The following is a 72,089-nucleotide window of genomic DNA, read 5'->3' on the forward strand; positions in this document are numbered from 1 at the left end:
AACGTCCGAATTACTTTGGAAAACTCTGAAGTAACCGATATAACTTGACTGCTAAAGGAATTAAGTAATCTTTATGACTGAGGATTAAATAAGTGATTTGGGTGAGTGAGAACGCTAATGAACTTGCATAATGTATTGTTATTATGGTAACGAACCATAAATCAAATACATCAGTATTTCTTGATACTGTTGAAACGTGGAAATGAAATAGAGACTATTGGAGGATATATTCAACGATGATTTTGGAGATGATCAATGTATATGCATTTTGTTATTAAAGAGTTAACGCCATAGAAGGATAATGAATTGAGCTATCGACAAGCACTAGTTCTGAGAGTTGTTTGATAATTCGATCGATTATTATAAATGGTAAATGTCCTGAATCTTCATTTCTTCTTTATCAACTCAAATCACTCCAGGCATTCTTGAACACTTTCCTGATGCACATGAAAACATAGTGGGATTATAAGTATCAACTTTAAGTGTCCGATTAGATCGGTAGTAATCAATTCTCTCCAATAGAACCTCGTTCATGTAATTCGATCAAATTGCACAAGCTTCATGTTATCCATACTGATAACTATAAAATGCCTATGAAAAATACTTGGATATTCTAGTTTGTTCCACATGTACTACATGACAATTTTATATGTTTTGAAATGAGTTTTAACAAAATTATTGATTTACTGGTTTATGAACCATGGAAACATGGTATGTGATATCTGATTTCGATTTTCATCGAAAACTATAAATTATTATGATTTATGGACCATGAAATATACTGGTTACTTATGGAACTGTTTTATTAGGATATATATGGGTAGATTGGAGATACATCTCTGATCAAGCTGAAAATTTCTTACGGACCTAAGGTAATCCTTGGGTAGGCTCTCAGGCCCCAAGGTGCTCTTTTAGGTTAATCATTGGCCTACTTATGGTGTACAGGTGGAATCAGTAATACGATTTATTTCATTATTACGATTATGACATATTACTGGATAACGGTCCAGGTATTACGTTTTATGGCTAAAACTAATTTATACCGGATTTTTATGTGGATAGGATTTTGGAGTATGGAGGCACAACCTTGATCCAACTGATAAGACATTACGGACCTAAGGATACCCTTGGGTAGGTCTATGGCCCCAAGGCATATCCTAGGTTGGCTCTCTGCTGTGTGCTTAGAGTAAGCCCCACAGACGCAGTTATGAGGAACTGCATAATGGAGTTTGGTTGGAGGGTTTCGCTATGGTTTTAAAAGATTTATATATTTTCATTGGTTTTGATTGGAATACACTAGACATCCTATTTGACCTTATGAAAGCGTGTTACTATGAATGCTTCCTATGAACTATAATATTCATGGTTTTGACTCGATGAACTTCTATGGAACCCATATTATTCCGCCAACTGGTATACGTCTGATTCAATAAGGAAATATGGCTTCCCATTTATTTGCATGTCATGAAGCATCATCTGGTAGTTCTGTATTACTTAGTTTTCCGAAGCTCACTCTATTACTCACCATTGCAGGTTAAAAGAATTGTACCAGTGTAACTATCGACTTCAGTAAGGGAGTTCTTCCGGCGTTGTTTGCAAAGTATGGTACATGTGATTAGGGGGCATGTAATATTTTGTTTAAATACGAGTATGAAAATCTATTTTATTTCTGAATACTAATAAATGATTGTATGAGTTTACATGTTCTGATAAAAAGTTTTAAATTTTCTGATATTTTACAGTGGGTTGCTCTGGTGACCCTAATGTGACACTCCAGATCGGATCGGGTTAACCACATCGATCTGAGGGGTTACATTTAACGGTATCAGAGCTTATATTTGAGTCAAATTTTTCAAGATAGACCGGCCGGTCGAATGTCAAAAGATGTCTGATCAGTACATACCCATAGACTACAATCGTACCTCTCTTAACCGGAACTCCAAGGTTGAGTCCCTATCTGTAATGGGTAAACCTAAGTTTATCCGTTAAGGCTCTACTTATGCATAAAGGAATACCAGAAAATGTTTATCTAAATTCTGTAAAGTGCCTCATGAGCCATGTGAGAGTTACTCATCTAAGAAATTCTGACCCTACTCCAGAAATGAAATTGAGATATATTACTGCTCTATGAGCCTATTTTCGTAAACAAGGCTGAATTGTTTCCTCAAGGATAAATTTGTTCTAATTATTTTATTGGACTGAGGGAGAGTTCTGATAAGAATGTAAAATCAGCTGGTAAAAGATTGTAGAGGACTCGTACTTCTATAAAATCTACTTGAAGATATGGAAGAATTGATGGAATTTTCATTTTTGCAATTATGTGACATGAATGAATTTTGAGGACGAAATTATTTTAAGGAGGGAAGAATTGTAACACCCCAATTTAGGGGCTAAATTTTAGGAATTTTAAAGTATTGGATTTAATTGGTATTTTGGAAGAAATTGGGGATTAAATTGTAAAATCGTAAAGTTGGCAGACCATTTAATAAAGTGCAGGAAATTTAGTGGTTAAACTCTTGATTTGCCCATTTTTGTTTACGAGAGAATTATAAACTCTCTCCCCGTGTTGCAGATTTCATTTTTTCCCAGTTTCTCTCCCCCTTCAACCCACCTTTCAACTCCGATTTACTCACCGTTTGACCTCCGTTTGACGAACCGAAACCACCATCGTGTTCGTTGTCGATCGATAAATAAAAACCCTCAAACCTTTCGTCGTGAATCTTTATTGTTTGTCGTTAATTTCAGACGAAAGTATTGTCGGTTTTAACTCAATTTTCGTTGGTTTTTAGTCGATTCACGTCGATCCGGTCATCCGTTTTCGACACCTCCTTCGCCATCGTGTTCCTTGCATTATTCCGAGTCCATCGTTGTTCTCCGTTTCTCCGTCGTCGCTGGCGCGTGGAGGGGTGAGAAAGTTAAAGTTTCCAACATTTTGGAATCGAGCTCTCCAGTATTCAAAATTGTGAATCGAGCTTGGTAAGTGTCTCAAAATGCCTGAAAATAATTTTTAAAAATTTTTCTGGGAATTTTTTGACACTCCACGACGCCGCACGCGCCCCACGTGCTGCCCCTTAAGCGTGGGAAAGTCCTAGCCGCAGGGTGATATTTGTGTAAAAAACTCGGGTGCTAGTTTTGTAAATATTTTTTGAATGATGCCTAATTTGTAATTAATTTCTGTTAGGGTGTTTGTGTAAAATCGTTGACTGTCGACCAATATTTACCGTTGACCGTTGACTTTATCCAAAAAAGTCAAATTTCTTGAAAAGTTGTATATTATTTTTTTGACGTTTTAAATCTATTTTGGGGTCCGTTTCGTAAATTCGAACCTTGTAAGCTGATTTATCACTGATTCGATCCGTTTTTAGGAAATTAAGCTCCGTTGTTTTATGAAATTTCTATTGTTATGTATTTGAGGAATTATTGGAAGTTGAATTAAAGATTGAGGGCGTTCAAATGGAATTTTTATGGTCAAAGTAATACATTACTACCTCTTTGTGCTTTATAGAACATGTTGAAAATGGAAAAATGCATGGATGTATATGATTGGACTATTATGCATGTTTGTTTATGGATGGACTCGAATCGAATACGGTTTAAGTGATAAATTATGAGAATACTTCGATTAGGTAAAATTACAAAAATACCCTTATATGTAATAAGGATAAGAATTGACCCTGTAAGTTGGCTAAGAAGTTTGTAAAGACATATTGATATGATGAAACTACTGATGTATATGGAAAATAGTAGTTTTGCTTAGGAAATCTGGATAATTGATTTCTAAATCCAATATGGCTTGTACAAGATACTAGAAGTTAATAAGGAATAATTTAAAGTTTAGAGATTATCCGGGAAAGCGATTAACCCTAGAATCTCTAAATTATAATTATCTTTTTTAAGAGTTTTAATACCGAAATGATATGGTTAAGAAATTACGAGATTACCCTTGAGAGAGAAAAATAACCCAAATTGATCCTGAATGGAAAAGTACTCCAGAAAGTCTTGCTTAAATCGATGAATTACTAATTTCATCGTTAAGTTCACACGTTTATACATAAAATTCTTGATAATCCGTAAATCTCCGATTATGAGTAAATACTTGAAGAATAAATTATCGAGTGTGCAGTTTGGTCAGAATTGATCGAAAGGATTGAAAAATATGATGCATTTAAATTAATAATAAGATTAGATAGAAGGAAATGATTGAAATACACTGGATTTGTAAAATGACCAAAATACCCCTATAATGGAAATGAATCAAGAATATCACCAAGCCCAGGAATTAATGCATTCCTCAAGCTTTGAAATGAATGGAAAAACATTGAGCACTAAAAGGACCAAAATACCCTTATGACCAAGAATAAGTAAATGTTTTGGATTCATTATGGAATTCAAATAAGTATGGATGTGGCATTGCCTTAAAAAGTTATGGAAAACACCTTACGCGGGTCGATCAACAATAATACTATAAGTACTTGAATGACATATATATCACTTGAATGTGTGTTGGTCTTCTCAAGTTTGGATCGATGATAATTCTGTAAGTACTTAGCCATCTCAACTCTACAGCGCATTCGATACTAAGAAGTGGATATTCGTTAGACAAATCTACCAAGAAAACCATATTGAACTGAACGGAAGTATATGTATCCGAAATTTAGAAACGTCCGAATTACTTTGGAAAACTCTGAAGTAACCGAGATAACTTGACTGCTAAAGGAATTAAGTAATCTTTATGACTGAGGATTAAATAAGTGATTTGGGTGAGTATGAGAACGCTAATGAACTTGCATAATGTATTGTTATTATGGTAACGAACCATAAATCAAATACATCAGTATTTCTTGATACTGTTGAAACGTGGAAATGAAATAGAGACTATTGGAGGATATATTCAACGATGATTTTGGAGATGATCAATGTATATGCATTTTGTTATTAAAGAGTTAACGCCATAGAAGGATAATGAATTGAGCTATCGACAAGCACTAGTTCTGAGAGTTGTTTGATAATTCGATCGATTATTATAAATGGTAAATGTCCTGAATCTTCATTTCTTCTTTATCAACTCAAATCACTCCAGGCATTCTTGAACACTTTCCTGATGCACATGAAAACATAGTGGGATTATAAGTATCAACTTTAAGTGTCCGATTAGATCGGTTAGTAATCAATTCTCTCAATAGAACCTCGTTCATGTAATTCGATCAAATTGCAAGCTTCATGTTATCCATACTGATAACTATAAAATGCCTATGAAAAATACTTGGATATTCTAGTTTGTTCCACATGTACTACATGACAATTTTATATGTTTTGAAATGAGTTTTAACAAAATTATTGATTTACTGGTTTATGAACCATGAAACATGGTATGTGATATCTGATTTCGATTTCATCGAAAACTATAAATTATTATTGATTTATGGACCATGAAATATACTGGTTACTTATGGAACTGTTTTATTAGGATATTATATGGGTAGATTGGAGATACATCTCTGATCAAGCTGAAAATTTCTTACGGACCTAAGGTAATCCTTGGGTAGGCTCTCAGGCCCCAAGGTGCTCCTTTAGGTTAATCATTGGCCTACTTATGGTGTACAGGTGGAATCAGTAATACGATTTATTTCATTATTACGATTATGACATATTACTGGATAACGGTCCAGGTATTACGTTTTATGGCTAAAACTAATTTATACCGGATTTTTATGTGGATAGGATTTTGGAGTATGGAGGCACAGCCTTGATCCAACTGATAAGACATTACGGACCTAAGGATACCCTTGGGTAGGTCTTTGGGCCCCAAGGCATATCCTTAGGTTGGCTATCTCTGCTGTGTGCTTAGAGTAAGCCCCACAGACGCAGTTATGAGGAAATGGATAATGGAGTTTGGTTGGAGGGTTTCGCTATGGTTTTAAAAGATTTATATATTTTCATTGGTTTTGATTGGAAAACACTAGACATCCTATTTGACCTTATGAAAGCGTGTTACTATGAATGCTTCCTATGAACTATAATATTCATGGTTTTGACTCGATGAACTTCTATGGAACCCCATATTATTCCGCCAACTGGTATACGTCTGATTCAATAAGGAAATATGGCTTCCCATTTATTTGCATGTCATGAAGCATCATCTGGTAGTTCTGTATTACTTAGTTTTCCGAAGCTCACTCTATTACTCACCATTGCAGGTTAAAAGAATTGTACCAGTGTAGCTATCGACTTCAGTAAGGGAGTTCTTCCGGCGTTGTTTGCAAAGTATGGTACATGTGATTAGGGGGCATGTAATTGTATTTTGTTTAAATACGAGTATGAAAATCTATTTTATTTCTGAATACTAATAATGATTGTATGAGTTTACATGTTCTGATAAAAAGTTTTAAATTTTCTGATATTTTACAGTGGGTTGCTCTGGTGACCCTAATGTGACACTCCAGATCGGATCGGGTTAACCACATCGATCTGAGGGGTTACATTTAATGGTATCAGAGCTTATATTGAGTCAAATTTTTCAAGATAGACCAGCCGGTCGAATGTCAAAAGATGTCTGATCAGTACATACCCATAGACTACAATCGTACATCTCTTAACCGGAACTCCAAGGTTGAGTCCCTATCTGTAATGGGTAAACCTAATTTTTATCCGTTAAGGCTCTACTTATGCATAAAGGAATACCAGAAAATGTTTATCTAAATTCTGTAAAGTGCCTCATGAGCCATGTGAGAGTTACTCATCTAAGAAATTCTGACCCTACTCCAGAAATGAAATTGAGATATATTACTGCTCTATGAGCCTATTTTCGTAAACAAGGCTGAATTGTTTCCTCAAGGATAAATTTGTTCTAATTATTTTATTGGACTGAGGGAGAGTTCTGATAAGAATGTAAAATCAGCTGGTAAAAGATTGTAGAGGACTCGTACTTCTATAAAATCTACTTGAAGATATGGAAGAATTGATGGAATTTTCATTTTTGCAATTATGTGACATGAATGAATTTTGAGGACGAAATTATTTTAAGGAGGGAAGAATTGTAACACCCCAATTTAGGGGCTAAATTTTAGGAATTTTAAAGTATTGGATTTAATTGGTATTTTGGAAGAAATTGGGGATTAAATTGTAAAATCGTAAAGTTGGCAGACCATTTAATAAAGTGCAGGAAATTTAGTGGTTAAACTCTTGATTTGCCCATTTTTGTTTAGGAGAGAATTATAAACTCTCTCCCCGTGTTGCAGATTTCATTTTTTCCCAGTTTCTCTCCCCCTTCAACCCACCTTTCAACTCCGATTTACTCACCGTTTGACCTCCGTTTGACGAACCGAAACCACCATCGTGTTCGTTGTCGATCGATAAATAAAAACCCTCAAACCTTTCGTCGTGAATCTTTATTGTTTGTCGTTAATTTCAGACGAAAGTATTGTCGGTTTTAACTCAATTTTCGTTGGTTTTTAGTCGATTCACGTCGATCCGGTCATCCGTTTTCGACACCTCTTGCGCCATCGTGTTCCTTGCATTATTCCGAGTCCATCGTGTTCTCCGGATTTTTATGTGGATAGGATTTTGGAGTATGGAGGCACAACTTTGATCCAGTTGATAAGACATTACGAACCTAAGGATACCCTTGGGTAGGCCTATGGGCCCCAAGGCATATCCTTAGGTTGGCTCCCTTTGCTGTGTGCTTAAGGTAAGCCCTACGGACGCAGTTCTGGGGAACTGCATAATGGAGTTTGGTTGGATGGTTTCGTTATGGTTTTAAAAGATTTATATATTTTCATTGGTTTTGATTGGAACACACTAGACATCCTATTTGACCTTATGAAAGCGTGTTACTGTGAATGCTTCCTATGAACTGTAATATTCATGGTTTCGACTCGATGAACTTCTATGGAACCCCAGATTATTCCGCTAACTGGTATATGTCTGATTCAATAAGAAAATTATGGCTTCCCATTTATCTGCATGTCATGAAGCATCATCTGGTAGTTCTGTATTACTTAGCTTTCCGAAGCTCACTCTATTACTCACCAACCAGTGCAGTTATCGACTTCAGTAAGGGAGTTCTTTCGGCGTTGTTTTCAAAGTATGATACATGTGATTAGAGAGCATGTAATTGTATTTTGTTTAAATACGAGTCTGAAAATTTATTTTATTTCTAAATACTGATAAATGATTTTATGAGTTTACATGCTATGATAAAAAGTTTTAAATTTTCTGATATTTTTACAGTGGGTCGCTCTGGTGACCCTAATGTGACACTCCAGATCGGATCGGATTAACCACATCGGTCTAAGGGGTTACAAGAAGAGGCGAAGTAAATTGGGAAATGTGGGCTAGGTTTTCAGTTTTTGGACAGTAACTTGAAACGTTGTCGTTCTCCCTGGGAGATATTCAACTATCAGTTCGGTTCGGTTTGGATCGGTTCTGAATTTTCAAATCGAAATCGAATCGAACTGAACCGAACCGATCGGTTTTAAAAAAAAACCAAATACACTAAATCGGTTTCGGTTTTTTCGGTTATCGATTTTTTGGATCAGTTTTCGGTTATTTTTTTGGATCGGATTAGATCTGAACACCCTTAGATACCATGTATCTATATTGGTTGATTGTAATTAATATAATAATTACATAATTAATTTAATAATAATTTTATACGCATGTGCCATTTATCATATAAATTTAAATATTATTATCCAAAATTATATTTAATTAAGAACTATACTGGTAAACTATTTGAATCCAAAATATTTATTTATTTTACTCAATCATTTATTGTTGTATACTTCACCAAAATATATACTATTTCTATTACGTATATTTTATAGAGAGAACATAGATGGTAGAAGTTGAAATCGTTGCCCTTTTTTAGAATACGTGAGGAGTAATGATTCTAGATTGTTCCACGATAACAAGACGCAAGAATGGACAAGAGAAATAATTACAGTAAGATAAATCCAACGGTCCAGATTAACCAAAAAGTTAGGTTTCCCCCGCTTTACAGAACTTATAATCCGAAAATCTGCATTTTCGGCAGAGCACATCAAAATCTCCTCAAAATCCTAAAAAAAGGTAAGGTGCACTTCCTCTTCTTCTCTTTTCCTCCATTTCATCAACAGCCGCCGCAAGACCTTCATCGCCACGGTGGTCCTCCCCCTCCACCCGCCGTCTTCCTTGCGGTCTTCGCAAGACCTCACTCCAACACTCATCCTCACGTTGGTTCGTCCGTACATCAGGTCACAATCTTCCTCTTTCCCTCCCCGGTTGACACAAGACCTCAGTAGCTCACTCATTCTCACGTTAGCTCCTCCGTACCTCCGGCCACCATCTACAGCCTGCCTTTTCACGTCGTTTTCTACTCTATACCACGTTTTCTTCTTCTTTTATTTCGTTCCTCTCTTATTCCCTTCGTATTCGTTGATACTTCTTCCCGTCTTTACTGCTCTTTATTCCCTTCACCTGCCTCTCTCTCCCCTCGTTTTATTTCTTTATTTATTTACTATTCATTTTGGTACTGATATTTATTTATCCAGAAATCTGCTTTCATTTTAATATTTTGAATATTTTTCAGCTCAATAGAAGTGTAAGATGGCATCCTCCTTCACAGCCATGTCTTCAGTTGGCTCATTTGTTTCACCTAATGGTCTGGTTATGGATAAGAAGCTTCAATTTTCTTCAAACAGATTGTCATCTTTCGCTTCCGTTTCTTCATCCTCTTTTGTTAGTAGACGAAATGTTGTTCTTAGAAGATCTCGCCTGCCCAAGATTTGTGCTGCAAAAGAGCTGCATTTCAACAAGGACGGGTCGGCCATAAGGAAATTGCAAGTGAGTCATTGTTGCAAATGGTTATGAATCTCTGACTAGTGTTTAACCGAAGTTCAAAGTTCAGAGGCTTTATATTTTTGCTCAATCTTACTTTATGTTCTTTATTCGTAGACTGGTGTAAACAAGCTTGCTGATTTGGTCGGAGTTACTCTTGGCCCTAAAGGTAGGAATGTTGTTCTTGAAAGCAAATATGGCTCCCCCAAAATTGTCAATGATGGTGTGACAGTGGCTAAAGAGGTATACCCTTTCTCTACTAGTTATCGAGTTTGAATTTAGAATTGCTTGCTTGCTTGCACAAGTTTAAGTATTTTCCAATGTTAAATGCCTCACTTAATGGTCTATTGACTGGTTAAATATTGTTCCTGTATCGATTTCAAAGGTTGAGTTGGAGGACCCAGTTGAGAATATAGGGGCTAAGTTAGTAAGACAAGCAGCTTCTAAAACAAATGACTTGGCTGGTGATGGAACGACGACATCGGTTGTTCTTGCACAAGGTCTGATCGCTGAAGGTGTCAAGGTTTGTTAATCTATCTTCAAATCATTATGTTTGGCTATAGAAGATCAGTATAATGTTGGCCATTTTCATGTTATTTGTGGTTAATTGCTAAGTGCAATTGTTATTCAGGTGGTGGCAGCTGGTGCGAATCCTGTCTTAATCACTAGGGGCATTGAGAAGACTACAAAGTCTTTAGTATCTGAGCTTAAGGCTATATCAAAAGAGGTAATCTTAATGCTCATACAGTGTCATGTTTTCTGTAATTTATATTTGAAGGGGATATAATCAGTGTACCATGGGATTTAGGTCGAAGACAGCGAGCTTGCAGATGTGGCCACTGTTAGTGCTGGGAACAACTATGAAGTAGGAAATATGATTGCTGAGGCTATGAGTAAAGTTGGTCGAAAGGGTGTAGTTACCCTCGAGGAGGGAAAAAGTGCTGACAACAACCTCTATGTTGTTGAAGGGATGCAATTTGACCGTGGTTATATCTCTCCTTATTTTGTCACTGATAGTGAGAAAATGTCAGTAGAATATGAGAACTGCAAGGTAACTGTCGATAATCATGAGGTTGAAGTTTTCATTTGGTTAAACATATACCTTTCCTGAATTGAAGGTTGACAATTGCCTGTGCATTCTGGTTGCAGTTGCTACTGGTTGATAAAAAGATAACAAATGCAAGAGATCTTGTTAACATCCTGGAAGATGCTATTAGAAGTGGATACCCAATTTTGATAATTGCTGAAGACATTGAACAGGAAGCCTTAGCAACTCTGGTTGTGAACAAACTTAGAGGCTCTTTGAAGATTGCTGCCCTCAAAGCTCCTGGTTTCGGAGAACGCAAGAGCCAGTACCTTGATGACATTGCTATTCTTACTGGAGGTTTTTAAAACTCTCATTTTAATTTACTTATATTGCTCCCAACACTTCTCTCATGCATACACACGAGCATGCACACAGTCAAGCACACACTGCTTATGTTCTAATTACTGCAAGATTTCTATCTTTGTGACAGGTACTGTTATCAGAGATGAGATTGGACTTTCCTTGGACAAAGCTGAGAAAGAAGTCTTGGGCCATGCTTCTAAAGTAGTTCTTACCAAGGATACAACCACCATTGTGGGCGATGGAAGCACCCAGGATGCTGTGAACAAAAAAGTTGCACAGATTAAAAATCTCATTGAGGTTGTCATTTAAGTTTATGCTAATTGTTGTTACGAGTATTTCTTGCAGATTTCTTGTTCTTGCAATGTCCAAGTCAGGCATTATTACTTCAATGCAGGCTGCAGAACAGGACTATGAGAAGGAAAAACTTAATGAAAGGATTGCAAAATTATCTGGTGGTGTGGCAGTGATCCAGGTAAACCACTATTTAGATGTAGTTTATCTGAATGAAATTTGATTAAAGAAATTAATATATCATTTATATCTAATTTGTTGTGTAATTTTCTTTTGAAATTTGAAGGTTGGAGCTCAAACTGAAACAGAACTTAAAGAAAAGAAACTGAGAGTAGAAGATGCTCTAAATGCAACCAAGGTATGTCTTGGAGTTTTTCACGTTGATTGTATTTTAATTATTGTTCTTCAATCCCATAAAAGATTGGAAGATTTAATGGATTTTCAGGCAGCAGTTGAGGAAGGTATTGTTGTCGGTGGTGGATGTACTTTGCTAAGACTTGCTTCTAAGGTGGATGCCATTAAGGATTCACTTGCTAATGATGAAGAAAAGGTAAGCCTTGTCTTGGCAACTTACCAAAAGCTAACCTGTTCATGGGAGATTTCAGATTGTTCCAAGTTCCATTCTTACTAAGTTTCTTGATTTGTTTGTTATAGGTTGGAGCAGATATTGTTAAAAGAGCATTGAGTTACCCTCTAAAATTGATAGCTAAGAATGCTGGTTTTAATGGAAGTGTTGTCAGCGAGAAGGTATGAAATGTAATGTTTCGAAGTTATCATGAGCAGTACACCACCATTTTTATATAGTTTGCTAATAGATGTGGTCTTCCCTTCTGCTATTTAATTATTTGCAGGTGCTCTCTGATGATAACCCTAGGTATGGGTTCAATGCTTCCACTGGAACTTATGAGGATCTTATGAGTGCAGGAATTATTGATCCAACCAAGGTTAGTAAGAATCTACCTCATAAGTCATAAGGGGGTGGAAAATATTTCTGATTTCAAAACAGACCTACTAACATTCTAAATAATAAGATTCATTTGGAATATGGTTAAGCCATTTTGCTATTTTGCTTGCGCGTTTCTCAGCTTCTGTCATGGTTATAGACAAGTGAAGTTGCATTTTCCTTAAAATAGGTGGTGAGATGTTGCTTAGAGCATGCAGCTTCAGTGGCCAAGACGTTTTTGATGTCCGATTGTGTGGTGGTTGAAATAAAAGAACCCGAGCCAGTGCCAATGGGCAACCCCATGGACAATTCAGGTTTGCATTTTACAATCTAAAGTGATTCTTGTTCTTTTATATCATACATGCTATTAATATCGAGTACTGAAATTGTCCTGATCATGGTTCATGTCAGGTTACGGCTATTAAAGGAGATGTTAAAACGAGAAGCAAATAAGGTATCCGATCCCCATTGTAGCAAAGAGTAGGATGCTTATTTTCGTCGTTTATTAATTCGAGGGAAAATCCGTGAGATTATGCAACAATTTTGAACATTGTTTTTTTTTCCCAATGAAAGGAAAAAGTTTCGTATTTGCAGTTGGTGATTGTGGTTGGCACTTGGCAGAAAGTTTTGCCAATTGAAGTTATAATAACAGAATTATATAATATTCTAATTATTCCAAGAATTGTTTAACATTGATTGCTGATGTCCTAAGACTCCATATGGTCGACAATAGGGACATATTCATTTAATATACGCTTTCCAATCATGAACGCAAGGGTGCCGTTCTCTTCAAGCTTTCTTTTTTGAAGGAGCGCGGCTCCCATCTTTTAGAAGATTACGACAGCCAATCGGAAACAAATTACCCAAAGCTTAAACTATTAGCAACGGTGCTGTGTTGTATTGATGGAATATGGTCCGCTACAAATGTAGAAGTAGGCGTAACCAATTTTTACAATTATTATAATTTTACTCTAATATTTTATTATAATTTTTAAATTAAAAGTTAAATGATTAGAATTGTTAATTTATTTACATGTAATTTATATATTATCTTAAATAAAATTTGGGTCTTATGAATATTTTTTTAAAGTGATTTAGTTCTTTTTAATAATTTATCTTAAATACAAGTGAATACTTTATATATTATTATTATTTAGTGAACAAATGAACAATATTTCTTTTAATTATTAAAGCCACTTAATTGGTTTTACAAATTGAGTTGAATGATGATATATAATTGATTTATTTTATCTTGTAAAGGATATGAGATAATGTCTATCTTTTCTTGGAAGTTTTCAGTTTTAATTAGTAGAATATTTTTAGCTATATTTAAAAGATAAGGAAAAAGTGAAATTACAGAGTGATTTTAATGATTAAAATAAATATTGTTCTCTCTTGAGATTTGTTGTTCGAACAACTACGTAATGAGTGCACACATTATCAATATATTAATAAATATTATAAATGAATACTATCTTTATAATTATCTCATATTATTAAATAATAAGAGTCAAATGATGTGTTATTTAATTAAATCATATTTTAAATTTTATTTTTGAAATTTGTAATAAAGATAATGTGTTTTCAATTGATATTTTTAATGAAAATAGAATAGATAATGAATTTTTAACATTTTAAAAATTAGGAATCAGCTTTTTGTTGGTTAAAAAGCCTCCGCCGTCGATGTCGGGTCGAGTAATCGTATCAACGGTCATAAAAGCAAAGGTAAACCAATACGGAACAGTCCACAAATCCAATAAACCAAGCAAGGCAAGAAAAATGGAAAAATAAAAATAAAAAATAAAATGAAAAAAAACATCATTGCTGATTCTTCCATCCCATCGTAGAAAAACAAAACCAAACCCTCCTTTTCCTTCTTCGATATCTCCAGAGTATTATATTTCCGTTTTCTTCTTCTTCATTCAACTGAGTCGCCGATTTCTAGATATTCCTCTTGCGATCCAAACAAGGTAAAACTATGATCAATATAATCTCCTTATTATCGTTTTTTTTTGCTTTTTTGAAACGATCAAATCGATTTGATATGCTTCAGGTAATCGAGGTAATGGAGAACTTGGCGCAGTTAGAAGCATTATGCGAGAGGCTGTACAATTCTCAGGACTCGGCGGAGAGAGCTCACGCGGAGAACACTTTGAAATGCTTCTCGGTTAACACTGATTACATCTCGCAATGCCAGTACATTCTCGAGAATGCTTTGACTCCTTATGCTTTGATGCTCGCTAGCTCTAGTCTTTTGAAACAAGTCACTGATCATAGCCTCGCTTTGAATCTTCGCCTCGATATCTGTATGTTTAGTGTTTCTTTCACCTTCCTTCTTTATATATTTTTTAATTTCTAAAACGAGATTTGATTTAATTCGCCAGGGAGTTATATTTTCAACTATTTGGCGACTAGAGGACCGAAATTGCAGCCGTTTGTCACTGCTTCTTTGATTCAATTATTATGCAGAGTGACAAAATTTGGATGGTTCGATGATGAAAGATTCCACGATGTGGTTAAGGAGTCAACAAATTTCTTGAGTCAGGTGATTTTTTCTTCTTCTGTTTTTTAGTCTCTCATTTTGGTTTTGCTTTTGAGAAGATTGCTCTAAGTTGAAAGCAAATGGGAGAAATTGAGAATATGGTAAGGGATTATGATTCAACACCATTGTCAATGAAATTGTTTTATATTGCAAGAGGAAAATCATGCATTTTGGTATAAACGTTTAAGTTATTCCAGAAGCAAAGATAATATACTGAAAGTAACAATCAAGTACATTATGGCATGTGCATAAGTACATCATGACATATTTGTTTAAGCTTTAATGTTGGTTGTTCCGTTTAAAGCTGTGGATTGTACTGGCACATTGATAAACGCTATATGATATGTGTGATTGAGAAGTCTCACTGGTTTTAACTTTCTTACTTCTTGCCTCGGGAAATTTAAATTCCAATACTGAACCTGCTATGTATGTTCTTTGTGCATGGCTGAGATGTCTTGGTTTGATTCGCTTATTGCAACATGCTCATTGGAGTCGATATATTTGTTTTTTTCCTTATTTGTTTCTCGTTAACATTATTGCTTGTTCAAAATAGCATCCTGAATCATTCAATCTCCTATAAATGTTGTGCTGTAACTTCTTTTTTTTTTGTACGACTTGCTTTCCTCATTGTTAATTTGTAAAGTTTGCTAATGTTTTGTTCTTATTATTGGTGCCTTGCTTTTCCAGGGAACTTCAGAACATTATGCCATTGGTTTGAATATACTAAACCAACTTGTCTCTGAGATGAATCAGGTAAGTTATCTTCATGGTTTTAGTTTATCTTTCTGATTCTGGTAGTCTCTAATTGTTGTCAGATGGTATGAAAATTGTTATCTTAGTATGTTACTTCAAGGAATTCATATGTAGGTATATAACGTTGACTATCGTAATTTATGGGGTAGAACATGCTGTATGTCCTTATTCTCTGTTTTTCTGATCAGACATTTTTATCTATTTAGGTTGTTGCTAGCTAGAAACTATTAGCAGGGTTGCATTTGTTCCCTATTTGTCCTTTAATTTCTACTGTCCATCCATATGAAGTTTTCCTTGAATTGGAAGTTTACTTATAGTCTTTTCTCGAAGATATTTTTTCTTGGCACATTCTGAGTTTGCATTAGAAGTTCACAAACACTTAGTAAACTTGAACAAAACATCAAACAGTGAGCAGGGATTTTTAACCCGAAACATTCTTGTTTTGAAGAAAGCACTTTTAGCGGTCTATTTTTTTGACAATGTTTCAAGAATATGGTGTCATATAATATTTTTATTGATCACTTAAGAAAACTTCATTGATAGTTACTTTTATAGTAAACTATAGCCTCCAGTTCCTTCATGGGAAATAGCATTAGAAAAACCTTGAAGATAAGCTTATCCAGTATTACCCCCCCCTTCCCAAATAAAATTATAAGTTCCTTTTTTGTTGAATAGTGATTAAATGATACCTAGCTTATTAAACTTCACCTATGATCCAGAACTGGGTACAATTTCTTTTTTTCACACAGTTGTTTTTCCTTTTCTTTTCAATTACAATCATTTATTCATGTGCTTGCATTGGTTTCTTGACGAGCTTGCGTATCTTTTGACACCTTAATTGTCAGCATAATCCTGGGTTGCCATCCACACATCATCGTAGGGTAGCTTGTTCATTCCGGGATCAGTCACTTTTTCAAATATTCCAAATGTCTTTAACAGCATTGCGCTACCTGCAAAATGATGGTAATATTCCATATTTGCTCATGTTTTTTTAATTCCTTCCCTTTTCCTTCACTCCCTATTCTCGTCCTCATATTTTTCTTGTGATTTTTTGTTTCTGGTTTTTTTTATATAAAATATGCAGTTGGAAGTCGATTGCAAGAGCTGGCCCTTTCTCTTGCACATAAATGTTTGTCCTTTGATTTTGTTGGGACATCAATTGATGAAAGTTCTGAAGAGTTTGGTACTGTTCAGGTATCGTATAACATTTTCTCAATTGTGCATTTCTGTGCTTTTTATTGCTTGAAAGTCTCTCATTGGGTATTATTTGTAATTAACCAAGTATTTGGTGGCAACTTTACAGATTCCATCATCTTGGAGGCCATTATTGGAGGATTCTTCAACACTTCAGATATTTTTTGACTACTATTCAATTACTAAACCTCCTCTTTCAAAGGAGGTTAGTTTATACTGTTTTAATGTTTTTCCTTCTTTTTAACCTTTTTTACGAGTTATTGGAAGCATCTCTGCCATACTGTTTTGAACTTCTTTTAACTTGTCAGGTTGAATTTAGTATCAGAATCTCTTTTAAACTAGGAACCGGTAGTTAAATTAAAATTTGAAATTAGATTTCTGTTTAGATGTCTATGCTTCATTTCTCTTGTAGATACGATAAAAGACCTTTTTTCTATTGAAAGTTGTAAATTCAACTAATTATCCATTCCTCATTTATTTTTCCTTGCTGGTTATTCAGGGATTTCCCATACTTATTGATAATTTTTTTCAGGCTTTGGAATGCTTGGTAAGACTAGCATCTGTAAGACGTTCTTTATTTGTAAATGATGCTTCTCGATCCAAGTTTTTGGCTCATTTAATGACAGGAACGAAAGAAATTCTGCAATCAGGACAAGGTATCTTTTGACTTGTATACTGTTAGTACTAGATTTTTATTACTTAGGGGTCATTATGATACTTAATTTTGTAGGTAGTTACTGTTAAAGTTTAAATTACCTGGTTGCATTGACTGTCATATAAAGCGCATTTTTTTCTTTTATTTGGATTCATTTAAATTATATTTTATGTGGCTGATAGTTTACTGTCTTATTGTCTTTATGTTCTGTTTTTTCCTGGGAGGGTTAATGCGTATCTTATGTAATTCTGGTCTTTTAATAAATTGAGGTACTCTTTTCCTCCCTCATCTAGTTGCCTCTTATTAAGAGCCAACTATGAGGGAGGTTTTTAAGGAGGCCTCCTATTCCTATCAAAAAAAATTCAACAGTCCTTTTCTCTGTTCTTTTGTTCTGGACTAGTGGAATATATGCGTGCTTTCCTGAAGTTATGATGTTTCTATGTTGGCTATTGAGGTCAATTTAAGAGAAAGTACTTCCATAGGCATAGCTTTCAAAGATATGCTCTTAAAGCTGTTTGAACTAGCTTTTGCCGAGATGTCTCTTAAATGAAAGTTTACAGTTTTTGCTCCTGTTTCAATCTTGATGGATAAAATGTTCTCCGAAGAAGGCCTAGATTATTGACCCCGACATTAGCTGTAGGGTATGACTGGGAAAAATAATTGAACAAGGCTTGATTTATCTACTTATGGATCTGGGTAAAACCTCCATAAATAACTTGTGCAAAACTTTTTATGCATGGAACTTTTCTGTTGTTTGTTGTTTATTTGTGGTGAAATCTTTTAGTAATCACATGTTATGTTGCTTGCTTGTAATATCGTTCATGGACAATCAAGTAATAATGGTTACTTGAGATGTTCAGTTTTGAGAAGTTGGGCCCTGTAGTTTAACTCCCGAGCAGTCCTGTTCTCTGAAACAGAACTGGGTGCATGTGATTTGTATTCTGTAAAATTCAGAAAAATTTTCTCTTTGATTTTTTTCCCTTCAAAATCTGAAAATAATGTATGCACTGTATATTATCAGGTCTTGCTGATCATGATAATTACCATGAATATTGCCGACTTCTTGGACGATTTAGGGTGAATTATCAGGTAATTTTATAGGTTCTAAGTATGACTACTGGAACTAATCACGTTGCTTTTATGTTTGGTGAAATTGTATCATTTTATATGGTCATCATGTAGCTGCCTGTGTTTGTCAAGCTGTATCTTTGCCTGTGGTCTCTGGAGTTCAAACTTTTTAGTTCATGTAACTTATGCACTTTCTTCCGGCTTGTCACCGAGTATTATCATCCTGATAAATGTCACAAATTCATGTTACTTATACGCACTTTCTTGCCTGATGTGTAATTCAATATATGTCTCCGTGTGGTACCCTTCATGCATGTTGTTCGGCGCTGAGGTACACTGTTCTATGCCATTAAGTTGCAGATTTTTTTGTGAGCATTCTTGATGCAATGCAATTTTCCTTGTTATTTTAGGTTGTGATAATGATATGTGCAAGTGTGATTCTTTTATCTGGTTTTGAACAATTGTACTATGCTCTGATTTTTTTTCTCACTTTTTGAGTGACCGCTAATGCTTACAAAATTCTAAATTCACAGTTGTCAGAGTTAGTGAATATGCAAGGTTACAGTGATTGGATAAGATTGGTGGCTGAATTCACATTGAAATCTTTGCAATCTTGGCAGGTTGGTTGATATTTAAAATTTTATGTATTCTGGAAAATAACTTTTGATTGTACATGGCTTAATGGGGCTCCGACTGTTTGTAAACTATTATTCTGACCTTGAGCCATTACTTGTGAACTATTTGTTGGTGAACCTAGAAACATTTTTTTTATTCTTAATACCTTCTGCAACTTAACCTTAATTAAGTTTATGATTTTGTACCAGTGGGCAAGTAGTAGTGTATACTACCTATTGGGGCTATGGTCCAGATTGGTTTCGTCTGTTCCCTATTTGAAGGGTGATGCACCAAGTTTGTTAGATGAATTTGTTCCTAAGATAACTGAGAGTTTTCTTACATCAAGATTCAACTTTGTGCAGGTATCATGTAACTTGGTTTCCCTTTGGGATTGATTAATTTAACTTGAGGGTATGATTTCTCATTTTCTTTTTGTTCTGTAGGCTGGATTTCCAGATGATATTTCTGAAAATCCACTTGATAATGTTGAACTGCTTCAGGATCAGCTGGATTGCTTTCCTTACCTCTGCAGATTCCAGGTTTTTTTCCCTCTTGTTCTTCATGTCACTTTCATTTTTAAAGTTTTTTCCAGATTTTTTTAATCCTTCCTTTGATTCCATTATCTCTGTTTTGCATGTCTTACCATTTTCAGATTTGTCCTAATGAATATCATATTTTAGAATTTATACCTTCTCCTTTCTCTTTCAATTTTCATTTTAACCATATAAATATCATTAAGCTTCTGATGTTGGAAAAAATTCCGGAATTTCCAAACAAGGAAAATAAAACAAGTCAAAGGGTATTATTATATCAAAGAAAACTCATGATGGTCAACTTGATATGTAAAAGATCAGAGGGACTGATAATTTCAGGGCCTGATCTTTCGAAATGAGCTTTTATATGCCACAATTATGAATTTTTAGTTGCTTCCTGATTCCTTTATTTTCTTGAATGCAGTATGAAAGCAGTAGCTTGTATATGGTAAACATAATGGAGCCTATTCTGCAGTCATATACGGTGTGTTCATTTATGTTTTTTTTGGAATTTTGATATTGACAGATATTTTCATGTGATAATTCTAATTAGTATTTCTAATTGATTTTTTGCAGGAAAAAGCCCGATTGCAGACCTGTGATAAACATGAACTCTGTATTATTGAAGCTAAACTTACTTGGATTGTTCATATTATTGCTGCCATTCTTAAGATAAAACAATGTAATGGCTGCAGGTTAGAAATTATATCTCTTATATTTTTTGTTTTGTTAACTTCAATATTACATTATTCCTTAATTGTATCAATAACTAGAGCGTTTTAAATTATTTTTAGCAGTGAAGTGACTATTCTTTCTAGAAATAATGATCACTTCTTTTAGAATGGGCATTATGTTGTTGCACATGTTATAGTGAATGCCAAATCCTATTTTATGTGGTATTCTAATGTGAAAAGAATATTTTCTGCTTGATAAAAAATAAATAAAATTTGATCAAACATGAAAATGTTTGGTAATAATAATTCAAATGTTGTTTACTTTTCAGTTTAATGAAACCAAATAGCAATTGTGTTTAGTTCACTGAAAAACACTCGGAAAAACTTCTTTTCTCTCTCCCAGTACTTTCAAAAGGAAATGAAAATGTAAAGTAATATAAAAAATATAACAACAGCAACAACAATGAAAAAGAAGAAAATAAAAAAAAATCTTATGTTAAAAGGAAAAAAACAACCCAATTAATAAAATCCTAATTTTAACATTGATTCCACCTAAATATCTATAAGTGAAATTTGAGAGACACCTGATGTTCATTTCATGGAGAAATGAAAGGAGAAAGTTGAATTCAATTTTTTCCAACATCATTACCAAACAACTCCATGTTCGCAGCAGGAGTCTTGAATCTGCCCCAAAAATATATTATGGTTTTACTTGGCTCGCATTCTTCACATATATCAATATATTTTTACATTTCTTTCATGCAGCATGGAATCACAAGAAGTACTCGATGCAGAACTTTCAGCTCGTGTTTTTCAGTTAATAAATGTCACTGATAGTGGATTACACAGTCAGGTATACCAACTGCCATATTTTATCGATCTTTTCTATTTTTTCTTGCACAAAATGCACTCTCATCTCTTCCATGTTATACTGTCATGCATTTTCTTATGCTTTTGATAGTCCATTAATCATGTTCATAATCACCCAGCTCTAACTGTAAGATCCTTGATATATATTGAAGTTATTTTGGCCTTCAGTTTTATGCATTGAAACATTCTTTTTAATCTACAGACAATGTTTCATGAATATTACAAACTTATTTGTAATTGATTTTTTCAAATTTGCTTTTGGCAGAGGTATGGCGAGGTAAGTAAACAAAGACTTGATCGAGCAATTCTCACTTTTTTCCAGCATTTTCGCAAGTCCTATGTTGGTGATCAAGCAATGCATTCATCTAAGGTAAAACCAATTTCTTTTATATTCTTATCAAAATTTGGTGGTCTGTAATTAAGTTGAGTTTTTCACTCTGTTACAGCAGTTATATGCCCGTTTATCTGAGCTTCTTGGACTCCATGATCACCTGTTACTATTAAATGTGATTGTTGGGAAGATAGCTACAAACCTGAAGTGCTACACAGAGGTGACTGTTTCATTCTGGCTTTATATTGGTTATGTAATGTGATGGTACATACATTTGCTTAAATGGTGTTTATTTCAGAGTGAGGAGGTCATCGATCACACTCTAAGTTTGTTCTTGGAATTAGCATCTGGGTAAGTTTTTCTCGTTGTTTTGTCCAATATAATTAAAGATGCTTGTATCCTGTAAATAAAAGTTGTGCACTTCCCATAAAGTAATTTGCTTGTTTGACCAATGCATAATTTGGCAGATACATGACTGGAAAGTTGCTTCTGAAGCTGGACACTGTTAAATTTATAATTGCAAATCATACTGTAATTCCACTCACAACTTCTTTTTGTCTAGTCACTTTTGTTTGTTTCTCTGAATTCATGCTTCTGGATAATGACATTATTTCTTGAACTTTATTTCAGAGAGAGCATTTTCCTTTCTTAGAAGAATATAGATGCTCTCGTAGCAGGACAACTTTCTATTATACCGTTGCGTGGTTGATATTTATGGAAGATAGCCCTATCAAATTCAAGTCTTCAATGGAACCACTTTTGCAAGTACTCTCTCTCTCTCTCTCTCTCTCTCTCACACACACACACACACACATGCATGCACGTAAAGTAATATCATGACTTTTTATACAACATGAATTGTCTCTTCGATGGTTTTTCCGCCGACATTTTTCTGTTAGTTCATCATTTATTTTTTCAATTTGACTTCATTAATGTTTTGTGCTGCTTTAGGTCTTTCTCAGCCTGGAGTCGACACCTGATGCAGTATTTCGTACTGATGCTGTCAAGTTTGCTTTAATCGGATTAATGAGGGATCTTAGAGGAATTGCTAGGGCCACAAACAGGTTTGTATATAATTTTTCTTTGGAATTCTTTTAAATGTAGAAAATTCTTCAATAACGTTTTTTTATTTCTTGAACCCCTTCAGTCGTAGAACATATGGTTTTCTATTTGATTGGCTATATCCTGCACACATGCCACTTATCTTGAAAGGAATTATTCACTGGAGTGACACACCAGAGGTACATTCATAACTCTCGAGGTTTTTTAGTTGCTGCTGTCCTAGATTTCTTATTTGTTGTTGTTTCATCTTATTCATCTATATAGTATTATTATCTTGCTTTTCTCTTTTTCTCAAAGAATTCAAAATATTAAAGCTGATTTTACTGGTGGCCTGCATTACTTAAGATTGAAAGCATGGTTATACGTTAGGCAGGCCTGTTTCTGAAATTTTAGTGGCTTGAGGGCGAACACAGAAAATTTTATTTATTTATTAGTCTGGGGTGATTACAAGGTATTATCGGTTCGAAAGACTTAACTATTTGACAATAAATGCTCGAACACCCTTGCAGACGTCGTGCTCTAAGTTGAGACCTCTAGGGATAATAATCATTCCTTAACCACTGAGTTTGCTTGGTTTGTGCTGGAAATTGGATCTCTAATAATAAGTATTAAAAAAATTTAGTTTTAAGAGTAAGCAAAAATAAATTAAATTGCTTGTCAATTGTATTTTTTATTACATTTAACAAACTATCTAATAAATACATCAAATTTTAAATAAAAAACATTAAGAACTTTTATTAAACACCCAACTACTCACACAAAACAAGCATGGTCCTCTTTTAAGAGGGTCAGAGTTTGATTTCAGCCATCTGCATCTTGTTAAAAATGATAAATGAATAATCAAATAGAAATTTAGAAAATAATTTATAAAATGCCAAATTAGCATCGGCGTTAATTTTTTAACGGAGGGTGACCAAAATAGAAACAAAATGTATCATTAGGCATGATTTAAAAAATATAATAATTTGATGACCAAAAGAAAAATAAAGTAATAAGTGGGTGACTAAATAGGTAATTTACCCTTTTAAATTATACATGAACTTCATAATTTTGGGCCCTGGGCAGGTGCCCCTCCTGTCCAGGCTCAGCTATGGTCCCGATGTTAGGCATACAAGGTTTTTCTGTAATACTGGTAGATTTTGCTTCATTCTTGTTAATTTAGTTTTTACAATTGCTGCTCTCACCTCATAGTTTACTGGTAGATTTTGTGGAAGGCTACTTGTAACTTTTGGGCTTGTCTTAAAGTCAAATTTTGTTGTATCCATTTAAATATCATATGCAGTGCATTTATTACATTAATATCAGCCAATAAACTCTTAACCTGGATACGTAACTGTTTGATTTGACACTGCAGGTTACCACTCCTTTGTTAAAGTTTATGGCTGAATTTGTCTTGAACAAAGCACAACGCTTGACTTTCGACTCATCTTCTCCTAATGGGATTCTTCTTTTCCGTGAAGTCAGTAAATTAATTGTAGCATATGGGACAAGGATTTTATCTCTGCCTAATCCTGCTGATGTATATGCCTTCAAGTACAAAGGAATGTGGATTTGTCTAACTGTTCTGTCAAGAGGTCAGAATATGAGCCAGCAATTTTATATTTTTATTTTTTTTAATCACCAAATTGAACCAATGGTGCTAAACCATGTACAGAGCTAAATTCTTAGGTCTATAAGATCAATAAAGTCTAAAGCACAATTAATTTCTTGTTTTAGTTGAGAGTAGTGAGCACTGCTTTTTATATTTACCGTGCACATGCTTCATTAGATTGATATTTATTCTTTGGTAGAGATCTTCATCAGTGCATACTGTATGCATTTAATCTTATGATGAACTAGCTCTTTTAGAAGTTTTTTAGTGTCAGCCATGTAGTGACGTCCTTATAGGAAGCATTGTAGTAATTAAATATTCCTAAGCAGCTGTCCACGGGCTGAGCAACCCACTACCTGTAAGAAAATTGTATTTGTTGTAAGATTTCCTGAAATCACAAATTAACTTCCGATCAACAAATGGCAGGTCTTGCTGGAAACTATGTAAACTTTGGTGTTTTTGAACTCTATGGTGATAGGGCACTCTCTGATGCACTTGACATTGCTCTAAAGATGATAATGTCAATTCCTTTGGCTGACATATTGGCATTTCGAAAGGTATGCATGAATTTGATTACAATTATTTACGTTATAGAATATTTTAACAAATCTAGTGTTGGAAGTGCCTGTCCGTTCAGTTTCTGCAAAATTTGCAAAATTTTAAAAACTCTATGGAATTTGCAAAATTTCCATCAACTTGAGTTTTCTGCACTTGTTACTTGATAAGTCACATTCATTAAGGATCTCTATAGATAAAATTGTGTAACACAGGTAATCTTGATTGTTGACTTTGTTGACATATATATTTCTATGGACGGCACTAAACATTTCATCTGCATTTAACCAAAGCTATTCTTCTAAGCTTCCCAACAATTAGATGTGGCAATTGTGCTGGTCAGGTTTGGGTTGCATCATCTTTGAGTCTGGTTGACTATCGTTCTGGTCTTTCAAGTTTGGCAGTTGGTTTTTCAAGTTCAGGTCATTGAGTTAGAGTAAATCCAGGACTGAATTATTGGGTTGGTCTTTCCGAGTCATTTGGGTTTGGATTATTTTGGATATGGGTTGTTCCGAATTTGGGTGGGGGTTGACTTTTCTTGGTGAATCTGGGTTGGGTTTGTGTGGGGTTTTGGATTCAGACAAGCTTTGCCAACTCTACGAACAACTTATGATCTACCATCCTATCAGATTCAACCACATGCTTCATTTTGAAGCCTTGGTCCTAATTAATGATGATGTCACCATTACTTTTGCTGTCAATTTTTTGATCAATTGTTTAATTTTTTAATATCTTCTGCTTTGTCTATCTGAATCTTCTCTGCCATCCATCTTAAAAACAATTTAGATCTGATGTTCTCAATATTATTAGATTTGATCTTCTGAATTTTCTTAAAAGCCACAAATCTGTCTGTTATCAACATTGCTATTTGTTCCTTTTATACCTTCTTATCTTCTAAGTGACTCTCTATCATATGTTTTGATGTCAGTCTTAGATTTAATTCAGTTTCCATTTTCCATTTTCTTTTGGTTTTTGCATTTGTCTTCTCACTTAAAAAAATGATGAATCAAGCACTGGTTATTTCTTTTTGCATTCCTTTTCATATGTGAGCTCTTTTTAAAATTTCCAATTGCAGTTAATTTGAGCTTTGAAATGATTTGTTTGTTTTAACTGCAAGTTTTAGCCTCTGATTTGTTGCAAGTTGGGGAATGTTAATTGGGATGAAGAATAGTCTTCTCATGGTATAATAAAAACATTGTACAATGTGAAAAAGTTGATAACCAGGAGTTAGAATAAGGTAAAATAATGTTAAGAACAAACGTTGCTGTTGTAAGCAGTTCACCCAAAATAAGAGATCTGAAGTCGAACACTGAAGACCTAAACGTGGGTCAGTTACCCTTACCCAACCAAAAATAAAAAGAGTTCCGAGTCACTATTAGCTCTTATATCCTTCTTGTAAATGTACCAATATGCAAGTGTGATGTCAACTTTGTTATCATGTCATTTAAATGTCCTTTGTTGTCATGGTATGTGAATATTTTGTGTTATTACTAGAATGAATCACAATGTCATGTTTACTTTTTCTTTTGCAGTTAACGAGGGCGTATTTCTCTTTCTTAGAGGTTCTATTCAACAGCCACATCAATTTTATATTCAATTTAGATGCGGCAACCTTTATGCATATTGTTAGTTCTCTTGAATCGGGTCTTAAAGACCTGGATATAAATATCTCATCACAGGTTTGTATCATGCTGTAAAATTTGTGGTTTACCTGTTCTTTTGTTGCTAAAACAGTTTATTTTAATTTTTCAAGCTGTTACTTGATCACATAAGTAGAAATTATGTGAGTTCTTTGGAAATTTTCATGTATGATATCCCTTCCGACTTCCTTTCCCAGGCCCAAAATAATACATTCTTGTAAAACTCATTATCACATGATGAACATTTCATTTCAGTGTGCAGCAGCTGTTGATAATTTGGCTGCTTTCTACTTCAACAACATTACTATGGGGGAGGCACCCACTTCTCCCGCTGCTGTCAAACTTTCCCAGCATATTGCAGACTGTCCTAGTTTGTTTCCACAAGTGAGTGATGGACTTCCTGATATATTATGCTTCTTTCGTTGTCATTTGCATTTGTGTTAAGCAGGCATCCATTCTAAACTTTTATGCCCTTGTACCATAATACATCTTATTACTTTGGTGCATAACATCATATAAATTTCAAACATTAGTGTTACCTTTTTCAGACTAGTTAAATTCCTGGATCACTACATTAGCTTGATGTATCATATAAAGTTTGGTTCCTGATGTCTGTGTCATGAAATATGGTGTATTGCTTTACATCCCATGAAATGTTTTTCTATCTAACATAACAAACTTACATCATAGAAGATTTAGCATGTTAGTTCCTCAACAAATGTATCAGAATAAAAATCACTTTTTTTTTTATAGGAATGAGAGGCCTCATTAAAAAAACCCCTCATGATTAACGGATCACCAAATCGGTGTTCCTTAATCAGCGGAAGGGGGAAAAGAGTGCCTCAATTTATTAATAAAGCATACTCGTACAAATTTCTTAAAAAAATACACCTTAGACACCAGCATAAGAAACAGACTCCCGGCACAAACTACTAAGAACCAAAACACAGACACAACTCATCCAATCCCTTGTTTAGCCAAAGAATCTGCCTCCCAATTACAACTCCTAGGAATGTGCCTAACGATAATCTCCCTAGCCGAAATTAGAGATACAATTTTCCCAACCAAAGAAATAAAGAAAGGAGGGGCTGTATTCGGCAACAAAATCCAGTCCACAGCTACTTTACAGTCACTCTCAATGATCAGTCTTCCCTCCTTAGCCCAAGCTGATGCGAGAAAAAAATCAATGCCTTTCTCTATTGCTTTCAATTCTGCCAAAGGTGGAAGACAAGGGCCAACACTATTCGAGAAAGAGCCTAAAATATTACAGCTAGAGTCCTTCAAAATGCCTCCAATACCACCCACTAGCCCATCAACTCTGACCGCCCCATCAACATTAAACTTAAAAAAATGAGTTGGAGGAGGAAGCCAACTCTGAATGATTTTCCTTTTAACAGTAGGCGAGGGAAGCTTATCTGCAATAGTGGGATCCCCAATAAGAGAGGCAACTTGAATATTAACATTCGGGAACTTTGCTAGATACCATTTGACCAATCTGAATCTTGAAATGAAGAAAAGAGATGATCTGTCCAGCTTCATCTTATCAAACACCACCGAATTCCTAGTCTTCCAAATTGACCAGAAAACAGCACCTGGAATAAATTTCCAGATTAAAGAATTCGCCCTTAAATCAGCCCAAGAACTCAACAGAGACGACGGATCTTTAGGCAGAACTGTAGAGATATCCCATAGTCTGAAAAAACAATTCCATAAATGAACACTTGTCACTCACAAGCATACAAGTTCTTGTCCAATTAATAATACAATGGAAGTACATCCGAAGGGAGTTATTCCGAGGATTGAAACCCAAATGGCAACCGGAAATTGATTCTAAACTTACCTGCTAGGGAATCAATCAACACAAATACCAATTTGGTTAATCATATCCTTATTAGCATCAACAAGCTTAATTGAAACAATCAACTACATTGCATTTTTTTTTATAAGAATAGGAGACCTTGTTGAAACCCCCCTTCTTAACTGTCCGTTCCCCTAAAGAAGAACAAACAATCAGCGGAAGAAGGAAAAAAGTGCCTCAATTTTTTATTGAAACAGGGGTTTAAATACCCAACATTACAACCAGAAACAAAGAAATTACCCCTTTACAAAGACAAAACCCCACCCTCAAAATTTCAAATCCTCACCTCACCCAATCCCTTTTTTAGCCAATTCATCAGCTTCCCAATTCGCACTTCTTACAATCAGTCTACAAATTACATCTTTAGCTAAAACCAAGGACCTAATTTCCCTAACAATACATTCATAGCAAGAAGGACAAGAGGAAGAAGTTTTAATCCAATCTAAAGCTACCGAGCAATCGCATTCCAAAATGAGACGACCCAGCGAAACCCAATCTGAATCCAAGAATAATTTCAACCCCGCTTTGATCGCCTTCAGTTCAACAAGGATTGGAGGACCTGGACCCACTGAATCAGAAAAAAACAGCAGTGTACTGCTGTTCGAATCCCTTAACAGACCACCAATGCCCCCTTCTTCCAATCACTCACTACTGCACCATCAATGTTAACCTTAAAAAAGACTTAGGGAGGGGGAGACCAACAAGTGATTTTCGCTTCTAATTTCCGAGGGACAATCAACGAGTCCGCCAAACAAGGATCACCTGACAGGGAATCCAACGGAACAGCCATGTTCGGATGTTTAGCTAAAAAACAAGTCGCCAATCTGAATCTTGTTAAGAAGGACAAATGGAGTCTATCTAAGGAGCCATTCTCAAACACAATATTGTTCCTAGCCTTCCACGCAGATCACAAAACAGCACCTGGAATAAATTTCCAGATTATGGACTTTGGGACAAAATCATCCCAAGAGGATAACAAAGCTTTTAAATCACTGGGAATGACTGTTGATGCATTCCATAGACGAAGGAAAAGACTCCATAACTCCCAAACAACTTTACATTTAATGAACAAATCATTAGAGGATTCTGGGAATAGCTTGCTCAATGGGCAAACAATGTCCGATTCATCCAACACCCCTCTTTTCATTAGCCCTTCTTTGACTGCAATTCTTTCATGCACCGCCTGCCAAACAAAGAATTCTATCCTTGGAGGTGCTAGTCATTTCCAAACAAAACTATCCCAGCTCTTTTCATTGGTTCCTTTATAGGTCATGAGCTCCATGCAAGACTTGACCGTGTAAACGCCTTCACCATTCCCATTCCAGATCACTCGGTCATCCTCAGAACCATCAAGAATAACCAAACTTAAATCTGACATTAATTCGAGCCAAATATCCAGCTCCTAATCGGCAAGGTTCCTTCTCAGTTTAACATCCCAAACCCAACCTGATGAACAAAAAGATCCGAACTCAGCCACCTTACCTTCTTTATTGATGGACAATACATAAAGCCTCAGAAATTTGATCTTCAAGGGAACATCGGAAAGCCATTTATCATGCCAAAAAGAGATTGCGTCCCTCCTACCAACTCTCCGCTGGAAATGGGACCGAAGGCAGTCCCCAAAATCATCCTCCTTGGTGAAATTGTTAACCATTCCCCTCAACATCCAAGAGGCCTGGGGATGATTGGCCTTGGAAATTGACAATTCTTTACTGTCTAAATTATATTTGCAACATAATATCTTCTTTCACCATGAATCCCTTTCAACCCCAAACTTCCAGACCCATTTCCCAAGTAGAGCCCTGTTCATGAGGTTTAAGTCTGGAACGCCCAATCCGCCTTTCCTCTCTCGGCTAGCAAACAGAATCCCAATTTATTCAATGAATTCGTTTGAATTCCTTCCCACCACCCCAAAAAAACCTTGCTAAAAAAGAATTCAGTCTCCTGTATATAGTCAATGGCATTGAGAAAATTGATATGAAGTGCATAGGTAATGCAGATAATACAGACTTTACCAACTACATTGCATTAAAAGTAAATTGGCATGAATTAAAGATTCTAATTCCAAAAGCAAGTGAAAAAGCAGCTAGACTTGACTTAAAATGATAAATGCGGTATAGGCTTATTATAATGTGAAGAACTCAAGCCTGTTATCAAGGAGTGTATATTTCTTTCTGGTATTCTTCATGTCCGTTCGGGGTTCGTCGCTGCCCCTCCCAACAATGTCATCTCCAAGAGTGTATATTATCTGTAAATAATGTGTTATGAATTCTTGAAATCATAATGCATTTATTTAATTTAAATTGTTAGTTATCAATTTATTAAATGAAATAGAAATGCTACATGCCGTATAAGTACGATGAAGCTATTTATATGCTGTATGAAGTGAAAAATAATAAAGATTTTGATTTGAAAAACTATGAACAAGATATCTTTCGTATGAGATAAACTACCACTTACATAGCACATATTATCCTGAATCAATATTTGAAAGTTGAACTCTGAAGGCTAACTTCCTCGGATGATATAAGGTATCTATCCTGCTTTACAAGTAGAACCGTTAATATTTGTCATATGAGAATTAACGTACCTTTTGTACAGTTGTTTCTTCTTGTCATGAACCAAATGTGATGGTTTTTCTTCCAATCTTTTATTTAGATCCAATTATTTTCTGTTCCTTTATTACAGATATTGAAGACCTTATTTGAGATAGTTTTGTTTGAGGATTGTGGCAACCAATGGAGTCTTAGCCGGCCTATGTTGAGCTTAATTCTTATCAGTGAGCAGGTAATAATTTGCAAATTTGTTACTTACATTTCTCTGCTATCCATTTTCAATTTTGCTCCTCCATATGGATATTTTTTCTTGGTATACTTTGAACATTATCACTGAACTGTACCGTGAGATTGGTTACAAAACATGAAAATTTGAACAAACTTCATGTTAGTATTCTCATTCCATGTGACTTATATCTTTGATCTTTCCTAAACTATTAGCATTACCAATGTGAACAAAAAGGATAAAGGAAAATTGCAATGGACAATGTTTACATTATCTGATAAGAAAACCTGTTTGACTGGTTTACTGAGCAGCTCATTGCCTGGACTCATCATTTTTTTAAGAAAAATAATGTCCAACACTTGTGTCCAACATATATTGGGGGATGACAGTGAATATTAAAAAGATAGGTATCCAATATTATTAGATCCATACTTTATATTGGTTTCTAAAATTTTTATTTAGTTTTAGTTGATCTCTTCTCTCAAGTGAGAGCACTTTTGAGAATATTATACCCTGCCCTTGTGTGGCACCTATTGCATTTGACTCTAGCATGACTAAAGGGGAAATGTTGAATCCAACATAGAAGCAGAAGTCATTGAAATTATTTTCGTATCCCTTCCCTTGCAGTTTCTACTTTGTTGGTTATGTTAGCTTGTTTGAAAGACAGGTTTGAAGGTCAAAAAGTTCTGCTCCAGTTCCACTTTACAATCCGGTTGTGTTTTGTTCTTGGTTTTTTATGATAAGCGAAGATTAGATTGTTTTTCCCTCTTCTCTGTGCTTGTTAAATAGTGTGTGGTGCTTTTAATGCAACTACAATATCAAGTTTTTGTTATGTGGTTGCTGCCACTAGGAAAACCAGTGAGAGTCTCAACTGAATTCGTTGTTGAGCACTTCTTGATGCACCTTTAGAATCTTAAAATTATGCACGCCTTCTGCTATTTAGCTGACAGAACTGCGTTTCTAATGCAGATATTTGCTGATCTCAAGGCTCAAATTTTGGCTTCTCAGGTAAGTTTTGGGTATACGGTTTTTTATTTGTCTTTATTTTTCTGAAAAACTTGGCGACCAAATTTCTCCTCATCATATTTGTGTAGTTACTTGGAACAAATTTCTATCTGTTACGGAAAACGATGAAAGGGTTTTATGTTAGGTAGTGTCGGGTTGTGAACGATTGGGACCAGTTTAGCAAAATTAATCGTCTCCAAACAATTAGACTAGAGACTAAATCACATGCAATGACCTATCCCTAAAAAATCAGTTCTATTGTAGAAATACATAAATATGTACATAAATTTTTTGACAAACCAATGAAATTAATGGAGAGAACCTAGAGGTTTTATAACCCGACGTTTTCTGGAATTCCCAATTCTTTTGTAATTGTTTTTTCAACTCTAATTCTATTGATTTACTGATGTTTCCCACCATAACCATACCAACTGTTGGTTTCATGTTGTGAATGGCCATAAAATTAGTTCTGATGATGGTTTTAGCATGGGACTAAAAACTTAGCATCTCTCTCCTTTTCTTCCCCGTTATTTTCTTTTTACTCTTTTAGTGTCCATCATGTTATACATTGTTCATTTTGCAGCCCATGGATCAACATCAGAGGCGTTCCGTTTGTTTTGACAAGCTAATGCAAGATGTTACTCAAAGCCTAGATTCAAAGAACAGAGACAAGTTCACCCAGAATCTAACTGTATTCAGACATGAATTCCGTCTCAAATAGCGAATCCTTTGTGCTCTCAAGTAACCCTTTTCTTTTTCTGCAAAAGATGCTCAATGGAAAGCGTGAATGTGGGAAGCCAAACATCTTTTTGCTGCATTGTGTCTGTTTTTCCTGGCTGAAGTAAAAAGAGAAGACACTTGTTTGAAGTTGATGGGAAAGTTGTTCGAAAACTGTTATGGTGGTATTTGTATAGTTTGCTATTCAGGAAGCATTGTGGAGTGTTACAAAGGGTTTTGCCAAAGTGCATAAGCATCTAGGATACGCAACATTGATACGGTAGGGCTATGAGCGATTTTACATCTAGCTTAGGACCATCATTCTTTTGCAACATATAATATAAAATCATTTCGGGGTTTTATGTTTTGAGAGCGGTTCATGTAAAAAAAATAAAAAATAGGAAAGTAAAAGTAAAACAACCTTAGTTATGAAGTTGTTGATGCTTTTGTACATTAATCATCCACATATTCTTTGTACTTGTTGATAGCATGACGAAAGAGTGGAAATTCTTCAAGGTTGGTAGGTTTATTCCCCCCCCCCCCAAAAAAAAAAAAACAACAAAACACAATCTGGTCTGCATACCCTAGTTTCTTATCAGCTATATTCGAAATTGTATATATATATATATACTGCGTCGTGTATCACCAGAATTAAACCAGCTATCCAAAATTGTATATATCATATACATTTTGTTTATTCAAGTTGTGTTGAAAATAGAGTCTCATGTTTAGCTTTTATTTTGAAACAGCTGATTCTTATTTTAGTAGTAGCCATGGTTAAAATAAATCAACCTTTTCTTTGTTTTTTATGGCCGAAGAAGTTTGATTCTACTCGATTAATCTTAAATTTGATAAATTTGTTTGACAAAGTTTATACAGACTTGAGGAATTCGTTCGAATTTGTTTGAATTTGAGTCAATACAAAATTTCAAACAAATTAATAATCCACAATAAGAACTGAATTAGATTCAATAGTTTTGAGAATTTAAAGTATTGATATCCTACGTCAGGCTAGAATTTAAAGTATGCTTTGACATCGTACAATAATTAGAAGATTGCAGTAATTATACCTTGTTATAATGATAAGAAATTATAATTCCTTATGTACGTTTAAGTGCAATTATATAACTCGGTGGGATTTATTAATTAAAATTTGAACATATAAAGTTTAACTACACACTGTTATTCCAATTCTTAATATTCTAATATTTTTGTACAAATTTATTAATGGCTAAAGTACACAAATGATCCATTGCTTTGTTGAGACTCTCGATTATTGAAAGTTACAAAATGTTCCCGGCCTATAACACATTGTTTTGTTGAGTTTTCTGACTATTAAAAGTTATAAAATAGTCACTAAATTATTCATATGTTCCAAAATCATCCTTTTCCATTTAAAAATTAGTGACCATCTGAATTGGATGTTGACCTACTCATTGCAATATGATAAAAATTTGGTCTCATAACTGTTTGAGTTGTATTTTGTGGATTTCTCTGTTTACATTATACCGTCAAACCAGAGCTTGAAAGCAACGACGGTGTCAATAGACATCATTAAAATATGATTTTATCATATTTAGTTAGTAGGTTAAGTGTAGCTCGAACAACTATAAATTTTTTCATAGAAAAAATGAGTTTGAAACATATGAATAATCGGATGATTATTTTATAACTTTTAGAACTCAACAATACAAGGATGATCATTTTTTAACTTTTAATAGTTAGAGACTCAATAAAGTAGTGCCCTGCAATCAAGGTACCGTTTGTGTACTTTACCTTTTTTTAAAATTATAATGGTTATAAAAACATGCCACATGAATAATTATATAGAGTATTAAAGTACACGCTCAAAGTAATTTTGCTAACGTTTTTTATCTGGCAAATTTAATTCTAGTAATTGGACACGTGTCACATAAAAACAGTTATAATTAATTATAGAAAAGTGTTACATTATCTTCTTACCATAAAATCCATTTGAATATCTTTTACCACGAAATCAGTGAACTAAGAAACTATAATTAAAATTATTTATTGATATCAACAATGAAATATAATCGTGAGCCGTCATGTTAATCTTTTGAGGAAAAGAATTAAGGGTTTAATCATGAAGGAATTTGGAGTAAAACTAGTACTTGGCATAAAAAGTCCTCAACAAGGATATGATATTATTTAACTTCTTTTATGATAAATCTTATAACACTGTTCCGTCTCTTCAGAAGACAAAACTGTTTACCACGATAATATTAGAAGCCTCTGAACTACCTCCGACCATGCACCGGTCAAAATCTCGAAGACGGTAAAGTAGAGCAATACTACCGGTTTCTTCCATTAGAGAGAATTTGTTGGAATGATATCAATCTCTACTAACCAAGTTGTAAGGCCGTGCTCCTTGTGCCGAACTAATTACAACTCTTCGTGCAGCTCTGATTCTACCTTAGCTTCTGAGTCCTCAGTTTGAGAAGTATCCGTCTCCAGAGTTGAATCGGGAGTTTTTGAATTCTCTGAATCAGTATTGGTTTTGTTATTTACGGGCTTCTCATCCTTAGGCTTTGGCTTGGGGATTTTCTTAATGCTATCAGCCTAATCAAACAGCAATATGCATTTCAGGAAACTACTTGCTGAAAGTATACTCATTTCCAGTATTAATCAAGCCGGCCATACCTTTTCTTTTATACCGATTATCTTCTCGTATACTTCTTTAGATGTGGAAACAGGAGTGCTGAATCCGGATGTCCTGCAGTACTTAACGTGAAAATCATTTAGTAAATGTATAAAAGAACAAGGTCATAAAATATATACAAATTATGGCCTTGATATATATATATATATATATATATATATATATATATATATATATACACACACTTGTTTATTTACATTTTTAGTTCTCTTTTGTCACAAAATAGGTCTTTCTTATTTTATCTTTTGCCTTGTATGATTATGTTTAAGAAAACAGAGTGCAATGCAAATGACTTTTACTATTGCAGCAAATTACTTGTGCTGTCAGCCTCCTTTTCATCCAACCAAGTCTTGAACTTGTCCATATTAATCGACAGCTGAAAAGCAAATCATTTGTAAGTTTCTGTCACGTGAATAGGCATACATATAATCTAGCAAATATCAGAAAGAGAGATTCAAATGAGAATTTATACTTCCTCTATTTTGTCTTTTGGCAGCCAAGGTTTGTCCTCCCACCCACGAATGGTCTACATGGAAACCCACAAAAATAAATATTCATGTAGGGGAATCTATATTATAAATATCCATGTGGCACTATGAATTCATAAAAAAGAAAAAAGAAGAAAATATCCATCTAAATTTGATGCTAGAATGTTTTCTAAGGGCAGTTTCCTTTTGGGTACAAGTAGCACTATGGCTTAGATATAGGATACCTACATGTACCTACCACACCCTTATCATTTATGGATCTAAGTTTGGTCTCTAGGAATTTGCGGACAATGATCCCACAAAGCAATATCACACAGAGTGAACTAAGAAAGGTAAAGGTGTAAGACCACCTTAAAGACTTCTAAAACATTTTTGGAAATATTTGGTTGCAAGCTAAAACAGTTTGAGTCGATATCTGTTTGCAGCTTCAGAGCATGAATTCTTTAGATACTAAGTTATTGAATCTTCCAGTTTGCCTCCTCTCTTTGACTCTTCCATTTTTCAGCCTATTTCTCTCTCTATTTCTATATATTCTTGTGTCTCACCAGTCCTCCATCCATTGACCAATGATAAATCAAAATAAACTTTGGTATTCATACTAGGTACTTTAGTTATACTGAGCCTTAGATCTCTACCCCCCGAACAACAACACTGACTAAACCAAACCTAGGTTGCTACATGACCTTTAAAAAAGCATGTTACAAATAAACAATTTGAAGCACCTGTTGCAATTCAGTACGGTATTGTCGAGCAAAATTTACTGCTTCTGGCCGTGCGGTCAACTCTTTAATTCTAAAATTTAGTCACAGTAATTGTTTTAGTTCAATAAATTTCAATCCCTTATAATGAATGATTGTTCAGAATACAATTACCACAGATAAGAATACCAGTCCCAAGAAATAGAAGATACCGGAAAAATATTGGGTCAGTGGAAGCTTTTAACAGATTTAGGCGTTCTTGAAACTCCGTAGCAGTTTCTTGAACCTGAACGATAAGAATGTCCTATGTTCAATTTTAATGCAAACAAACTGTCTAAAATGTCTCTGAAAACATGAGACTAACCTCATCAAGCTTTTCGATAACAGATTGGCGTTCATCATTTGAAGATATTCTTTCAAAGTCTTCAGATGTTTCAAGCTGGTATGAAATAAGGCAACAGAAAATAAAATTACTATGATATGAGAAAAGCTGAAATTACTAATGTTCTCTAGATGGAAGACCAAATGCCATGGACTGCCGACCATTCTTACAATCAAACCAAACATAATGAAAACTACATAAACAAGTGCACAAACTACAATTTCTGGTTACGTAGAAACTCTGAACAATTTCATTTTAAATTTTTTAAAAAATATGAGAAATAAAATAACACCACTATAGAATGAAAATATGATACTAAATTTTAACAAAATGAATAAACAAACAAAAGATCCGCACCTTCTCTTTTGTAGAATATATATATTCCTCAAGGTTATTTTTCAATTCTGCTGTTCTCCTTCGCACTGCATCCTTCTTGTCCAATTTACTTTTAGCATTCAACAAAGATTCTTTTGAAAGAGGTATTCCAGGTCCCATTGTTATTTGCACTATCTACAATGAAAAGAGAACGCAAAAGTGTAAGAAAATTAGCTGATACAGAAACAATCCAAAAATGCAAGGCAAGTAAGGGCATGAAACTAATTGAAGAAAAATTGTAACAGTCTGCTTGTTTGCACCTTGAGTGGAATTCTGAAGGTCATCTTCTTCAGTTTCTTTTCTGTACCCAGATCCACTGTATTTGTTTCTTTAATGGTACTGTTAGTTGAACTACTGAACCCACCATCTGACTCCAAGTTATTGTTTCTTAGTTCAGAAAGAACCAAGATCAGCAGATACATCGGGAGAAGCACTGGTTGAATTCTCTACAGTCAAATTCCGTTTAGAAATTTCTACCCATTCTGTTACTTGGAAAACAGCCTCTGCTCGATTGAAAGAAAGTATTCCACTTCTACTAAGAGAGAAATGCACATTTGTTTTGATGGGAGAAGACAAATTCCTAGATGAGTACCTGCATAAGGCGAAGATGAACAAAATAACTTATTTCTAGCATTAAGAGTAAAAGCAAACTGTAACAAAGCATCACGTAGGTGGTTGGTATTAATTGAATAATAATATTAGTATTAAACATAACTGACCTCTAACCAAATAAAAATCATAGAAGATTTTAGATGGGTTTGTTTCGAGCTTACTTATATGTGAGATCAGAGGAAACCATTAGCATAATTCGTATATCAGCTACCAATCATTTATGAAACTATGCAATCTAATAATTTTATTTGAATTATTTGAGCTTTCTAAATACATTTGAGCCCCCAACAAAAAATATGAACTAATAAATCCAAAGGAAGGTACAAACCAAAACGGTTTCCAGGCCTGAATTCATTTAAATTCGTTAACAATATTGTCATACCAAAAGTCTTATTCGTTTAAAAGTCCCCTATGAAAGAAACTAAACCAAACCATTAGCACCTTAACCATAGAAAGGGGGGCAAAGATCAGCAAGATCCTTACTTCTAGGATGCATCTCTTAAACCAGAAACTGCATACTGAGCAAATACAGGCGAGGAAAGCCCTGAAGGTAGAAGATCTTCATGATCATAAGCAAGAGACACTTCAAAGTCTTTCCTATGATTAAAGAACTTGAAAATCTGTAAATGGAAAGTTCGACATGACCATTAGTGCAACTACAAAGAAGATGAGTAGTCTTTATATGGGCTCGAACAACATATTATTTTACCTTGCTGGGAAGCTTTTTCATCCTTGGCACAACTAAAAGCATAGTAGCCCCGCCCCATGTTTTGAAAGATCGGGCCCATCTAATTCCATGAAAAAAACTATAGGAGGAACCATCAATCATCCCCAGTTTACGGTTCCATTTAATTCCATCACTTAAATTTGCAGCATGTAGTGCTGCACCAAGAACAATAGCTTCATCTGCATCCAGATGTTTGTCCAGATCTTTCCTTCCAAAGTATTCTTGGAGCTTAACCTATCAAGGAAAAGGGAGTTTGCTTTCAGCTTGTCTTTCATCAAGTAAACATGATCAATCTATGGAAATTACATGGCAGAAAGCCTTTTGGAAAGGATCATCTTTCTGATAACCAAAGGCTCACACTGCACCAAAATGCAACTTGGGATGAACGATCTCCAAATTTATACCAAATATGCATATTGCTTTTGTTGAATTTTTTTGTTGGTGTTACCGTTCAGTGCACATCACAATGGCGAACAGTCTATTAAGGTAGATATTTAAAAATCTTAAATGTCCATGGGAAAGAAGAATGTATCTAAGAAAAGGTATCTAGTTATACCTCAGTAAAATTAATAGCTTTGTAGTAGGTTGCAATATTCAAATATTTCCATTTCATGTTGGAAACACCACCAAACTTGAGTTATATAATTTCCATCATATTATTAATATATTAATGGCAATAGAAGATTCCTGAGGCCTTCTATTCATGTCGAAGCCTTTATTGCTAGTTGATTTTAGGATTAGCCTAACATTTCCTTCTTTCTTTCAACTCTTACTGTCGAAATGATTTTCTTTTTTTAAAGAGTAAAAAAAGTGAGATTTTGAAAACCACATTAATTCTTAATTATTCTATTTTTAATTCAAGAAAATGTGATTTAAAAGACCTTCCGTTTCGAAAAATTTTGAATTTCCTTTACGATCGAAAAACACGATTCGAAGAGTCGCCACCAATCTTTGATTAGGGTGTGATTGGGCACCCAAAAATACTTGGTCATTTTAAATAAAAATTAATTTTAATTAAAACAACAAATTGAGGTTTGCGTTACCAAAAAATGAGTTTGGGAGTCGGTTACGTGTGGGGAAGTATTAGCACCCCCACAACGCCCTAAATCGGTACCTAGTCGATTAATTAACGTCTTTGCAATGAACTTTACAAATTCGGACTTAATTTGATTTTTGATCCCATAGAACAAAGATATAAATTTTAAAAACATTCAAAAGCACTCAAATAAATTAAATTAAAATTACCGAGTCGTTTTAGAAAGATAAAGAATGTTCGATTATTTACAAATATCGAGACCAGATCTTAAAAGTTATAACAACCTTATCTCGATAAATTTAAATAAACGAACATTTCCTTTTCTTTCGTTCCCAAGTCTTAGGTGACGAATCAATTTTTTTGGTCTGACTTTCGGGATACACTTTTATTTTAAAATCATTAAAAGCGGACCTCAAATCAGTTATGACTGCCCACTTAAAACAATTTTAAATTAAAAGTATATTACCTTTAATCCAATTATGTAATATGTCGAGTTATGCAAATGAGGCTATCATACAAATTGTGCAAAAAGTGGATGTCATGCCAAAATTAATTAAAAAAAAAATTAAAAAAATAGCATACAATGTGACATACTAAAATTATATACATATATTTTAAAATTAAAAATTAAAAATTATGCATATTAACATATTATGTATACATGTGACCAAAATATAAAAACAAAATCATAACATGTCAGACTATGAATTTTTAAAAAAATGATATATACATATTAGAATTAGGACTAAATTTAAATAAATGTAAAATTCGACATACAAATTAAAACTAAAGTAGGAATCTAAATGAAACATACGCATAAATGAGGGATCTACACCCAAATAATCCAATGAAATTATAGCTAAAATTAAAAAACTAGAAAATAACTAAATTAGGACAAACAAAAAAAAATAAATTCTAAAGCAGTCCTAAAGATGACTAAAATGCTAATTCACATTAAACTTAGGAGGATTAAAACTACATTTTACTATTAGACTACGATGGCCAAAACTTAATTAACCCAAATACTTTAATATATAAGCTAAACTAAAATAAAACCTAAGCTAAACTCCTAAATTTAACACTGCCATTTCCAGTACCCTTCTCCATTCTCCATTTCTTCTCCGATAGTTGAACCGAGAGCCTCCATCACTACCATTCGGTCACCAAACCTTGGTGGCCAACCTCCATTTGACTGCAATCGTCAACCGACGAGCAACCCAACGACAAAAGAAGATTAACCACTTCGGTTTTCCATGTCCCAAAAGAACCCACTCTCAACTAAGGACTTTGGCACACCCCTAACCTTCACGATCGAGAGAACCATTCCAATGACCACCCTAAACGGTGACTCTCTACTTCTCCGGCGATGGACTCAACTTCTCTTCCTAACTTCCTTTACATCCCTCGAAACTCATAAGCCCTCTCTTCCAAGCCCCCCACCGACGAAAGAAAACGAAGAAAAAAGGTAAATTTCATTTGAGTTTTTCACTTCTATAGACAAGTTCAATCTTTAACTTTAAAATGTTTGTTTGTACTTATGAATCTCTCAAATCAAATCAAAGAAGCTAAATTAACAAGTTTCTACCCTAAAGACGCAAACATAGCATTAGAAATGACATTAATTTCTAAGGTAAATAAACCACTGCTCCTTTATGCTTCTGTTTTGGTCCTGATTCAAAACATGTACTCACACAAGAACAGTATGAAAGCAATGGAAAATGAAAGTAAAATAAATACCCTTTATGATTCTATGTATTGCTTTGGCTTGATGAAATGAGGGAACTACTCTGTTTCCTTTGATAATCAAAATCCCCGGAAAAGACAGTACAATTTCGATCTTTATACACTTTCTTTTTTTTATGTTTGTTTCTCTTTTCTGTAAGAAGAATAGGTGGGGAAGGAGTTTTTTTTCTGCTTTCTCGGTTAATTGTTGGTTTTTTCTCTCTGTAATTTTTTTTCATGGATGATAATCTGCTCTCCCTTTTGTTAAGCCCCTTGTTAACCCCCCACCATCTGGTTGTTAACTGTTAAAAACCGATCTTGATTTTCTTTCTTCAACTGCTGATGACCATTGGGCTTGAGATGGGCCTCCAGTTGGTTTGGGATCGGGTTAGGTTACCATTGCTTCGGGTCTGCTCCGACATAACCCCAGATAAATCGAGTATCTACAGCTGCCCGTCTTTGCACATTGTCGTGTAACGAGAATATAGCAAAGATCAAAAGATGATCGAGTTTGTCCGATCCTGATAACTTCAAAAGATTAAAGCACTCCACTGTTACTTCGAGATAAATGAAACTTGAAAAATCTTCAAATGATGGGTCCGCTCCCTCTTGTTCAGGGATTAAGGAACTCGAACAATCTTCTAAAAATGGGTTCGCTCCCTATTGCTTCAGGGAGTAGAACTCGAATAATCTTCTGCTTATGGGTTCACTCCCTCTTGCTTCAGGGGGTAGAACTTGAACAATCTTCTGCCTACGGGTTCGCTCCCTCTTGCTTCAGGGAGTAAAACCTGAACAATCTTCTGCCTACGGGTTCTCTCCCTCTTGCTTCAGGGAGTAGAACTCGAATAATCTTCTGCATACGGGTTCGATCCCTCTTGCTTCAAGGAGTAGAACTCGAACAATCTTCTGGTGTGATTCTGCTTCACTATTCTTCCATGAAGGCTCAACTTCGAAGGTTAAACCTGAAAATCAAACGTTTCCACTTATTACTGTATATTTGAAGATTTAAAAAAACATTATACTCGAAAAAATTTAGAATTTAAGAGAATCTTTGAGAATTCATTTTTCTTAAGGGAGCTTGTCTCGCAACAACTAGATATGAGAATCTTCTTGGACTCGGCTGCCATCTGAACCTCTCTTTTCCTAGGACCTTGAATTGGTTAATGACTCCTCATGCGCATTTCCTTTTAATCAATTGATCCGTTTCTTTGTACTCGAGAACCTTCGCTTTCCTCCCACATCTGATGATCTGATGACTTGCTCGAACACTCTTCCGAGAAGGCTTAAAATGGCCCGAAGAACTTATCACCTTGATCGAAAGACTTACAAATGACCCGAAGGATTTCATCATCATGCTCGAAAGACTTATTGATGGATTTGCTTCACTACTCTTCGGTGAAGGCTTACAAATTACCCAAAGGATTTAATCATCATGCTTGAAAAACTTACTGATGGCCCGAAGGACTTCATCATCATGCTCGAAAGACTTACTGATGGCACTTACTGATGAGTTTGCTTCACTACTCTTCCATGAAGGCTTATAAATTACCCTAAGGATTTAATCATCATGCTCGAAAGACTTACTGATTGCCCTAAGGATTTAAACATCATGCTCGAAAGACTTATTGATGGCCCGAAGGACTTACTAAGTGTGAAATTTTGGGGAAAAAATCCTTTTTAGTTTTCAAAGGTTTCATTTTCTTAAAACATCACTTTCTTATTTTTCAAACTCATGTGAAAACATCCTACCCGAAGGTCTTAAGGATGGCCCGAAGGACTTATCATCTTGCTCTAAAGGCTTATAGATGACCCGAAGGATTTTTAATCATCATGCTCGAAAGACTTACTGATGGCCCGATTGACTTAAATTGTTTGCTGGGTATGAAACCTTACTTATTTTTCAAAATCTCAAATTTCATATTTTAATGAGAAATCCTTCTCATTTCACTTCATAAAATGACTTAAAGGTCGAGCCTCGTTCCCCGCTTCAAAGTAATGTTTCCTCTGCGGATTGACCCCTGCGTTCCTCAGGTTCTGCCTCTCTAAACATGATTCCCTGTATTTGATGTTTAACTTCTACCTTTCAATTATCGGGATTTTAACATCCTGTATCTTCTCTTTTTACTGGAAGATCTATCAAAACCATGTGTTTATGCATGAAACATGAATACAATGAAATATATCAGTGTAATGCATTTTCTTTTATGCAAATGATGTTCTTATGAATGCATAAATGTCGATTCAATCTTCATTTTACTTCAAAGTGGCAAACTCAGTCTTCTTATTCTTGATCATTCCTCTCTGTGGTTTACTTTGATATCAGTGTAGCAACTCATAATTTCAAGCTTGCATTCTTCCGAAGAGCCATCTTATCTTCTTTTATCTTCTTGTTGTCTTCATTTTTTATCTTCATTTTGGAGAAATTGCTTTCTCTCTCAACTTCTTGCTATGATCAGAAATACCACTGTATTGCCCCATTTCTGTCCTTGGCTCAAGTACGATTTCTGAGTTGTTCTTTAAGGACTCTGCCATTGATTGATGTTCGGTTGGCTTCCTCTACAACTTAAGCTCTGCTCAAATTCACGGTTTGCCCCTGACACTTCAAGTTGTGAGACCCATTCTCAATATCTTCTTAGTTTAAATCTTGTCATCCCAACATGATATGGATTTCTGGTCATGCCCCAAAGTGGGTACTCATGGATTTCTTTGTGCCCAATATATCATAACTTGAATAGTCTCAATCTGATGTCACTAAACAACTGTATTATCAAATAGCTCGAGGGCTTCTCTTCATGTCTCCACAAACACTTAAGAAGTGGTCAACTCTTTTAACAAAATGTCTTATATTTTTATACAAGCTGGGATAATGCCCCTTACGAATAATGAGACCATCTTCTTCTTGGCGGGTTACTAACAACGTCACAAGGAAATGCTACAAGCTGTATTCTTTAGTCTTTCTAATCTCTCATACCACTTGCTTTCAATACTGTGAAATGCTTCACTATTCTGGCATCATTTATTTTTTTTCTACAACAGAGGCAAATTGAATCTTTCCAGCTTCAAGGATCTTTGACATTTGAGACTGTCCTATTTGAAAATGTTTTTCCCTTTTCTCTTATTATAGGGATCAAAGAATGAAAGAATTTTATAAAGCATTGCCCCTTAATTCAGGCTTACAATCAAATCAAATCATAAACATGAGTTCAAAGAATATCAAAAGAATCAATAACTAATTAATTTTTCAGAGTTATAACTCTTTGACAAGTGTCAAAATTGATGGGTTGGCTTGAGGTTGGCTTTCTATTTTTTAAGGTTTCGGCCAACAAACTTACATTTCTTTCTAGGTCCTTGCGAACATCACAACATGCCCCTCCTTCTGGCTTGGTATTTTAATCGGATACAGACAAAATGAAGCAACTTGTATAATCAATTACTAGACTTTATAGAACACTTTTATTTCAGTTCTCTGAAATCTTCCATTTGTTCAAGCCTCGTAGACTCCTCTAACAAAGGCAGTGTAGAAATATCGGTCTAAAAATGAAATTCCTGAGTGCTCGTGTGATATTGACTATAATAGGTGTTCCTTAACTCCCTTAGTCAATCTTTACCGAAACTACTTATTCATAAAATTGATTTAATTTGCCATTATCTGGCTAGCTGAAATAAATTTTATTGTAATTTGCCTCTATCGGGCTAGCTGAAGGGTTCATCTCATCACAAAGTCTTTGACTTGACAATCACAGTGGAGCATACACCAAATTGCCAGGTACCCGATCAAGGTCATGGTTTGAATATAATCTATTCATAAAGCCAGGGCTTTCGAGTTTCCTCTATAACCAATTGCTTTAGCGGAATAGCTCAGCTTTATTGTGTATATATAATATCATCACCTTTATTAGGCTAGCTAAATTATGTCCATAAAGCCGGTGCGTTTAACCAATTGCTCTAGAGGGACAGCTCAAGCTTTATTGTATACATATAATATTATAATTTGGGTATACGGGTCCAATTTCTTAAGCTTGTCAAGAAGAACCTGTCATAGTCTAGGTGTTGTTGAAAGTCAGAAAATCTCATCGTTAGAGTTCAATTTCCAAACAACTGACCTAAACTAGATTCACCTACTCGACTATTCCACCTGTAAGGATCATAATCATCATTGAACGTCATCAACAGAAGTGTAATCTAGTCGGTTTTGTAACATCATACACAAAAGATGCCCCATGTTTTCCGCTCCTATACATACCTGAATACCAAACCTATTGTTCATCTCCTTATGATAGAAGAAGGCTATATCGGTCCCTGCAATAGAAGGGTATGGTGTTCGATTGTATATTCTGGAGATAAGGTAAAGGTCTTTGTTTTATCAGGTTTCAACCTTGTCATCTTGTCAAAGATTTATAACTCTAATTATTTACAGAGTTTTTAATTCAGTAGGTATTCAAAGAATTTCAAGTTGCAAATTCGATTCAATGCTCACCATCCTCAAAGTAACATGAATTTATTTAAACATCATTATAAAAAAAACTGAGAAAGGATGAAAAATAAGTTCAAACATGATGTTGCAAATGAAATAAAGCTCCATAATGAATGAAATGATCTCTTTCTAATTAGGATGCCCCATTACCCATCTAATGTCGTGGTACTTAACTCAAACGGATGTTACATATTGTTCTTTGATGCCCCACTCAAGCTCGTTATCCACTGTTCCACCAATTCCTCTGTTAACGTCCCATTTGCCACAAGCATCTCTATCTCCTTTAACATCGACCTACAATTTCTCGTAGAATGTCCCAATGCCACCAAGTGGAAATCACAGACACTATCTTGATCATAGCTATGAGCAGAAGGGTCTGGTTTCACTTTCACTGGCCTCGGTGTGAGGTATTGACCTTCAATCAAATGGGGATATAGATCTGAGATAGGAGTTTGGAACACTTTCAAAGCATTTTTCGATCTTGGGACTTTCTTTGGATATCTCGAGTAACCACCTGCCCCTTTTCTTTTACGGCTTTGAGAGCTCTGGACGTAACATTCATTCACCTCATCAGTTTGTTCCTTTTGATCGGTTGGGTTTTTAGAAGTGTCTTTCAAGTTTCCTTTACTGATTGCATCCTCAATTAACTCTCCAGCTGTCATAAGATCCTTGAAGTTATTCGTCGACTTTCCCAACATTAACTCAAAGAAAGGAGCTGGAAGAGAATCGTGAAACATATATGATATTTCTTCTTCTAACAAAGGAGGTTGAACTTGTGCTGCCACTCCTCTCCATCTTAGGGCATATTCTTTAAAGCTCTCAGTAGCTTTCATTCTTATCCTTTGAAGGTCATGACATTTTGGGGCTAAGCTTTTAACATATTGATATTGTCCCAGAAAAGCATCAGCTAGGTTGACCCATGTCTTGATCTGTTCTTTGTTCAAATGGTTATACCATACTATAGCCGGCCCAACAAGACTATCATGGAAGTAATGAATCAACATATTGTCATTATTTAGGTACCCTTCCATCTTTCTACAAAACATCTTTAGATGAATTATGGGACAACTAGTGCCATCATATTTTTCAAAATTAGGCACCCTAAATTCATGTGGGATGACCAAATCAGGGACCAAACTAAGTTCTCTAGCTTCTAACTCCTTGTGAGGGGCATTAACAATCTTCATATCTTCAATAGCTTCATTCAACCACCTGAATTTATCTTCAAATTGCTCAAAATTGACGAGGCTCATCCCTAGGTCTGAGTTAAACGCTCCAGGGCAAATTATTACTCTTGATGTACCAGTCTGATGAGATTGATTTCCTTTATCCTCTATTTTCTCTTTACTAGCAGCTTGTGGTACCAGTACCTGGATCATTTGATTCGATACGCCTTGCAAAGAACCCGATGCTTGATTCCCCGTATCTTGTTGTGACCCGACTAACTGCTCTTGCAACTTATCTTGTGATCCCTTATGAGATTGCTCCATTGTTTCCATTTGCTTATTCATGACGATGAGGAAGTAGTATAAATGGATGATCTTGTTATTACCTTCACATAACCTTCCATAAATTATTTCTGTGTTTTTATAATTAATGCATGTAAAATGCTTAAATAAATACATGTAATGCAAATGCAAATGCCAAATGCAAATACAAAAGGTGTCATTCCAGAGTGACCATCTTAAAACAACTTTCATTGAACACAAAGGTCTCGATACATCAAACAAACTTTACATATAACGGACAGCTTTCAATCCAAATTTTTCTATTTCCTTCAAAAGCCAATTTAATTTCCACTCATACTCGGGGGTCGAGTTGTCAATATGCTTCAATTCTCTTGCAAATCCAGCTAAATCAACCCATTTTTGAGCCACATTGCTTACTTGGGTCATAGTTTCTTTCATGACATTGTCTCTTTTCTCTATCTTGAGTGCTGATTCTCGGAGCTGTAGACACTGCTGTTGAATCTTCCTTGTAAGAAAGTCATTGTGGTTATGAAGCTCTTGTATAAGATCACTGCAATCATCCACCATCTTCATCAACTTCTCATTCTTGGCTCTAACGGCTTTAAGCTCAGCGTCATTCTCCCGCTTGTGGCGTTGATATGAAATTTCCATATTGGCAATAGACTTATTCAACATCTGATTCTCGGTCTGATATCTTCCCAAATTATCAACAACTATATTGCGTCTTTTTTCTGCAATTTGTAAATCATGAGAAAACTTCTCAACTTGACCTTCGTGCATCTTGCAATTCTTTCCCAACTGTTCAACATCATTTTTAAGTTTAGTGACCCCTATTATCCACTCCTCTGGGACATTTCCTATACCAACAAATTTAAAAGTTTGACTGATCCTTCGAAAATCATCTCACATGGCTTCCATCTCTCTGCTCAATTTATTATTTTCACTTCTTAAACGACGAATCAAAGCTTCGTATTTTGGCAAACAATTTTCTTCATGGATGTCCTCACTGATACTCTTACCCTTGGTCACTTTTGGTTCAAACTCAACAGGATAATTTGTTTTCAAACTGGGTTGTCTTTTCAATTCAAACTCCAATACTCCATGATCTAGAAGAAGTTGGACTCGACGTTTGAAGGTGGAACAATTCTCAATAGAATGTCCTTGAATCTCAACATGATATTCACAACGAACGTGGACGTCATACAAACTTGGATATGGAGGTTGCAAAGGTTTCACATAATGCGGTGCCACTTCTCGGGCTTCTAACAATTCATCATACAATTCCTTATATGATATTGGGATGGAATCACAATGAGATCCACCTCTCAACTTGGGTTGAATTGGAGTTTCCAGTTTTATTTCCCCTGATGTTGGGAATAGATTATCAAACACCAACGAGTTTGGACTACATGTCTTCTTTTCATCCTTCTGAACTTCTATAGTTGCACTATTTCCTTGGCATTTCCAAACAACTTGTTGATACGAATAATGATTGTGCATGGTTTCTCATTTTGGCTAGAATCAGCAGGTTCTAAAGTAGTCCCTTGCGTATCTGACACCTCGAGATTGTGTTCATTGAGTTCTTTCTTTTCTTCGGTAGAAGTCTCTCTTCCTTTGGACAAAACATCTATTCTATCCATCATCTTGGACATTTCCTCTTTTATATCTCTTATCTCATTGTGCTCTTTGTCAGACATATGATCTTTATGTGCGCAAGTCTCCACTATTTTCGAAGCTTTCTCAAGATGTCATTTCTTGACTGTGTTATAGTCTGTTTGATCACGAAACCCCTTGTTCCTCATGAAAACCTTTTACTATGATGACCACTCACAAATCAACACCTTTTGAATATGCCATGATCATGCAATGCGGACAAAGAGAAAAAACAACATAGAAACAAGTTAGTACAAATGAGATAACAAAATGACAAAAAACAACAATAACGAAATAAATAAATTAATGCTAGTAAGAATGCAAATGCAAATGCACAAGGTTTTAATTCCAAAAGTGACCACCATAGAACAACCTTCATTTAGACAACAAGAATTCAGTACACCATGTAGTCAAAATATAAATGTGATTATTCATTTGTTTATTTCCTTAAGTTGCACTCTTCATGGAATCTAATATTGCACCCAAAATTGTCGGCGTACTTTATCACCTTTAATGACACCAGATGTCTTTAAATTGAATCTTGAGGTCTCCATTTTTACTTTCAATACGAAGTGATCTTCATGTCTTTGTGAAGGGTCTTCTTGTCCTTGGTATAATTGTATCTATCTTCTGAGAATATCTTGGCCTTCACTCTTTTAAAAGAAGTCTTCAATCAGCTTCAGATTTCTTCATTCATCGGATGTCCTTCTTCATGGATCATCTGAATATCTTTGAACCTCCTGATTTTGACTACATGGTTAAGAATTTCTTGTTTCAATATGACCAGCCTTCTTATTAGCCAATCACTTGCGAATTAACACCTTGTGATGACATGAAGATGCGAATGCAATAAAATCAAAATAAAATAGACATAGAAAAAAAGAAAAAAAAAGAAAAAATGGGTTAGTACACATAATATCAACAACAAGATAATAAATATCATAATCATTAAATAAAACCTACCCTTACATGTTGGCTACCCAATCATGTTTTAGTAGATCCTACCCAACATGATATCCACCTCCATGCTTTGTTTGAACATTAAAACCCTAACCGCATAATATCTAATTCACATGCTTGCTTGACAAATAAACCTAATCGCATGATTTCTAGTTCGCATGCATTTATTCGAAAAGTGAAAATAAATGACTCAAAAAGCTTTTCCTTGTGTACGCTTCTCACGGGACTCTTAAGGTTCGGGTTAGGCTCAACCTAAGTTCGGGCTCTATGTTCACTATATGCTGGGTTCGGTTCTAAAGTAATAGGTTCTCGAATTGTCCTTGCCAGTGCCCCCTTGGGCTGCTGAACCCTCGATCCTAGCCCATCACAGACTTTAGGGGATCGAGTTCAATTTCGAGGGAACACACCTACTTATGTCCATGCGGAGGTGATTACCATCACAAGGATCATAAGGCGTGAGCTCCAGGAGTGATCCACTATCCCATACGGAGGTGAAAACCACACGAGGGCATAGTCTCTTACTCCTACTTAATTAGGACAGAGCGGGGTTTTAGCTCATGTCATGAAAATGCAGCTGTGCAGTGTGTGAGGAAAAGCATAAAACACACACAATAAAAACACTCAAAATCAATTCCCAAAAACACACAATTATTCTGAAACCATTAGCAAACATATCAGTACAACTATTTAATGGTTAATCAAATTAAATTAAAGAAATCAAAATACAAACAAAACTTATTAAAAACAAAGCAAGGGATCAAAAACCAAATTAAAACGAATTTATAATTTCCAATTGCAAAGACAATTAATTAATCGACTATCAGTCTGACTCTCTAAAAAAAAGTCCCCAGTAGAGTCGTCAAGCTGTCGAAACAATTTTTCTTAAAAGGTGAGATTTAAAAAACCACATTAATTCTTAATTATCCTCTTTTTAATTCAAAACAATGTGATTTAAAAGACCTCTCGTTTCGAAAAATTTTGAATTTCCTTTACGATCGAAAAACACGATTCGAAGAGTCACCACCAATCTTTGATTAGGGTCTGATTGGGCACCCAAAAATACTTGGTCATTTTAAATAAAAATTAATTTTAATTAAAACAACAAATTGAGGTTTGCGTTACCAAAAAATGAGTTCGGGAGTCGGTTACGTGTGGGAAGGATTAGCACCCCCACAACGCCCTAAATTGGTACCTAGTCGATTAATTAACGTCTTTGCAATGAACTTTACAAATTCAGACTTAATTTGATTTTTGATCCCATAGAACAAAGATATAAATTTTAAAAACATTCAAAAGCACTCAAATAAATTAAATTAAAATTACCGAGTCGTTTTAGAAAGATAAATAATGTTCGATTATTTACAAATATCGAGACCAGATCTTAAAAGTTATAACAACCTTTTCTCGATAAATTTAAATAAACGAACATTTCCTTTTCTTTCGTTCCCAAATCTTAGGTGACGAATCAATTTTTTTGGTATGACTTTCGGGATACACTTTTATTTTAAAATCATTAAAAGCGGACCTCAAATCAGTTATGACTGCCCACTTAAAACAATTTTAAATTAAAAGTATATTACCTTTAATCCAATTATGTAATATGTCGAGTTATGCAAATGAGGCTATCATACAAATTGTGCAAAAAGTGGATGTCATGCCAAAATTAATTAAAAAAAATTAAAAAAAAATAGCATACAATGTGACATACTAAAATTATATACATATATTTTAAAATTAAAAATTAAAAATTATGCATATTAACATATTATGTATACATGTGACCAAAATATAAAAACAAAATCATAACATGTCAGACAATGAATTTTTAAAAAAACGATATATACATATTAGAATTAGGACTAAATTTAAATAAATGTAAAATTCGACATACAAATTAAAACTAAAGTAGGAATCTAAATGAAACATACACATAAATGAGGGATCTACACCCAAATAATCCAATGAAATTATAACTAAAATTAAAAAACTAGAAAATAACTAAATTAGGACAAACAAAAAAATTTAAATTCTAAAGCAGTCCTAAAGATGACTAAAATGCTAATTCACATTAAACTTAGGAGGATTAAAACTACATTTTACTATTAGACTACGATGGCCAAAACTTAATTAACCCAAATACTTTAATATATAAGCTAAACTAAAATAAAACCTAAGCTAAACTCCTAAATTTAACACTGCCATTTCCAGTACCATTCTCCATTCTCCATTTCTTCTCCGATAGTTGAACCGAGAGCCTCCATCGCCACCATTCGGCCACCAAACCTTGGTGGCCAACCTCCATTCGACTGCAATCGTCAACCGACGAGCAACCCAACGACAAAAAAAGATTAACCACTTCGGTTTTCCATGTCCCAAAAGAACCCACTCTCAACTGAGGACTTTGGCACACCCCTAACCTTTACGATCGAGAGAATCATTCCGATGACCACCCTCAACGGTGACTCTCTACTTCTTCGGCGATGGACTCAACTTCTCTTCCTAACTTCCTTTACATCCCTCGAAACTCATAAGCCCTCTCTTCCAAGCCCCCCACCGACGAAAGAAAACGAAGAAAAAAGGTAAATTTCATTTGAGTTTTTCACTTCTATAGACAAGTTCAATCTTTAACTTTAAAATGTTTGTTTGTACTTATGAATCTCTCAAATCAAATCAAAGAAGCTAAATTAACAAGTTTCTACCCTAAAGACGCAAACATAGCATTGGAAATGACATTAATTTCTAAGGTAAATAAACCACTGCTCCTTTATGCTTCTGTTTTGGTCCTGATTCAAAACATGTACTCACACAAGAACAGTATGAAAGCAATGGAAAATGAAAGTAAAATAAATACCCTTTATGATTCTATGTATTGCTTTGGCTTGACGAAATGAGGGAACTACTCTGTTTCCTTTGATAATCAAAATCCCCGGAAAAGATAGTACAATTTCGATCTTTATACACTTTCTTTTTTTTATGTTTGTTTCTCTTTTCTGTAAGAAGAATAGGTGGGGAAGGAGTTTTTTTTTTTCTGCTTTCTCGGTTAATTGTTGGTTTTTTCTCTCTGTAATTTTTTTTTCATGGATGATAATCTGCTCTCCCTTTTGTTAAGCCCCTTGTTAACCCCCCACCATCTGGTTGTTAACTGTTAAAAACCGATCTTGATTTTCTTTCTTCAACTGTTGATGACCATTGGGCTTGAGATGGGCCTCCAGTTGGTTTGGGATCGGGTTAGGTTACCATTGCTTCGGGTCTGCTCTGACATAACCCCAGATAAATCGAGTATCTACACTTACAATTTATTTCAGCACATATGAAACATCAGGAAAATGTGTAGTACAAACCTGCAACTTTGGAACTCTAGTAGCGCCTCCAATCAACTCCACAGCATATATATCACAGCTTGCAAACTTTAATGCTTAAGCACTTCTTTCACAGGCATAAGAGATTTATCCCGAAGGTCCCCCCAAAGTTCTTCAAACTTTTCCCGAGATATGGTGCTCCTGAAGGAAGAAAAAAGAATGAACAAAATAAGTTTCATACAAGAACATGTACTAAATCCAAATACTACCACAAATTACAAAATTTTCGAGCGTGTTATCTGTGATTTTGTGATTTAGTCAGCCTTAGGAAACAACACCTAAGGTTCATTTTCTATCTTAGAATTTCTTCTTTCAATTTGCTCATTTTATTCAGCATTCAAATCTGAAAGCTGCCATAACAAATAGATACATAGCTGTTCTCCATCTCTTATTTGACAAAAAAAACTTGAAACAATCATAACATACAAGGTTTGGATCAGAATGAAAGGGCAAAGTAATTAGGGAGAACTGAACAAGGAAAAATAATGACTACATGATCATTAGCGTCCTAGACAGTGAATAGATTATGATGATATATGAAAACAGAAGTACTATATTCCTTTTTATCGGCGTAAATTGTAAAGAAAAATTAATAGAATTTTTTTCCCGATTATGTAAGCAAACTCCATAGAAACTGTAATACATTTTGAAGGAATGATCATTGCATCTATAAAAAGAAAGCAATGTCCATCTCAAATTGTCCAGGGACTATTAGATGATACCCTGGCATTAATAAGATTAAAATACATTAAAAAACAGTCAAAAGAGAATATTGAAAGCAAGAAGCTGCAAATGAAGTCCCAGATAAGTTAGTATTGCAGCAGCTAAACCTGCATCCAGATAAGACTAATCAACAGTTACAAAATATATTTACCTCAAGGCCTGTTCAATCATAAATTTACTTTTAAAGAAGAATATGTAACAATATGGATCTTGCATAATATTCATTTAAAATGTTTCAACTATATCTAGTAGCTAATTGGTTCATAGGAAAAAGTCCTAAGCTTCCTCAAAGCAAAAAGACTAGCAATCATAACTGAACATATTTAGGAAGAAGAAAAATTTGTTGAAAGTCATGCCTTCACATGGCATAATTGTTGAAAGTCATGCCTTTACATGGCAATTGTCAAACAAGGAGGCACCACACATTGCATTTGTTAAACAAGGAGGCACCGCACATTGCATTTGTTAAACAATGAGGTAACGAAATGGGGAAGTCAAAAGGGGCTGATTTTTGTTATTTTTTGGTAATGGAATAATTGTATTTTAGTCCCTACACTTAGAGTATTTACAAAATTAGTCCCTATAAATATCTTAACCCATTTAGCTTCAAAATCATCCCAAATCATTTCTTTCTCCCAATACTAGAGAGCTTGCTTGTGAGTTGTGAATGTTTTATAAACACCTGTAAATTTTCTCTCTTTAGTAAAAGATCTGCAGCAGTCCGGAGATATATGCATAATTGACTGAACTCTGTTATCAATTTCGGGTATTATTTTTTCGCTTTTATTTCGCATTCTTACTAATATGGTTTTAGGGAAATTACTCGTTCTCGTTTTATTTCCCAACAACTGACATCAGAGCTTTTGGTGGGGAATTTTGTCAGTTTTCTGCGAGGTTACTATTCATTACTAGTCACATGAATAGTGAATAGTGAATTTTGTGAATAGAAAAATTTTGTCGGCGATACGAATTTGTCGACAGAGGTGTTTTAATACACGGCGGTTCGCAGAAATTTTCAGAAACGATCCAAAGAATCCAGATTCGAGTGGGAGCGATGACTGCAGACGAAGGGAATGTGAAAATTGAGAAGTTCTATGGTGCGAACTTTGACTTTTGGAAGATGCAGATTGGAGATTTTCTGTACCAGAAAAATCTATATCAACCTTTCTCAGGAAAGCAACCAGAGGGCATGAAGAATGAAGACTAGGCTCTTCTCGAAAGACAAGCCCTCGGAGTTATTCGACTGACGTTATCCCGCATGTTGCTTTCAACATAGCAAAGGAAAAGACCATGGCGGGTCTTATGGCGGCTCTCTCCAGTATATATGAGAAGCCATCAGCCTCAAACAAAGTTCACTTGATGGGGCGATTATTCAATTTGCGGATGGAGGAAGGGGTATCAATGGCTCAACACCTAAATGAACTCAACACAATCACAACCCAGTTGAGTTCTGTGGAAATTGAATTCGATGATGAACTTTGAGCTTTAATTCTCTTATCATCTCTACCAGACAGTTGGAATGCTACTGTTACAGCAGTTAGCAGCTCGTCGTGAAACAATAAATTGAAATTCGACGATGTTCGGGATCTGGTACTGAGCGGAGAAATTCGACGGAGAGAATCGGGTGAAGCATCAACCTCCTCAGCCTTGCACACAGAGTCTAGAGGGAGAAATTCAAATCATGACATATCCAAATCCAGAACGGGAAAATCAAGAACGGGAAAGAAAGATTATAGCTGTTATAATTGTGGCAAGAAGGGTCACTTTAAAAGAGATTGACGAGCACCGAAGAAAGATACCAACGCACATGAATCTGCCAACATGACAGAGGAGACAGGTGATGCCATAATTCTAAGCGTCAATAGTCCGATTGAATCATGGATCTTGGATTCAGGGGCATCTTTCCACTCCACTCCATGCCAAGAAATCATTGAGAACTATGTCAGTGGTGATTTTGGGAAGATTCATCTAGCTGATGTTGAAACCTTGAAGATCGTCGGAAAATGAGACATTCGATTAAAGTTGCCAAACCAGACCACCTGGAAGCTAAAAGGAGTGAGACATATTCCTGGCCTCAAAAGAAATTTGATCTCTATAGGACAGCTTGATGAAGAATGATATAATACAACCTTTTCAGGTTGTGGATGGAAGATTTCCAAAGTAGCACTCATCATTACTCGTGGTAAGAAGACCGGTACTCTCTATGTTACCTCAAATTTAGAGAATATCATTGCATTAGCAGATGTTGATGGAAAAGCAAACCTATGGCACCAAAGGCTTGGCCATATGAGCGAGAAAGGGATGAAGACACTTTTGTCAAAAGGGAAGTTGTCGGATCTAAAAAATATAGATGTCAGACTATGTGAGGATTACATCTTTGGCAAACAAAAGAAAGTCAGTTTTGCAAAGATTGGCAAGATACCCAAGGTTGAAAAGTTAGAGTTGGTTTATACTGATGTATGGGGACCATCTCTAGTTCCATATCTTGCAGGCTCACTATATTATGTCACCTTCATCGATGATTCTACAAGGAAGGTGTGAGTTTATTTTCTAAATAAGAAATCAGAAGTCTTTAATACCTTCAGAAAATAGAAGGCCAAGGTGGAAAATGAGATTGGTCTAAAATTCAAGCGGTTGAGGTCTGATAATGGAGGAGAGTACAAAAATAGAAGATTTAGAGATTTTTTCGCAAATAATATGATCAAGATGGAGACAACAGTTCCCATGACACCGCAGCAGAATGGCATAGTAGATCGCATGAACATAACTCTAAATGAACGTGCCAGAAGTATGAGGATACATGTCGATTGTCCAAATTGCTATGGGCTGAAGCTATTAACACTGCAGCTTATCTGATCAACCGTGGGCCCTTATTTCCCTTAGATGGTGGAATACCAGAGGAAGTTTGGAGCAAGAAAGAAATAAACCTTTCACACTTAAGAGTGTTTAGTTATATTTATTATGTACAGATAAATTCTGCTGAAAGAAGTAAACTTGATGCCAAGTCCAACAAATGTGTCTTTATTGGTTATGGTGGTGATGAGTTCGGTTACCGGTTTTGGGACTATGAAAATCAGAAGATCATCAGAAGCAAAGATGTCATTTTCAATGAGAATGTGATGTACAAAGACAGGTCAATCGTAGAATCAAGTATCTCCAATACCGAAGCTGAAACAAAGAAATTTGTTGAGTTTGAGGAGATTTCTGGAAATGATTTTCAGATCAATCCTTAAACAGTTCAAGAAGAACTAGGCACACCATAATTGAGACGCTCCTCCAGAATTCCTAAACCAATCCATCGTTATTCGCCTTCTTTACACTACTTGTTGTTGACTGACAATAGTGAACCAGAGTGCTATGATGAAGCAATGCAGGTGGAGGATTCAGTCAAGTGGGAGTCTTCCATGAAAGATGAGATGGACTCGTTTTAGCCAAATCAAACGTGGAAATTAGCTGAATTACCACTATGTAAGAAAGCGCTTCATAACAAGTGGATTTACAGGATCAAAGAAGAGCATGATGGGAGCAAACGCTACAAAGCAAGATTGTCGAAGTAGTTTGCAATGAAAGATCTGGGCGCTACAAAGCAAATTGATAACTCCGTAAAAGGCCACATTTTGGGGCCTTTTAACTTAATTTATTGAGTGTTTAAAGGCTCATTTTGGACCATGTAGATGCATTTAGAAGCATTTAGTTGCATGTAGTGGATTTCGGTTTGCCATGGCATTTTATTTTTACAGCGGTGCTACTTTATGGGAAAGATACTTGTTTGATGATGTGCATGTATTGAGAGCAAGAAGAAGAGGAAAGAAAATATCATGACATAAGGAGATTGCTGAGCAAAATGAATTTACCGAGGTCAACCAGCATTTCGAAGGTGTTGTAAGTACGAGAAGATATTTTTTAAGCCAGCTGTATCCAGTTGTCTGAGAGCTCTGCCCGAGAAATCCACGTCGAAGATACGCCTGGAGGGATCAGCGCTGTAACCGCTAGTTCTGCTGATGACGCCACCTGACCCTGCAGATCCTGGCTGTCCTTGGGCGTCTGCCACATGATTATGTCGGTCACTCAGCCAGCTACCCAGGCTGTATCATCACCTGTCTTGCCCGACTCCCAAGTAAAGTTAACCATGGTTTGGGAAAGTCAACTCTTAGTTCAAGGGTTAATTTTCCCTTATAAATAGAGGATGAAGCCACATTGTTAGAGACTTTGGTTCCACCCAGATTTGAGCTTAAAAAGTTAGAGAGAGAATGTCTCATCTTTCTCCGTCAATCCTACTTATCGTGGCATTTCTCCGTGACAAGCATGCGGGAGTGGCATTCTAGGCATCCGAGAGGAGCTAGTTTGCTGGGGGCAGTTTGTGGTGGTCGAGGAAAGCTCCGAAAGTGCACGTCAAAGGCTTTTTCTCATTCCCTTAGTTCTTTTCTTTCATATTTTGTTATTTGGGTTGTAAGGAACGGATAATCTTGCTTTATGCTTGCTTATTTCGAACCCCACCATGAACTAATTCTATTTGGTGGGAGTTCATTTTGGATGTTTAAGTTTATGGAGTTTAATGCCTTAAGGTTGTAGGAACTACGAGAGTAGTCATTCCTTAGGAGATTCTTAGGGTTCTAGAGAATACCTAGGTAATATATCCTTAGTGTTCGAGAGAAACTAGGAAGGAACTACATAAACAAGGGGTTCTAGGTAGTAACTAGGCCTAATCCACCTTAGAGATAAGGCTAGGATTTCATTCGACAAAAAGGAGTTGTGCATGAACGATAGGTTAGATGTTAATGCTGCTGCACAAAGGTATTGTCGAGACATATCCTGTTATCTGGACCAATAGGATCACTGTAGGGTTTACGCCAATTGGTTTTGCCAGGGCATCTTTAATTTGTCAAGTCCCTTACTAGAGATAGCATAGGGCACCTTAGTAGACTCTGTCGGACAGACTAGGTATAAAAGAAAGACCATTCGGAGAAGTAGACTTAGATTTTCCTTAATGACTCCTATCACTCACTTCCATAGTTGCTTGTCGTGTGAGAAAGCCAAAGTCCTATTAATCAAATCATATATTTACATTTTATTTTTCCTTGACATTTTCATTTGTTTGCATTAAACACAATCTATTTTGCCACGACATATCCATTTGCTACCATACCACCATTCCATTTCCACAACATCCATCTCATTTTTCCACTGCATTATCATTTGTATATAACATTACTAACTTTACTTAGGTGACAAAGTAAAGTCCTTGACAAACCTATTTGACTTCTCTAATTCCCTGTGGAGACGATACTCTACTTATCACTTTATTACTTGTTCGATTGTGTATACTTGCATACACATCCGCACTCATTTATAGTTCTCACAAAGAGCGGACAAGTTTTTGGCGCCGTTGTTGGGGAGTTGGCAACTGGAATTTAAATTGATTTGTCATAGTATTTTTATTTTACTTGTTCTTATTTTCTTTTTAGTTAGTTTACTTTTTATTTTCCTTAATTTTTCTTCATTTAGTTTTCTAGGTACATGACCCGAAGCAACCCTGAAAACCATTAGAACCGATTGATCTTGAAATCGAGAGGCTTTTTAGGCAACGAAGACGTGCTCAACGTGTAAACATGTACCATCTCGGAAATCAAGGTATAGGTCATGAGGAGGATCAGAATGTCGAGGAAAATTTAAATGCCGGAAATGCAGCCAGACCTCGTGCCATTCGTGATCACCTAAATCTGATCTTAGAGGATCTAAATCCTGGTATTGTGGCCCTAGATATTCAGGCAGCCCACTTCGAGCTCACACCCGTCATGTTTAATATGTTGAACTCTATAAGCCAGTTTGGGGGCATGCCAAATGAAGATGCCAAACATCATCTTCGCAACTTCTTAGAGGTGTGCGATTCGTTCCGCTAACAAGGGGTGCACGAAGACGTTCTGAAATTAAAGTTATTTCCTAACTCCCTACGTAACCGAGCAAGGGCGTGGTTGAGTGGTGTTCCAGCGGGTTTAATGGAGTCATGGACTAATCTGTGTAAAATAATTTACTGCGGTATAATCCTCCAAATATGAACACCCAACTGAGGAACGACATTGCTTCCTTTCGTCAGGCTGATGATGAGTCGATGTATGAATGCTGGGATCGATACAAGGCATTGCTTCGCAAGTGCTCAAACAATGGCTTTCAAGATTGGACACAAGTGGTGATGTTCTATAATAGGGTAAACGCACCCACGAGGATGATGCTAGATGCCTCGACAAATGGCACGTTACTTGACAAATCACCAGCAGAGGCATTTGACATCCTGGATAAAATTGCCACTAATGATTATTAGTTTCCATCCACAAGGCTTGGAGTTGGGCGAAAATCTCATGGAGATTTCGAGCTAGATTCTAAAGATAACGTGTCCGCCCAACTTGCTGTTATCACCAACATGCTGAAAAATTTACAAAGGCCAAGTGAGGTGAGAAAAGTGAAGGCAACCCATTCAGCTTGTTTATTATGCCACGACAATCACAATGAGAGTGAATGACTGGCCAATCAAGAATCTATCAACTATGTGGGCAACTTTAATCGAGGTAACAATAACCCCTATTCCAACACATATAATCCGGGGTGGCGTCAGCATCCAAACTTTTCGTGGGGAAATCAAGGAAACAACAATGCTCATCAACCAGCTCGGCAGCAGAATTATAATGACTCATAGAATTATCAATCGAACATGCCATGACATAATTCTAACAAGGGAGGGCCATCTTCATCAAACACTAGTTCTTTGGAAGCCATAATGCAATAGTTTATTGCAACAACGAAGACAATGCTGCAAGATCATGCGACCTCCATAAAAAATCAAGGAGCTCTGCTTCAGAGCCATAGTTCGTCATTGAGGGCGTTGGAGAGTCAAGTTGGTCAAATTGCCGCAGCATTACAAGAACATAAACCAGGACAATTACAGAGTGACACTGAAGTCACTAAACCTCATCGCAAAGAGAGTTGTAGTGTGCTAACTCTCCAAAGTGGTACATAAATTAATGTTGAAGACAAGTTTGGGGGAAGACAGAAGAATGAGTCGCCCCCTGTGACCGAGCAAGCTAATAATGAAGTGCAAGAAGAAGCACCATGGAAGAGGAAACGGCTGAGGAGTCGTCAAGTAAAGAAACTGATGGGGAAATTAAAGATGCCAATGTAACTTCTGTTCGCACCCTATCAGTACAGGAAGCCAGACCCCCACCTCCTTTTCCACAAAGGCTGAAGAAGTATAATGAAGATATTCAATTTAAAAAGTTCATTGACATTCTGAGTCAACTGCAAATCAATGTTCCTTTTTAGAGGCTATGGAACAAATGCCCACCTATGCCAAATTTTTAAAGGAAATCGTTACCAAGAAGAGAAAGGTTGAGCAGTATGAAATAATTGCCACGGCAAAAGAATTTTTCTCGTCCTTAAGTAAGCTGCCACCAAAGAGACATGATCCGGGGAGCTTCATCATCCCATGTTCAATAGGAGATAAATTTGTTGGGAAGACATTATGTGACCTTGTATCAAGTGTGAACTTGATGCCTAAGTCAATATTCGTCAAGCTTGGGATAGGAAATGTGAAACCCACCTCGGTCATCTTGCAATTAGCTGATCGTTCGCACGTTCGACCAGAGGGGAGAATTGAAGATATTATCGTGCGGGTTTACAAGTTCGTTTTTCCTGTTGATTTTATGATTCTGGACTGTGAGGTTGACTCTACAGCGCCCATCATCTTGGGGAGACCCTTCCTAGCTACCAGTCGTATTCTCATCGACTGTGAGAGGGGAGAGTTAATGATGCGAGTGATCGATCAACATGTCACTGTAAATGTCTTCCGATCACTTAAGTACATGGATGATTCTGAAGAATGCCAGAGCATTTTTGAAGTAGATACAATAATAACAAAAGAAGCAGATCAATTTTGACCGGACAATTTCATTTAGCTGGGACCTGATGAGAGGCTGCTGGAAGATTTAGAGGCCGAAGAGCCTAACGACCCTTCATTCGAGGAACAACAGGCTAGCTTTCTCAAGGCTAGCCCAGGTACGCATTTTGAACCTTTGAACTTCAAAGAGTTTGTTCCTACCAAGCCCTCATTACAACATGCTCCTACCTTAGAACTTAAGAATTTGCCACAGCATCTTAAATATGCTTATCTGGGTAGTGATGAAACTTTGCCTGTGATTATTCTTCTGCCCTTACTCCTAACCAAGAAACCAGTTTGTTAAGTATTTTGTCACAGTATAAGAAAGCGTTAGGATGGACAATGTCATATCTCAAGGGAATACGTCCAACAATCTGCATGCATAAATCCTGCTGGAAGAATGCCATGGCAAATCCATAGAGCCACAACGAAGATTGAACACAATCATGAAGCAAGTTAAGAAGAAGGAGATTCTCAAATGGCTTGATGCTGGAGTAATTTACCCCATTTCGGATAGTTCGTGGGTAAGTCCCATTTAATGTGAGCCCAATAAGGGAGGCATGATCGTGGTGACAAGTGAAGACAATGAATTGATACCTACTCGCACGGTCATTGGATGGCAAATTTGCATGGATTACAGCAAGCTGAACAAGGCCACCAAGAAGGATCACTTCCCTTTGCCGTTCATCGATCAAATGCTGGATCGACTTGCTGGCAAGGCATTTTACTATTTTTTGGACGGTTACTCGGGGTATAACCAGATTGCCATCGCACTATAGGACCAAGAGAAGACCACGTTAACATGCCCTTATGGCACTTATACTTTCCGCAGAATGCCTTTTGGACTCTGTAATGTCCCGTCAACTTTTCAGCGCTGCATGCAAGCCATATTCTCTGACATGGTTGAGGATTATCTTGAAATTTTTATGGATGATTTTTCCATTTCTGGTGACGACTTTCAAAAATGCATCAGTAATTTGGAAAAGGTACTGAAGCGGTGCGAAGAGGCTGATCTCGTACTGAATTGGGAGAAATGCCACTTCATGGAAACAGAAGGCATTGTTCTAGGCCACAAGATTTCTGCAAAGGGCATTGAGGTAGACAAGGCCAAGATTGAGGTGATCGAGAAACTTCCCCCACCAACCTCTGTCAAGGGCATTCAGTGTTTCCTTGGACATGCTGGATTTTATCGAAGATTCGTCAAGGACTTCTCCGTAGTATCAAAGCCCTTGTGTACCCTACTGCAATAGAACCAACCATTTGTGTTCGATAAAAAATGCCATGGCGCATTCAAAGACCTGAAGCAAAGACTTATCTCTGCACCGATCGTAGTTCCCCCAGATTGGATGGCACCGTTCGAATTAATGTGTGATGCAAGTGATTTTTCCGTGGGAGATATGCTCAGACAACGTAGAGGTAAAATTTTTCATGTGATTTATTATGCCAGTCATACTTTAAATGATGCACAATTGAATTACACTACTACTAAAAAAGAATTACTTGCCGTGGTATTTGCATTTGACAAGTTTAGGCCATACTTGTTAGGCACAAAGGTCATAGTTCATACTGATCACTCTGCTATAAAATATTTAGTGAACAAGAAAGATGCCAAGCCTAGACTGATTAGATGGATATTACTCTTGCAAGAATTCGACTTAGAGGTAATTGATAGGAAAGGTACTGAAAATCAGGTTGGATACCACTTATCTAGGCTAGAGAACATTTCAGAATGTCATGACATATTTGATATTAAAGAGGAATTCCCAGATGAGAAAATTTTATATGCCACGTCAATTTTGTGGTACGCTGACCTCGTTAATTTTCTTGTTAGCAGTGTTTTTCCTTATTAACTAAATAGCCAGGGCAAGAAGAAGTTTTTGCATGATGCCAAGTTTTATTTTTGGGATGAGTCGTGCTTGTTCAAGCAATGTGTCGATCAAATGATTAGGCAGTGTGTCCCCGAAGAGGAGTAACACAATATCTTATACCATTGCCACACAGCAACCTGTGGAGGGCATTTTGGAGGATCGAGGACTGCTGCAAAGGTCCTCCAATCGGGCTTCTATTGGCCATCATTATTTAAAGATGCCCATAAATTTTGCAAAGCGTGCGACAGATGCCAGTGCACTGAAACCTTTCCATACGACATGAAATGTTGCTGCAAAATATTATGGAGATATAATTTTTCAATGTTTGGGGCATTGATTTTATGGGACCATTCCCATCATCTTTTGGGGATTTATACATTTTACTTGCGGTGGGTTGAAGCAATTGCTACGTCGAGGAACGACTCGAAGACGGTTCTCAAGTTCTTTCACAAGAACATATTCACGCGATTTGGAGTACCGAGAGCCATCATTAGTGATGAGGGTACCCACTTCGATAATAGATTAATTGCCAAGGCATTGCAGAAATATGGAGTGTGACATAAGATTGCCACGACATACCACCCACAGACAAATGGGCACTGAAGTGTCCAATCGTGAAGTCAAGCAAATCCTTGAGAAGGTGGTGAACCCTCGAAGGAAAGATTGGTCCCCCAAGCTCGATGAAGCATTATGAGCCTATCGTACGACATTCAAAATGCCTCTGGGAATGTCGTCTTTTAAGATGGTATATGGAAAAGCCTGTCACCTCCCAGTTGAGTTAGAACACAAGGCATAATGGGCAATCAAGAAGCTAAACTTCGACGCACAACTTACTGGGGAGAAACGATTGCTCGATTTAAATGAAATGGAGGAGTTTCGAGCACAAGCATATGAAAATGCCAAGCTCTACAAGGAAAGGACTAAGAAGTGGCATGATAAAATCTTTTGCCATAGCATTTTCATGAAGGCCAGAAAGTATTGATGTTCAACTCAAGGCTCAAACTCTTCCCTGGCAAACTAAAGTCACGTTAGTCGGGACCGTTTGAAGTTCACCATGTTTATCCATATGGCGCTGTTGATATCAAGAACATGGACGATAGATCCATTTTTAAAGTCAATGGCCAGCGCCTGAAGGCCTACCAAGGAATCCCACCTACGCGTGACAAGTTAGCGCTGCTCTTGCACGATGTCGACACGGGTCTGGCATCTTAAGGATGCCATTACATTTTAAATTTACTCCTGTGTATAAATAATTTTGATTTTACTATTATTTTTAGTTTTTATTATTTTTAATTAATTATGTTTGTTTTATTTTTGTGCAAGAGACTTCCCACATGACCATCACATGAAGAGTATGAAGGAAGCTTGTGAAATTTGGGCGGCAAAAGTGAATAGTAAAAGGAGGGAACTTTTTCACTTTTACTTAGGATTAAAATTTTTTAACTTTTAATTTTTGTTTTCGTCCCGCCTTGACCCCACCGTTTCTTCTTTTATTCCCCACATAATCTCATTTTTTGTTTTTATCCTTATTTCCTTCTCATTTTTCCTTTCACTTTTTCGTATTTCATCTTCTTCTTCTTTCTTTAACTGAAACTGCCATAACCGTCCAAGGCCTCAAGTTTTTCTTCTTTTCTCATTTTCTATTTTGATGATGGTCCGTTCCCGCCCCCCTGTGCCACCTTTGCCACCACGGATTATGGATGATTCTGCCCGCGAACGGTTCCAAACACTCAAAAATCACCGAGTCTTTTTCGAGTTAGGATTTGTCTTCTCTGAGGAGGAAGATGCGGCCTTAGGGAGTGACGTCATTGACGTTGTCACCACGCATAAGGGGGAAAAATTTCCAAGCAACCCACAGTCGTCAACGCCACTCTAGTGAAGGAGTTTTATTCCAACATATCGAGCAAAACCAACATGCCGTGACAGTTCGCGATATTTCTATTCGTTTTACTCCTTCTGCAATTAATCGTTATTTTAAACTGCAGGTTGCTGAAGACCAGCATACTACTTTTGTTCAAGATGCTGACAACGAAACTTACCAAGGCATACTGGAAGATCTCTGTCTTCCAGACACAATGGAATGGGCAACAAATGACCGCAAGACCGTGGATTGGGAGAGGCTCCTTCCACAAGTGAAGTTGTAGAATCATTTTATGAAGCACAAACTTTTACCCACTTCCCACAATACGACCGTGTCTTGCCAGTGAATGCTTCTGCTTCACTCGATCATCTTTGGGCGAGCTATTGATGTAGGGCAGATTATAGTGGAGCAGGCTCATTTGTGCCTGAAGCGCCCTGCAAGTGCCTTGGTATTTCCAAATCTCATTACAACATTATTCAGTAAAAAGAAGGTCCCTGAAGAAATGTTTGATAAGATTTTACCGGGTATTGCTGGGATCACCAAAGCAAAAATCCCTTTGTTATTGGGATTGAAGGAAGCTAAGGGGAAGGGAAAAGTGGCATCCACATCTCGCGTATCACCATCTCCACATGCCAAGGCAAGGCAGTCCAACGCACTCAAGATCATGTCGGGCAGCTGTCTGACAAACTGATGATATATTTCGCCTATGCCAAATGCGGATGAATTTCTTACCAGTGCCTTGATGGAATTGCTCCCGCACACGAACTTCACCATTCCTGTCTTCCCAGACATACTCGTGCCACCGAATGAGGTTATCGAGGCATCTGCAGAAGCACCTCGTCCTACCCATAATGATGTCCCTCATTCGCATGGTGCAGAGAGTCCCCAACTGTGAACCTGAAGAGCCTGCTGACGCTGAAGAGACCGATGATCCTGACCCAGTCCATGTTGTAGCACTCAATGCAGATCAAGAAGCCAACCTCCAACTCGCTAATATCCTGGAGCCAGCACAACTTGTTGAACCTTTGGAGGCCGAACACCCTGAAGTACCACAACCCACTGAGTCAACCGAGGAGTCGCAATTCGAGATGCCACGGCAATCTCCTTTGCGTAGAGCCGACGTCGCCTTAGAAAGGCATCTCAGCATCAGGAGCCCCGCTCCCAGCCATTCCAGAAGGACCTAGCACTCCTCCAGCTGCACCTGCGTCTGACTCAGAGCATTCTAGCCCTGCCAAGCTACGAAAGCGTACTCGTCACGCAGCCGCTACACCACCACCTGTTTAAAGCCAATGTACCTTGCATTTGCATTGCATTCATAGCATGTAGTTTCATTTTCCTTAGTTTTAGTAAGCATTGGGGATAATGCTTCTCTCAAGTTTGGGGGAAGTAGGGGATGATGATGAATTTGGTGGCTAGGATTGAATATACATGAATGTTTGAGGATGATAGAACCAACTCTATGACTTGCTTCTTTGAAACCCTTGATTACACGATTGTATATATTTCATGCTTGAGAAACTTATAAATTTTTTATAAGAGAATTCTTAAAATTTCTTGGCATAAAACTTTGACTGATGAAAGCCCCGTTTCAATATAACAAAAAAAAGGTATGAAGTTCTAAATAAATGCCTAGGCATATCTGTAGAGGGACACTCCGCTATGCCATGTCATATGAGTGAATGAAAGATGTCACTGGATGACTCTATCTGACTAGCTCGGGGTGGAATGTATGCTCCCTTTCACCTAGAGTGTAGGATGATAGAGTGATGGGCTGACTCCCCTCGTAACAGAACAAATAAAAGAAAATAAGGGCAAGGTGGGAACTGACTTAGAAAATGTCATGGAAAATTAAGAAAGCTTGTGTAGAAAATTTTTAGGGTTGTTAAGCATAGACTGGATACAAACACGCACACACCCACACCCACAAAGAATCTTTCCCAAGGGGACAGTACTAGATTTCTCGACCTAGTCTAGCATGTTGAAGCCATATGTGCTGAGGGCTGAAATTTTATTCCATGAAACTATTTGGCTTCTGAACTTGTCATGGTATTTTTGTTTTGCTTATTACTATCCATTGTTTGAGGACAAACAATAGCTTAAGTTTGGGGGTGTGATAACTCCGTAAAAGACCATATTTTGGGGCCTTTTAACTTAAGTTATTGAGTGTTTAAAGGCTCATTTAGGACCATGTAGATGCATTTAGAAGCATTTAGTTGCATGTGGTGGATTTCGGTTTGCCATGGTATTTTATTTTTACAGCGATGCTACTTTATGGGAAAGGTACTTGTCTGATGATGTGCATGTATTGAGAGCAAGAAGAAGAGGAAAGAAAATGCTGTGACATAAGGAGATTGCTGAGCAAAATGAATTTGCCGAGGTCAACCGGCATTTCGAAGGTGCTGTAAGAGCGGGAATATATTTTTGAATCCAGTTGTATTCAGCTGTCCGAGAGCATGTCCGAGAAATCCACCTCGAAGATACACCTGGAGGGATCGGCGCTGTAACTTCTGGTTCTGCTGATGACGCCACCTGACCCTGCAGATCATGGCTGTCCTTGGGCGTCTGCCACGGGATTATGCCGGTCACTCAACCAGCTACCCAGGATGTATCATCACCTGTCTTGCCCGACTCCCAAGCAAAGTTAACCATGGTTTGGGAAAGTCAACTCTTAGTTCAAGGGTTAATTTTTCCTTATAAATAGAGGACGAAACCACATTGTTATAGACTTTGGTTCACCCAGATTTGAGCTTAAAAAGTTAGAGAGAGAAGGTCTCATCTTTCTCCGTCAATCCTACTTGCCGTGGCATTTCTCCATGACAAGCCTACGGGAGTAACGTTCTAGGCATCCAAGAGGAGCTAGTTCGTTGGGGGCAGTTTGTGGTGGTCGAGGGAAACTCAGCAGTGCACGTCGAAGGCTTTTTCTCCTTCCCTTAGTTCTTTGCTTTCATATTTTGTTATTTGGGTTGTAAGGAACGGATAATCTTACTTTGTGCTTGCTTATTTCGAACCCACCATGAACTAATCCTATTTGGTGGGAGTTCATTTTGGATGTTTAAGTTTTATTTCAATGAATGGTTGATTTTTCTATGCTATAATCTGTTTGTTTATGGAGTTTAATGCCGTAAGGTTGTAAGAGCTACAAGAGTAACCATTCCTTAGGAGATTCTTAGGGTTCGAGAGAATACCTAGGTAACAAATCCTTAGTGTTCGAGAGAAACTAGGGAGGAACTACATAAACAAGGGGTTCTAGGTAGTAACTAGGCCTAATCCACCTTAGAGATAAGGCTAGGATTTCATTCGACTTAAAAGAGTTGTGCATGAACGATAGGTTAGATGTTAATGCTGCCGCAAAAAGGTATTGCTGAGACATATCCTGTTATCTACACCAATAGGATCACTACAGGTGTTTACGCCAATCGTTTTGCCAGATCATCTTTAATCTGTCAAGTCCCTTACTAGAGATAGCATAGGGAACCTTAGTATACTCTGTCGGGTAGACTAGGTATAGAAGAAAGACCATTCGGAGAAGTAGACTTAGATTTTCCTTAATGACTCCTATCACTCACTTCCATAGTTGCTTGTCGTGTGAGAAAGCCAAAGTCATATTAATCAAATCGTATATTTACATTTTATTTTGCCTTGACATTTTCATTTGTTTGTATTAAACACAATCTATTTTGCCACGACATATTCATTTGCTACCATACCACCATTCCATTTCCACAACATCCATCTCATTTTGCCACTGCATTATCATTTGTATATACCATTACTAACTTTACTTAGGTGACAAAGTAAAGTGCCTTGACAAACCTATTTGACTTCTCCAATTCCTTATGGAGACGATACTCTACTTATCACTTTATTACTTGCTCGATTGTGTATACTTGCACACACATCTGCACTCATTTATAGTACTCACAAAGAGCGGACATAAATTCTTGGGATAAGGATTAAAAGAGACACAAAGTCAGGGACTTTGATGTTATCACAGACTGAGTACATCAACAAAGTACTATCCAGGTTCAACATGCAAGATTCTAAACCAGTAAGTATACCTTTTGGTGTTCACTTTAGACTCTCCAAAGAACAGTCACCAAAGATGGAGGAATAACATGCACACATGGTGAAGGTGCCATATGCCTCAGCAATTGGAAGTCTGATATATGCCATGGTTTGTACCAGACCAGATATTGCTCAAGTAGTGGGAGTTGTTAGAAGTACATGAATAATCGGGCAAAGTACATTGGGAAGAAGTCAAATGGATCCTCAGATATCTGCGAGGTACCACAAACAAAGTTCTTGGTTTCAAAGGAAAATATACGATACTGACAGGCTATGTAGATGCTGACTTAGCCGAAAATGTTGACATCACAAAAGCACTACAGGGTATGTCTATACTCTAGGAGGTACTGCAGTGAGTTAGGTTTCTCAACTACAGAAGATAGTTGCTCTTCTGAAGTAGAATATGTTGTTACAAAGCCAACAAGAAGATGGTTTGGCTCCAAAGTTTCTTGGAAGAGTTAGGCAAGAAACAAGAAAACAATGTCTTGTATTGCGATAGTCAAAGTGTTATCCATCTAGCGAAGAATCTGTCTTTTCATTCCAGGACAAAGCACATACAATTGCGATATCATTTTATCCGGTCTCTTCTGGAAGATGGGATCTTGAAACTTGAAAAGATCAGTGGAGCTCAAAATCTGATAGACAGTTGACAAAGACGGTGACTACAGACAAACTGAAGTTGTGTTCAACTGCAGTTGGCATGCTAGAATAACAAGACCAGAAATGTTGTTGCATTGATTGAGGTGTGAGGACAAATTTAAATCTGTCTTCAAGTGGGAGATTGTTGAAAGTCATGCCTTCACATGACATAATTGTTGAAAGTCATGTCTTCACATGGCATAATTGTTGAAAGTCATGCCTTCACATGGCATAATTGTTGAAAGCCATCCCTTCACATGGCATTTGTCAAACAAGGAGGCACCACACATTGCATTTGTCAAACAATGAGGCACCGAAATGGGGAAGTCAAAAGGGGGTTGATTTTTGTTATTTTTTGGTAATGGGATAATTATATTTTAGTCCCTATACTTAGGGTATTTACAAGATTAGTCTTAAACTTCAACTATAAATACCCTAACCCATTAGCTTAAAAATCATTCCAAATCATTTCTTTCTCCCAATACTAGAGAGCTTTCTTGTGAGTTGTGAGTGTTTTGTAAACACCTGTAAATTTTCTCTCTTTAGTAAAATATCTACAGCAGTCCGGAGACGTAGGCATAATTAGTTGAACTCCGTTATCAATTTCGGGTATTATTTTTCCACTTTTATTTCACATTCTCACTAATCTGGTTATAGGGAAATTACTCATTCTCATTTTATTTCCCAACAACATTCTTATTTATTTTAATCGTAGTGCAATCTTTTAACATAACAGAAACAAAATAAAAAGGAAATAATCTTTAGTAATTAGTTTCCCTAAAAATTAGTAATTAGATTATGGCTAATATTTACAAGGAAATTCCTAGAACTAAGTTAAAGAATCTGCTTGATTTAAGGATTTCCAACACTCCCCCTCAAGTTGGAGTGTATATGTTAATGGAACCTAGCTTGCCCATAATTTCTTCGAATCTTTTTCTACTCAAGCTTTTGGTTAACACATCTACTACTTGTTGTTGAGTAGGTAGATATGAAACACAAACTTCCCCTTTGTTAATTTTCTCCGTAATAAAGTGACGATCAATTTTCACATGCTTGGTACTGTCATGGTGTACAGGGTTATGAGCTATGCTAACTGCTGCTTGGTTGTCACAGTACAATATTATAGGTTTTGTATAGGACAATTTTAGTTCTCCATTAGTCGTTGTAGCCACATTCCTTCACATATACCGTGGTACAGAGCTCGATATTCAGCTTCAGCACTGTTACGTGCCACATTAGATTGTTTTTTACTTCTCCATGTCACGAGATTACCCCAAACATAGCTGCAGTAACCATTTGTGGAGCGCTTTGTCATTAACAACACCTGCCCAGTCTGCATCATTGTAGACTTCTATGCTTCGATTTACTTCTCTCTTGAAATGCAACCCCTGACTAGAGTCCCTTTTAAGTATCTCAATATCCTGTAGGCAGCTTCCAAATATTTCTCCCTGGGGGCATACATAAATTGACTAATAACACTTACTCCA

At 36.2% G+C, this 72,089-nt stretch overlaps 2 protein-coding genes and 1 pseudogene across 3 annotated transcripts; 2 read left to right on the forward strand and 1 right to left on the reverse strand.

Moving 5' to 3' along the window:
- Window positions 1–9,529: 9,529 nt before the first annotated feature.
- On the forward strand, window positions 9,530–12,918 carry LOC120172863 (chaperonin 60 subunit beta 2, chloroplastic-like). Its single transcript, XM_039180213.1, has 14 exons — window positions 9,530–9,822; window positions 9,934–10,059; window positions 10,202–10,339; window positions 10,448–10,543; window positions 10,625–10,867; window positions 10,966–11,200; window positions 11,334–11,503; window positions 11,601–11,678; window positions 11,784–11,855; window positions 11,943–12,047; window positions 12,152–12,244; window positions 12,349–12,441; window positions 12,631–12,754; window positions 12,852–12,918. Exons 1-14 carry the CDS (start codon window positions 9,586–9,588, stop codon window positions 12,863–12,865), a joined length of 1,824 nt encoding a protein of 607 aa, XP_039036144.1. The 5' UTR covers window positions 9,530–9,585; the 3' UTR covers window positions 12,866–12,918.
- Window positions 12,919–14,275: 1,357 nt separating this feature from the next.
- On the forward strand, window positions 14,276–33,440 carry LOC120172862 (exportin-7-like). Of its 2 annotated transcripts, none has more exons than XM_039180211.1 (29): window positions 14,276–14,410; window positions 14,494–14,746; window positions 14,825–14,985; window positions 15,670–15,735; window positions 16,581–16,698; window positions 16,820–16,929; window positions 17,039–17,134; window positions 17,462–17,585; window positions 18,606–18,673; window positions 19,186–19,272; window positions 19,477–19,629; window positions 19,711–19,806; window positions 20,225–20,284; window positions 20,377–20,495; window positions 21,240–21,327; window positions 21,610–21,714; window positions 21,791–21,895; window positions 21,974–22,026; window positions 22,143–22,206; window positions 22,306–22,440; window positions 22,627–22,739; window positions 22,823–22,916; window positions 24,092–24,311; window positions 24,755–24,885; window positions 26,416–26,562; window positions 26,779–26,907; window positions 31,070–31,168; window positions 32,132–32,170; window positions 32,751–33,440. In XM_039180211.1, the coding sequence occupies exons 2-29, from the start codon at window positions 14,506–14,508 to the stop codon at window positions 32,886–32,888; spliced, it is 3,159 nt and encodes a 1,052-aa protein (XP_039036142.1). In that variant the 5' UTR covers window positions 14,276–14,410; window positions 14,494–14,505; the 3' UTR covers window positions 32,889–33,440. The 2 variants fall into 2 exon arrangements, with proteins under 2 accessions (XP_039036142.1, XP_039036143.1); XM_039180212.1 differs by having other exon boundaries at window positions 21,794–21,895.
- Window positions 33,441–35,339: 1,899 nt separating this feature from the next.
- On the reverse strand, window positions 35,340–58,295 carry LOC120172843 (annotated as a pseudogene).
- Between the last annotated feature and the right edge of the window lie 13,794 nt (window positions 58,296–72,089).

This window comes from Hibiscus syriacus, unplaced genomic scaffold (assembly GCF_006381635.1).
Source record: "Hibiscus syriacus cultivar Baekdansim isolate YM2019G1 unplaced genomic scaffold, ASM638163v2 tig00111881_pilon, whole genome shotgun sequence".
NCBI lineage: Eukaryota > Viridiplantae > Streptophyta > Magnoliopsida > Malvales > Malvaceae > Hibiscus > Hibiscus syriacus.

Excerpts from the sequence above, each read along its gene's own strand:
- LOC120172863 (XM_039180213.1), top strand. The coding sequence starts at position 9,586 with ATGGCATCCTCCTTCACAGCCATGTCTTCAGTTGGCTCATTTGTTTCA. Across the intron at positions 10,340-10,447 it reads TGATCGCTGAAGGTGTCAAG|GTGGTGGCAGCTGGTGCGAA; the intron begins GTTTGTTAATCT and ends ATTGTTATTCAG. Across the intron at positions 11,504-11,600 it reads AGATTAAAAATCTCATTGAG|GCTGCAGAACAGGACTATGA; the intron begins GTTGTCATTTAA and ends ACTTCAATGCAG.
- LOC120172862 (XM_039180211.1), top strand. The coding sequence starts at position 14,506 with ATGGAGAACTTGGCGCAGTTAGAAGCATTATGCGAGAGGCTGTACAAT. Across the intron at positions 22,027-22,142 it reads TTCTTGGAATTAGCATCTGG|ATACATGACTGGAAAGTTGC; the intron begins GTAAGTTTTTCT and ends ATAATTTGGCAG. Across the intron at positions 22,917-24,091 it reads ACTGGAGTGACACACCAGAG|GTTACCACTCCTTTGTTAAA; the intron begins GTACATTCATAA and ends TTGACACTGCAG.